At 43.2% G+C, this 72,089-nt stretch overlaps 1 protein-coding gene across 2 annotated transcripts; it reads right to left on the reverse strand.

Annotated features, from left to right (window-relative positions):
- Window positions 1-6,387: 6,387 nt before the first annotated feature.
- LOC147636138 (uncharacterized) lies at window positions 6,388-42,566 on the reverse strand. 2 transcript variants are annotated; one of them, XM_086801586.1, is made up of 12 exons: window positions 42,354-42,560; window positions 41,369-41,453; window positions 41,214-41,265; window positions 40,972-40,992; window positions 40,794-40,847; window positions 39,976-40,026; window positions 8,091-8,153; window positions 7,743-7,808; window positions 7,612-7,650; window positions 7,388-7,510; window positions 7,208-7,300; window positions 6,388-6,823 (listed from the first exon to the last, which is right to left on the reverse strand). In XM_086801586.1, the coding sequence occupies exons 1-12, from the start codon at window positions 42,472-42,474 to the stop codon at window positions 6,665-6,667; spliced, it is 927 nt and encodes a 308-aa protein (XP_086657712.1). In that variant the 5' UTR covers window positions 42,475-42,560; the 3' UTR covers window positions 6,388-6,664. The 2 variants fall into 2 exon arrangements, with proteins under 2 accessions (XP_086657712.1, XP_086657713.1); XM_086801587.1 differs by lacking the exon at window positions 7,612-7,650 and having other exon boundaries at window positions 42,354-42,566.
- Between the last annotated feature and the right edge of the window lie 29,523 nt (window positions 42,567-72,089).

The following is a 72,089-nucleotide window of genomic DNA, read 5'->3' on the forward strand; positions in this document are numbered from 1 at the left end:
CTTCTCAGAAAAGGAGGAGCCTATATACATGGCCTTTTTGCACCTATCCATACTAATCCAACCTATCCATACTAATCCAACCTCTTGTCCACATTATCGAAACCTGTCTGCCCACCGCCCAATCTCATTGTAGCTTGTTTACACATCTATGTAGTAAACTTGGCCTAATATGTTGCTTGGAAAATTATACACAACTCTAGGTAAGTTAAAACTATGTTGGCCTTTACACTAAGACACATGCCCTAGCCTATCCTAATGATGACTAGTTACTTGTCCCTAGACTAGGTCTCTTAAAAATTCTTAGTGCATGTGTCCAAACCAAAAGATTATCCCAACACTTGTGCTTATAGTATATGACTCGTGTAGTGGGTTCACATGACACTAATGTAAGCTAACCTACAATGGTGGTTTAAACTTAAAACACACACTAAATAAATAATATTTTTCAAAAAAACAAATTATGCACAATAGAAGACAATGATAGAGAGAAGTAAAGTATATTGCAATAAGCAAGGATACAAGGATGGCATTAAGCACAATAGAAGACAACTGATAGAGGATATTACAATGAGCAAGGATATAAGGATGTCATTGTTCCACACCTATACACTCCCATAAAGAGAGCTTAGATGGTTGTTAGAACTGATAAGATTGTGGATATAAGGTGAGTGAGTTAATATAGAGTGCTAGATAATGAACTGTATGGAGACAAGCCTCATAGTGCATCTACACATGCCTAAAGACGCGAGGAAAAACCACCATGACTTGATCATGTAGGTTCACATCATCCTAGGTCCTTGGTTGTTTAGTGGGATACAATGAGTCTAAAAGTTCATGATTTTTTTAAAATCTGGAAAAATGTTTTTGATTTTCGTAGCGAGAGAGAGAGAGAGAGAGAGAGAGAGAGAGAGAGAGAGAGAGAGAGAGAGGTATTAATGTCGGTAGAATGCAACGAGAGAGAGAGAGAGAGAGAGAGAGAGAGAACTTGTTCCCTCTCATGTGGCTCATTGGTGTCCCCACTTTCTCTTTGTAAGTCTCTTTTTAGGACCCTCCAAAAAAGGCTATCGGATTGATCTATCTAAAATAGCGATTCATTGCTCATGTTGAAACATTTTGCATAACATGAAGGAGAGAGAAGAGAAGGGGGTTTGAGGGGGGGGGGGGCGGGGAACAGATTTATCCCTTATGCTCATGTTGAATCTTTGGTGCAACAGCACGGGCCTCCCACTAGTACATCTTATGGATATATAGGTATATGAGAGCGAACATCTAAACATAAATCCATATAAGTGATAGTATCGTGCATCAAGATCTTGTTGCAACTCATGCTACTAAATTAGTCACTTGATATTTTGTACCTACCATTAAGAATTCTTTTTCCTCCATTGTAGCATCGAATACAGAATCATATACCTCAGTCCTGTGAAGTTGCAAGTAGGAAAAATAGCTCTCAAGTACATATTCTCTATCTAAGGAGGGGAGGGGTGGTCAATGTGTGGGTTTTGCATGTGTAACCTCTCTAGATAGAGTGTCTCTATGCATCTAAAAGATCTTGCAAATCTAGCGGTTCGCCTAGGCCTAATAGGCCTCGATTGTCGAGACCCATGCTCTCTGAAATCGTACGTGGTGGGAGGCAAGAGTGGGTGCAATGGCTACAGTGCTATCGATGTGCACTATTGGGTCCATCGTGTGAGGTCGTCTGAACTCGTTGCCCGTTGTGCTAATCGTTTAGCAGTGTGGCACCTCCCTTCTAGGTCAAAGAAATCGATGATGAGTGACTATGGGATAACTTGGATCTATGAGTCCAAGTCTCTTTGCGTAAGTGATCTCTCAATCCTTGCAGCTCCGTCAGATAAACATCCCAAACAACGTTGGTCTAGAAAGTCAATGGCCTAATCCATCAATGAAGAGACAATAGAACCCAATCCCATTTCTCATAATACATTGGGTATGTGATAAGATAGTGCTCTTGTGTCTCGATCTCTATAGAGGAAAGTCTTAAGATCTATCCCCCCTCGCAATTCTCTCTACCCTACCAATGTCTACTCTCATCTAATGTGATGAGACTCTTATATGCCCGATTGCTATGTGTACCACATGTGACATTAGTCCTTGAAGATAGCTGAGCTTGAAATGTTACCATCATCATCCATTGTACTAAAGCCTCCACTATGTCGGAAGTAAGTGAGACCTCTTGAGGCAAGCCATGTGGTCATGTTGTATATGATGAGTCCGTCTTCCATCTCCGTGCTGGTCCGTGGAGCCTAATGGACCATGTCTCAAAAAGGAGAAAGGCCACAACAGTAGAAAAGCAACAACAACAAAAAAATAGCGCACATGGAACAGGGCAAAATAAACAGAAAAAGGGGGAGTGGGGATGGGAGCAGAAGGGGGACGGAGAGGACGCAGGAGGGAAGAAGGGTGAGAGACACACAGCGAAAGCTTACAGCAACGAAAAGAGGGTAAGAAGGGAGGGAGAGAAGAGCATCTGATTACAAGGTAGAAGATGTTGCGGGAGAGAGAAGTGCATTGAGACGATGCACACACGGCTAGCTATAGAACCTCTCGATGACCGTCTTCCCGTGACATTGCTAGCACATCTTACATGCACTTACCCTTGTCAAATACACTAAGACGTCTGTCAGAATACGCAGCGGAGATGATGACAAAATCTGGAAACACTAGAACAAGAACAATGCAGAAAATAAACAGCACAAGAGAAGTAGAGAGATAGGCGTGTAACTATGCTCTATATACACAAGAAGATCCCGAATACAACACACTAAGTGGCAAGGGGCTGTGGGGCCATTTTATATGGCCCCCAAACAACAGTCGGCCTGCTCTAGGACAGCCGACAGGAGTCCATATCTCCACGACCAGCAAAAACACCAGTCGGCCAGGTGTGCTGAGTCGGCCAGCATCAAGAGGGTGTCCACGACCTGTTACCTACAGTCGGCCAGCAACAGCAAACACACAAATGCAGTCGAATAACAAATAGGACCTCTTGCCACCACAGGGCTGCCACCCAAGCCACAAAAAAAATAGAAAAAATGGAGAAAAAATACGGGGAGTGAGGAAAAATGAGAAACCACCTACAAAGGGCGGGCACACCCACAACAAAGGCCCTGGTGTATAGGTATATAGACAGGAGATGACTACTAACACCCCCTCTCAGCTCCTGGCTGTGAAACCATCCCCAAGGAGATGGAGTGCCGCCGGAGCAACGCCTGAGATAGCGACTTCGTGAAGAGGTCCACCGCATTGTCCTCCGTCGAACAGAACTCTAGCAAGATATCATCAGCAACGTTCTTTTCACGAACAAAGTGCCTCTGGATGACCAAGGATTCCACCAGTGGAAACCCAATCCTACCAAGTAACCTTTGCAACCTCACCACCTCACAAGCAACACCACAAACACCGGTACTCTGCCTCTGTCGTCGACAAGGCAAGAGATAGCTGCCTCTTACTGCTCCATAAAACTGCCCCTCAGCCGACGATAAAACTGTCACCTGAAGTAGATCTCCTGGAGTCTGGATCTCCTCCCTAATCTGAGTCACTCCAACCGTGGGGTTGAACTCCATCCATCAATCCCTCTCCTGTGTAAAAGAGTCCATGATCCTTCGCATGCAATAGAAACCACAAGATACGCAATCTTGCCTCCCAAAGTGTCATCTGCAACCCTGAGCTCAACAGCCTCATTAGGAAGCTCCCGTCCAATCTGGTATCCATCAACCAAATCAATGAGCCATTCTGCTTCCGAGTCAAAGAGACATCATACTGCTCACAAGAATCAACACCTGTTACGGTGGGATGCCAAAAGACCACTCTAGGCCTTCTGAAACCTTTCAACCACCCCCTCTGAATCCGGAACCACAAAGCCTGGAGAATGTGCAACATCCACCTCCTTCTGCAAGTAATCAACTGCCACCTACCTGGCTTTCCAATAGGTCCCCGTGGAAAGAACTTCCTCATCTATAGGAGTTTCTTTGTCCCGAATACTACGAGACATCAGAGCATAAGTTACATGTAAAGTTTCCTTGACTGACGAACACAAGAACTACCAACATCTGTACTGAAAAGTTCCTGCCAACTACTGCCATCAACTGGCAAGCTATCCGCCATCTGGTCCCGGATAGCCTACACCTACATCATATCCACACTTAAGTGGCCATTACCAGACTGCCACTCATCACAAGACTGAGGACCTGGGAGAGAGAGTGCTGTAAGTTTGTAAACTCCATTCTCCACTCCGCCTTCCCAAACTACCTGGCTTGTTGCCTAGTCCCGGAGAGCAACAAAATGCTCATCAAACTCCACCCGTACACCAGTCTTGCAAACCTGATGCACTGACAACAGATGAAAACCAAGTGTGGTAACATACAACACCTGGGAGAAATGCTTCCCCCCTTTGCCATTGGGAACTATCTCCAACCTGCCCTCACTGTGAACTGGGATAGTGGATGTATTCCCAGTAAGAATGTGACCAGAATACCTGCAGAGATCCTGTAAATCTGAACAGGAAGGAGTCATGTGCCTGGAAGCACCACTGTCTAGAATCCACTCCGGAGTATCCGTAGCTGCGAGTCCTCCAATCTCCTCCCTGCCCAAAGAAAATGAAACATCGGTGTCCACCTCCTCCAAGTACACAAATACTGGAGTCTTCACGATTACTACTAAGGATTCTTCACTCTTCTCGGTGTTACGCTTGGGACACTACCTCCAATAGTGGCCTTTCTCGCCACAATCATTACAGGTCCTCTCTGCCTTCAGTTTCTCGCGGTCTGAGAGTCGGACTTCTTCTCAGAAGACTTCTCCGATGAAGCCTTCCCTTTGCCCTTGTTACGGCCATTCGACCGTTGGCCAATTAAGGCCTCCAAACCTCCGCCCTCTGGAGGATTCGAGAATCTTTCCTCCTGGTCCAAGACCATGGATACAAACTCCTCCCACGTGATGGTGTTGAGTCTGCCACCCACTGGTAATCAAAGACGAGTAAAACGCTGAGTACTGAGAGGGCAAATGCGACAACAACGTTATGGCCATACTCTCTAATGGTATCTCCTTCCCAGCCTGAAGAACTTCCTGCTGAAGAGCCTACAGCTTGTTAATGTGCTCCCGCATCGTCAACGACTTTGCAGGACTCATAACCCGCATCCGTACTTCCAAGGAAATCCTCTTCACGGACGATACCCTGTTATAAAGAGAAGCCAAATGCTGCCATATACCTCTGGCCAGCGTCATATGCTTGATATGATTGATTACCTGCGGTGTGCAGTTGAGAAAGATGAATGAACGGACCCTGGCGTTTACACGATCCCACAACCGTGCATGTGCCTCCCGGTCCTTACGAATTGACGGTAACACCCCTTCCTCTACCTCCGGCTGTGGAACCCCAACAACGATGAAATCAGCAAGGTCGTATGACTCCAGAACAGATTCCATCATAACCTTCCATAAGCCGTAGTTGTTCCCGTCCAACTGACGGTCCACCAGGAACGTGGGGAGTGTCGGGATCTTCACATGTCTCTCAGCCATCTCAAGCAAATCTGCCATTGCGGGGATGTAACTGAAAAGGGTGGGTGGGTAGGAACAAAGAAGAACTTACACCTGCAAGTGGCTGTCCAGCAAATCAGCCCGCCGTCCTCTTGCTTCTCCTCTTCTCGAACAGTCCCGAACAATCCACCAAACAGCAACGCAACAGTCCCCCTCTTGCTCACACAACTCCCAAGAACCATCAAGAGCCTAGGGTTCTGATACCATGTCAAAATACGTAGCGGAGATGATGACAAAATCTGGAAACACTAGAGCAAGAACAGTGCAGAAAATAAACAGCACAAGAGAAGTAGAGAGATAGGCGTGTAACTCTGCTCTATATACACAAGAAGATCCCGAATACAACACACAAAGTGGCAAGGGGCTGTGGGGCCATTTTATATGGCCCCCAAACAGCAGTCGGCCTGCTCTAGGACAGCCAACAGGAGTCCGTGTCTCCACAACCAGCAAAAACACCCAGTCGGCCACGTGTGCTGAGTCGGCCAGCATCAAGAAGGTCCACGACCTGTTACATACAATCAGCCAGCACCAGCAAACACACAGATGCAGTCGACTAACAAATAGGACCTCCTATCACCACAGGGCTGCCACCCAAGCCACACAAAAAATAGGAAAAATGGGGAAAAAATACGGGGAGTGAGGAAATGAGAAACCACCTACAAAGGGCGGGCACACCCACAACAAAGGCCCTGGTGTATAGGTATGGACAGGAGATGACTTCTAACAGTCCCAGTAACAAACCAACCCCCAAACCAGATTGCAGGGAGATCCTCAATTTCTGCAGGGAGATCTGCTGTTTTGTTGCATTACAGGGCTTTCGATTCCCTAAACCTTTGAAGCAAGAAATAATCCACAATTTTTAATTGTTTAAATAATTAATCCCAATGGTCCCACATACTGGGTTTTATATCCATGCACACTTTACAACATTGCAAGTTTCCACCTAAGGCACTTTGCTGGATTGAGATCCACCGTGTTTTAGCATACACTAGAGTAATTTACAACCAGATAATACAAGGCACGAGGCACTTGCGTGTGCCAAACAGCACATACAGTTAACCATACAATCAATAGCCACATCTACCTCACAAGATCATGTTGTAATCCAATTTACTCATATAACTGCACTGGAATCTATCAAGTAAGGTACAATATGTGTACTCATCTCTGTCTCATTTATATGAAGATGACCACGAGGCAAAGAAAGCCAGCTCACTTTCCCTGCTTCATCTAGGGCTCTCAGACCAATCCAGTCATCTTTATATAGATCAGTCTGCATAAGACATAGGGAGGTAGCATCCATTACTCGAAAGTACATTTGTATGTATATGCATACATGGAGGTACATAGGTTTGTATACATATATACGTAGGTATGTACGTATGTTACGTATGCATGTATGTAGGCATGTAAGCATGCATGTATGGATGTGCATAAGCATGTATACATGAATGCATGAGTGCATGTTTTCTGTATGTTTCCTTGCAAGCATGCATGCACGTATGTATGTACGCATGCATGCATGTTTGTATGTATGGATCATGCATGTGTGCACGTTAGTGGGTACAATTATGTCTACATGTATGGATGGATGTATATGTGTGTGGATGGGTGTATATTTCCTTTGCTCATTAACACAACACTGTGTTTGGAATACCTCATTGGCAGCCAAGACAGTCTTGAGGTTATTTGGTGGGTAGTAACCAAACCAAGCAGTCTCAGGTGGAATCAACACCTTGTCCTTCTCAAACTGGAAATTGTGACAGAAAAGTATGTTATAGCCATATTGTTGTACATCTGCTGCACCAGAACAGTGAGCTAGGTCATCGCAGCTCACCATGATCAGTATGAGCTGATTCAGGCTACTGAACCGCTCCTTGTAAGTCATATTTTGACTGTCTTCAAGCTCATTGTTTAGCTTTGGAAGAAACTTGCATCCCTTTGAATAAGCTTCTAGATCCTAATCACAAAAGAGCACACAAGGGAAAGTACTTGTCACCTGCACCATTCCATGGTCTAATATAACAAAAGAAAGGATATATTATATAGCCAGACACACACCGTCGGGATTTTCACATAACCAGCAGGTCCAAGGTGCTCCTGAAGGTCAAGCCCATATGTATAGAGCTTAGTAGAGCATATAGTTTTTTCATGAAAGGGAAGAAGACGAAAATCGAAGTAACTATGCCTACCTGCACATAGGAAGTATATACTCCCAGCTCCATCACCAAGTCAGCAATTTCACAAAAAACACCACTCTGAAAACACAGCAATACCATTCAAGCATCAAGCAACATCGTTTCTTAAAAATCAAGCTTTGGCTCTTTTATCACTGTCATGAAAACTACTAGCATTGTGCTTTGATGTCCCTACTCATATGCAAATGCTCTCTCTCCTATCTTTACTCCAACGCTACTCATGAACAGCCTCAGAAAACCACCTTGACAAAAATTGCAACCTGGCTATTTTTGAAGCTTGCACCTAGGTAAAAACCCTATGAACATGCATTTACGGCCATGATACCATTAAAAATCACTTACCCCACATAAAGGAATCGATGCTGTGCCTGCATGAGGTCCACCAATAGATATCATATTATTCACCTGATAGAACATGCCAAAATTTCATGCATCTAGTTCAGTATATGCTGAACCCAAAAGTCGTATGCTACACATGCACATTGAGTTGTTTTCGCACTCAAGGCATAGCCTCAGAGATCTAGGTGATTCTCGTAATACATAAATAAAATTTAAACAATTTCCCATTGCTTGACAATGATTTACTCTTTGAGTCCAAAGTGGTTGAATAACTCAAATAAAAAGATGTGACTTTATCCGAGTCTACTACAGTTGCATGAATCCCCGTCAAGGATTGAGTTGTTCAACCCCAACAGATGTCTAAATTTGTCATATGAAAGTACCTTCGTAAATTTGCCTGTTGGATTATCCTATGTTACATGGACAGAAATGTTAGAAGTCATCTCCTGTCCAGTTTTATACACCAAGGCCTTTGTTGTGGGTGTGCCCGCCCTTATGAGGTGTTTTCCCATTTTTCCCCACTCTCCGTATTTTTCCCCTATTTTTCCCATTTTTTCTGAGGCTTGGGAGGGCTGCCAGGTGTTGCCAGGAGCACCCCAGTGCTGGCCGACTCCATGTTGATCAGTCGTGGGCTACTGGGCTGCTGGCCGACTGGATTTGATCAGTCGTGGGCACCTGTTTTGCTGGCCGACTACATTTATGCAGTCGTGGGTCTTTTCATCAGTCGTGGGCTTTCCTGATGCTGGTCGACTGCCCTCTAGGGAGGTATATATAGGACCCCAGCCCCCATACCTCATTTGTATCATTCCTCGGGATCTTCTTGTGTATATAGAGCAGAGTTACACGCCTACATCTCTCTCTCTCTTGTGCTGTTTTTCTGCCTGCGTTTTTGCTCTTGTGTTCCCAGATTTGGTCATCATCTCCGCTGCATATTCTGACATGGTATCAGAGCCCTAGGCTCTAGATAGGTCTTGGGATTTGTGTGAGCAAGAGGGGGACTGTTTTGTGGCTGATTGGTGGACTGTTTTGGGCTGATCGGGAAGAGGAGAAGCAAGAGGAAGGCGGGCTGATTTGCTGGACAGCCACTTGCAGGTATCAGTTCTTCTTTGTTCCCACCCACCCACCCTTTTCAGAGTACATCCCCGCTATGGCAGATCTGTTTGAGATGGCCGAGAGACATGTGAAGATCCCGACACTCCCCACGTTCCCGGTGGACCGTCAGTTGGACGGGAGCAACTACGGCATATGGAAGGTGATGATGGAATCCGTTTTGGAGTCTTACGACCTTGCCGATTTCGTCATTGTTGGTGTTCCACGGCCGGAAGTAGAGGAAGGGGAGTTACCGTCAACCCAAAAGGACCGGGAGGCCCAGACACAGATGTGGGATCGCGTCAACGCCAGGGTCCGTTCGTTTATTTTCCTCAACTGCACACCGCAGGTAATCAATCATGTCAAGCATATGACGCTGGCCAGAGGTATATGGCAGCATTTGGCCTCACTTTACAACAGGGTATCGCCCATGAAGAGGATTTCCTTGGAAGTACAGATGCGGGTTATGAGCCCTGCAAAGTCGTCGACGATGCGGGAGCATATTAACAAGCTGCAGGCTCTTCAGCAAGAAGTTCTCCAGGCTGGGAAGGAGATATCGTCAGAGGACATGGCCATAACGTTGCTATCACATTTGCCCTCTTCGTACTCAGCATTCTACTCGTCGTTGATTACCAGTGGCAGGCTCAGCACCATCACATGGGAGGAGCTTGTGCCCATGGTCCTAGACCAGGAGGAACGATTCACGAACCCTCCTCAGGGTGGAGGTTCGGAGGCCTTTACTGGCCAACGGTCGAAAGGCCGTAACACGGGCAAGGGGAAGGCTTCGTCGGAGAAGTCTTCTGAGAAGATGTCCGTTAGTGACCGCGAGAAGCTGAAGGCAGAGAGGACCTGTAATGATTGTGGCGAGAAAGGCCACTACTGGAGGCAGTGTCCCAAGCGGAAGACCGAGAAGGGTGAAGACTCCTCAACAATCATGAAGACTCCGGCTTTTGTGCACCTGGAGGTGATGGACACCGATGCTTCATTTTCTTCAGGCAGGGAGGAGATTAGAGGACTCTCCGCAACGGATACTCGGGAGTGGATTCTCGATAGTGGTGCTTCCAGGCACATGACTCCTTCCCGTTCCGGTTTACAGGATCTCTGCAGGCTTTCTGGTCATATACTTACTGGGGATACATCCACTATCCCAGTTCACAGTGAGGGCAGGATGGAGATAGTTCCCGATGGCAGAGGGGGGAAGCATTCCTCCCAGGTGTTGTATGTTCCAGCACTTGGTTTTCATCTGTTGTCAGTGCATCAGGTTTGCAAGACTGGCGTACGGGTGGAGTTTGATGAGCATTTTGTTGCTCTCCGGGACAAAGCAACAGGCCAAGTGGTTTGGGAAGGTGGAGTGGAGAATGGAGTCTACAGGCTTTCAGCACTCTCTCTCCCAGGTCCTCAGGGCTGTGATGAGTGGCAGTCTGGTAATGGCTACTCAAGTGTGGATACGCTGCAGGTACGAGCTTTCCGAGACCAGGTGGTGGATAGCTTACCAGTAGATGGCAGCAGTTGGCAGGAACTTTCCAGTACTGAGGTTGGTAGTTCTTGTGTTCGTGAGTCAGAGGAAGCTGAACAGGTCACTTATGCTCTGATGTCTCGTCGTGTTCGGGACATAGAACTTCCAGTAGTTGAGGATGTTCTTTCCACGGGGACCTTTCGGAAAGCCAGGCAGGTGACAGGTGATTACTTGCAGAAGGAGGTGGTTTCTCCAGGCTTTGTGGTTCCGGATTCAGAGGGAGTGGTTGACAGGTTTCATCAGGTTTCCAGGACTTGTTTGTGCACCGTAACAGGTGTTGATCCTTGTGAGCAGTGTGATGTCTCTGTGACTCAGAAGCTGTATGGTTCATTGATCTGGTTGATGGACACCAGATTGGACGGGAGCTTCCTGATGAGCTGGTTGAGCTCATGGTTGCGGATGACTCTTTGGGAGGCAGGATTGCGTTTCCTGTGGTTTCTGCGGCATGCGAAGGATCATGGACTCTTGTACACAGGAGGGGGATTGTTGGATGGAGTCCGACTCCACGGTTGGAGTGACTCGGTTTGGGAGGAGATCCGGACACGAGGGAATCTACTTCAGGCCCAGGAGCAGTTTTACGGAGCAGGAGGAGGTTACATTGCAGGTTTGGGCTTCCACCGGAGGAACCCATGGTCATCCCGAGGCACTTTGTTCGTGAACAGATTGTTGCTGATGACATCTTGCTGGAGTTCTGTTCGACGGAGGACAGTACGGTGGACCTCTTCACGAAGTCGCTCTCAGGATTTGCTCAGGCGGCACCCCAGCTCCCAGTGGTTGGTCACACAGCCAGGAGCTGAGAGGGGGTGTTAGAAGTCATCTCCTGTCCAGTTTTATACACCAGGGCCTTTGTTGTGGGTGTGCCCGCCCTTATGAGGTGTTTTCCCATTTTTCCCCACTCTCCGTATTTTTCCCCTATTTTTCCCATTTTTTCTGAGGCTTGGGAGGGCTGCCAGGTGTTGCCAGGAGCACCCCAGTGCTGGCCGACTCCATGTTGATCAGTCGTGGGCTACTGGGCTGCTGGCCGACTGGATTTGATCAGTCGTGGGCACCTGTTTTGCTGGCCGACTGCATTTATGCAGTCGTGGGTCTTTTCATCAGTCGTGGGCTTTCCTGATGCTGGCCGACTGCCCTCTAGGGAGGTATATATAGGACCCCAGCCCCCATACCTCATTTGTATCATTCCTCGGGATCTTCTTGTGTATATAGAGCAGAGTTACACGCCTACATCTCTCTCTCTCTTGTGCTGTTTTTCTGCCTGCGTTTTTGCCCGTTCCCAGATTTGGTCATCATCTCCGCTGCATATTCTGACAAGAAACTAGTCGTATTTGTTAGTGGCAAGAATGTGCTCAAGACTGACTGACATGTAAGGAAGAAGTAACAGGGAGAGAGAATGCTCACGACACCAAATAGGGCCATTGAAGAGCACCCACCATGTGCGTGTATCTATTGGAAGAAGCAAAAAATCATCCATCATCATTAGAGTGAGCAAAGGTTCAAAAGATCAAAGCTGATTTGTAAAAGAATCAAGGTTTTATCCTAGTTACATTCACCACAAAGTTTTTATCCTAGTTACATTCACCACAAAGTAGATGCCAAGGGTAGCCACCTTTTTCCCTATATTCAAGGAGATGATTGTGGAGAGAATAGGGGACACTTGAAATGATTCTCTAGCTACTCAAAAACTCGAGTTTCATCAGCCCTAGTGGTTTGTACTTGAAGCCGATTTAAGGCCACCAATCTATGAATGAAGCGCTCTCACTTATGCTAATCACTTGTGTCATTAGACTTGATCATTCTCGTTAGCTTGACTCTTATTGCTTATAGTGTGTTTACCACATGTCTAATTATCATTTCTGTCCACCCTAAGCTCTCCTAAATCACTACCTAACAGTGGTATCAGAGCCTAGTTGATCCAAGCCTAGGTTTATACCATCATTAGTAGCTAATTAAACCCTTCCTTTCTTGGGAAGAATACCCTTCGGGTAAGACCTTGCTTCTCCATCCCACTCTATGCATTTAGACAAGTTTGATGGTCAAGGCTTCCATACTAAGGTTAAATATCATCTAATGAGGGAAAGCATTTGAAGTGTGGTAAATGGGAAAGAAAAGAAGCCTACCACTAGAGATGCCAAGCTTGCATGGGTCACTAGAGACTTTTTCATCATTGCATTGGCACTTAGTGACAACTGCATTCATCATACCGCTAACATAGAGTCATCTCTAGAAGCATGGGATAAGGTAGGGAATTGATTGGGGAAAAGCATAAAAATTATAAGATAGCATTGAAGATTCAGTTCTTTGAGCTTAAGCTAATAAACCCTCATAAGTCATTCGTTGCCGATAAGTGAGCTTTCACGCTATTATTGGATCTTGAGGCCTAAACAAGTGAGTTGAGAACTCACAAGTGACTATCCCTAGGAGGGGGATCATGATCCAAGTGAGGCCTTGACATTCTTCCTAGCTAACACCTCAGAGGGGAGGGCTATGGCGGTATGGGACACCGTAGTTTGGTGTAGGACACGGTCACGATGTTGCCCTAGCCTCATGGCTCGGGGATGCTCCATAGGAGCAATAGCTGGGTGGTAAGCCAGATCATGTGTCTTGTTCTTGTGTGTGTGCATGCTTGAGAAATCAAGTGGCAATCTCAGTTGGTATCAATGCCACTCGGGCATGCGAACAAACATCGTCTCAAGGTATTCTAGTATGTATGCTGTTTTTGCTTTTTCCTTAGTTTGTCAAGAAGATAATATTTTTTAAAGTCTTGTGTATGCATGGTCTAAGGTAAGGAGACGAAGGGTCTTTTGTTAGAGATGCACTGATGTCTAGATGTTTTTTCTTGACGAAAAGAGTGAAAAAACAGCGCTGCTGTTGTGATGCATGATTTCCTTAAGTTTGCATGACATGTGAAGGTCTATTTGTGCGTGATCTTGTGGTCTGGCCAATGGGGGCAGCCGGTACGGTGGTAGAGCACCGTGTATAGAGCCCATTAGGTGCAATCGGATCCACAAACGGCTAAGACCTACAATAATACAGTTGGATCCACAAAGCATAAGAGTCATAGTCACATGGAACGTGGAACGAGAACAGGAACGGGAACCGACTTCGGAACTGTCATGTGCACAGTGTGTATCTACCGTGTGCTACACACACACAAGACTAGCTTCGAGGTTTGGGGAGGCTTGGAGCTAGGTAGGCTGATTGGCGAGCTGAGTTAGGGATAGACTAACGGGCGGGCACCCAAGTATGGACGAGCGGGCGCCCAAGTGTGGATGCCCGATGACTGGCCAAGAGCCTATAAAAGGGTGGCCAAGGTTAGTCATTAGTCAGCTCGTGGCTCGATGGGGACAGCCAAGACTTGTGGGCTTGCCCACGGATGTCATGGTTGGGAGGTGAGTCAGGCCTGCTTCATGTTTGTTTGGTTTTGTTTGCAAGTTTTGAGTCTTGTACTAGGAGCGTTCTACGAGGTGATCCTATGGGGATTTGACAATGGTATCAAAGCACTCGTATCATAGCAAGCCTCGAGAACGAGCAAGTCGGTAGGTAGAGAAGAAGAGGTCAAAGAAAAGGTATGAGTTCGAGAAGATTGCTGTTTTTCTGTACATACTGCTGTTTTTTCAAATTCAGCATGATTGTTTTTGCATCGTAGGAACGTTTTTTTTTTAACCCCACGCCACGCTTTGCTTTGCTTTGCTTTCGTTTTTTTTTCTGAACCTTAAAGAAGGGTTTAAAAACCCAAGCATTGCTTTATAAGTGTTTTTTTTAACAGAATATTTTTATTTTTTATTTTTTATTTTTTTTTAAACACAAAAGCAAAAGCTCAACAAGCTTTTGGGAAAGCCTATAAATTCCCCTTAAAGAGGCTTCTTGCCACACATCTCTCAAGCTCTCAAGCTCTCTAGCACTCTTCTTTGTGCAAGATCAAACTTTTCTCTCATCTTGCCCTCTTCAAGATGTCGACCCAAGAATCCGAGTTGGAGCCCATTCCCGAACATGAAGACCTACCGGCTACGGAAGCCACCGATGGCGATCTTTTCGACGATTTTGTTTCCAAGAGTTTAAAGTTTCTCTCGAAGCTTCTTTCTCGGAACGTCAAGCACAAGTTGTCGCGCAGATTCAAGCTTTACAAAACTCCATCTCTTTGTTGACCACTACCCTATCTACTCTTTCGGGTATGGATATACTTTGGCATCTGCTTTAGGCCCCAATATTACTCCGGAACAGTTTGGGGGCGAGCAAAAGCAGCGTACCAAGGAGATAGTGGACACTTGGCTGGTCCATTTTCAGTTTCATCCGTATGACGATGGCAAAAAGATCCAATTAGCAGCAGGTTTCCTCTCAGGCAAAGCTTTGCTTTGGTGGAAAGAACTCAACCCTAAACCAACGACTTGGACACAATTCAAAGAAGTCTTCAAGAAAGAGAATGACTATGATGTTGTTGCCCAGTTTGCTACTTTGACCATGACCTCACAGAACCTCACTTATGAGGTCTACCTCCAGAAATTTAGAGACTTGCAGATGAAAGCTACGAAGATGGATTCCACCACTCTTTTGGGGTTCTTCGTAGCCGGTTTACCCGACTCATACCGTTTACAGGTTAAAAACAACAAATGCAAAACTTTGGACGAGGCCATTCATTCCGCTCGTATCTATGATGATACAATGGTCTCTTCCAAGTCTAAACCCGTGACCGAGCAGGGGAACAAGCACAAAAGGAAGTTCTCCACGCCGATGGCTAGCACGACAAAAGGAAAGTCTTCGAACCAACCTTTGAATAATTCTACTTCAATTCCAGCAAAGAAAAAACGTCTCCTCAAGGCTTTGAAGCTCAAAGAGGGACGTTGCTTCATCTGCGAAGAAAAAGGACATATGCGTAACAAGTGTCCGAAGCAAAAGGGTGCAAAGACCAACGGAGGATCCAAGCCAAAGGCAGCTAACCAGTTGTCTTTGACAGATACATCAGTTACTATACTTTCTCGCCCTAGTTCATGTTCTGATTGTCTGTTCAACTCTAAAGTTTTTGGCGTGCATGATCTTCTCCGAGTTTATGGAGAAGTGAATGGCCATAGAATCCACATTCTTCTGGACCCTGGCAGCTCACACAACTTTGTTAATTACAAACTTGTGCAGAAATTGGGTCTTGACACAACACCCAGCGATCATACCTATGAGGTATGCCTACCTGCGGGTCAACAAGTATGGGATCGAAAGGTGGAGACGCTACCGATCCGGATTCAAGACTACGAAGATACTCTGGAATGCTATATTATGCATCTAGAACATGTAGACTTATTATTAGGGATTGAGTGGTTTAAGACTCTTCAAGTCCAGATAGATTGGTCTAGTCATACTTTTTCTTTTGAACATAGGAACACCCAGTATAGTATCTTAGGTGATTGTATACATCCCTCTCAGGAACCTCTTGTATTTAGACAAGTTTGATGGTCAAGGCTTCCATACTAAGGTTAAATATCATCTAATGAGGGAAAGCATTTGAAGTGTGGTAAATGGGAAAGAAAAGAAGCCTACCACTAGAGATGCCAAGCTTGCATGGGTCACTAGAGACTTTTTCATCATTGCATTGGCACTTAGTGACAACTGCATTCATCATACCGCTAACATAGAGTCATCTCTAGAAGCATGGGATAAGGTAGGGAATTGATTGGGGAAAAGCATAAAAATTATAAGATAGCATTGAAGATTCAGTTCTTTGAGCTTAAGCTAATAAACCCTCATAAGTCATTCGTTGCCGATAAGTGAGCTTTCACGCTATTATTGGATCTTGAGGCCTAAACAAGTGAGTTGAGAACTCACAAGTGACTATCCCTAGGAGGGGGATCATGATCCAAGTGAGGCCTTGACATTCTTCCTAGCTAACACCTCAGAGGGGAGGGCTATGGCGGTATGGGACACCGTAGTTTGGTGTAGGACACGGTCACGATGTTGCCCTAGCCTCATGGCTCGGGGATGCTCCATAGGAGCAATAGCTGGGTGGTAAGCCAGATCATGTGTCTTGTTCTTGTGTGTGTGCATGCTTGAGAAATCAAGTGGCAATCTCAGTTGGTATCAATGCCACTCGGGCATGCGAACAAACATCGTCTCAAGGTATTCTAGTATGTATGCTGTTTTTGCTTTTTCCTTAGTTTGTCAAGAAGATAATATTTTTTAAAGTCTTGTGTATGCATGGTCTAAGGTAAGGAGACGAAGGGTCTTTTGTTAGAGATGCACTGATGTCTAGATGTTTTTTCTTGACGAAAAGAGTGAAAAAACAGCGCTGCTGTTGTGATGCATGATTTCCTTAAGTTTGCATGACATGTGAAGGTCTATTTGTGCGCGATCTTGTGGTCTGGCCAATGGGGGCAGCCGGTACGGTGGTAGAGCACCGTGTATAGAGCCCATTAGGTGCAATCGGATCCACAAATGGCTAAGACCTACAATAATACAGTTGGATCCACAAAGCATAAGAGTCATAGTCACATGGAACGTGGAACGAGAACAGGAACGGGAACCGACTTTGGAACTGTCATGTGCACAGTGTGTATCTACCGTGTACTACACACACACAAGACTAGCTTCGAGGTTTGGGGAGGCTTGGAGCTAGGTAGGCTGATTGGCGAGCTGAGTTAGGGATAGACTAACGGGCGGGCACCCAAGTATGGACGAGCGGGCGCCCAAGTGTGGATGCCCGATGACCGGCCAAGAGCCTATAAAAGGGTGGCCAAGGTTAGTCATTAGTCAGCTCGTGGCTCGATGGGGACAGCCAAGACTTGTGGGCTTGCCCACGGATGTCATGGTTGGGAGGTGAGTCAGGCTTGCTTCATGTTTGTTTGGTTTTGTTTGCAAGTTTTGAGTCTTGTACTAGGAGCGTTCTACGAGGTGATCCTATGGGGATTTGACAATGGTATCAAAGCACTCGTATCATAGCAAGCCTCGAGAACGAGCAAGTCGGTAGGTAGAGAAGAAGAGGTCAAAGAAAAGGTATGAGTTCGAGAAGATTGCTGTTTTTCTGTACATACTGCTGTTTTTTCAAATTCAGCATGATTGTTTTTGCATCGTAGGAACGTTTTTTTTTTAACCCCACGCCACGCTTTGCTTTGCTTTGCTTTCGTTTTTTTTTCTGAACCTTAAAGAAGGGTTTAAAAACCCAAGCATTGCTTTATAAGTGTTTTTTTTTAACAGAATATTTTTATTTTTTATTTTTTATTTTTTTTTAAACACAAAAGCAAAAGCTCAACAAGCTTTTCGGAAAGCCTATAAATTCCCCTTAAAGAGGCTTCTTGCCACACATCTCTCAAGCTCTCAAGCTCTCTAGCACTCTTCTTTGTGCAAGATCAAACTTTTCTCTCATCTTGCCCTCTTCAAGATGTCGACCCAAGAATCCGAGTTGGAGCCCATTCCCGAACATGAAGACCTACCGGCTACGGAAGCCACCGATGGCGATCTTTTCGACGATTTTGTTTCCAAGAGTTTAAAGTTTCTCTCGAAGCTTCTTTCTCGGAACGTCAAGCACAAGTTGTCGCGCAGATTCAAGCTTTACAAAACTCCATCTCTTTGTTGACCACTACCCTATCTACTCTTTCGGGTATGGATATACTTTGGCATCTGCTTTAGGCCCCAATATTACTCCGGAACAGTTTGGGGGCGAGCAAAAGCAGCGTACCAAGGAGATAGTGGACACTTGGCTGGTCCATTTTCAGTTTCATCCGTATGACGATGGCAAAAAGATCCAATTAGCAGCAGGTTTCCTCTCAGGCAAAGCTTTGCTTTGGTGGAAAGAACTCAACCCTAAACCAACGACTTGGACACAATTCAAAGAAGTCTTCAAGAAAGAGAATGACTATGATGTTGTTGCCCAGTTTGCTACTTTGACCATGACCTCACAGAACCTCACTTATGAGGTCTACCTCCAGAAATTTAGAGACTTGCAGATGAAAGCTACGAAGATGGATTCCACCACTCTTTTGGGGTTCTTCGTAGCCGGTTTACCCGACTCATACCGTTTACAGGTTAAAAACAACAAATGCAAAACTTTGGACGAGGCCATTCATTCCGCTCGTATCTATGATGATACAATGGTCTCTTCCAAGTCTAAACCCGTGACCGAGCAGGGGAACAAGCACAAAAGGAAGTTCTCCACGCCGATGGCTAGCACGACAAAAGGAAAGTCTTCGAACCAACCTTTGAATAATTCTACTTCAATTCCAGCAAAGAAAAAACGTCTCCTCAAGGCTTTGAAGCTCAAAGAGGGACGTTGCTTCATCTGCGAAGAAAAAGGACATATGCGTAACAAGTGCCCGAAGCAAAAGGGTGCAAAGACCAACGGAGGATCCAAGCCAAAGGCAGCTAACCAGTTGTCTTTGACAGATACATCAGTTACTATACTTTCTCGCCCTAGTTCATGTTCTGATTGTCTGTTCAACTCTAAAGTTTTTGGCGTGCATGATCTTCTCCGAGTTTATGGAGAAGTGAATGGCCATAGAATCCACATTCTTCTGGACCCTGGCAGCTCACACAACTTTGTTAATTACAAACTTGTGCAGAAATTGGGTCTTGACACAACACCCAGCGATCATACCTATGAGGTATGCCTACCTGCGGGTCAACAAGTATGGGATCGAAAGGTGGAGACGCTACCGATCCGGATTCAAGACTACGAAGATACTCTGGAATGCTATATTATGCATCTAGAACATGTAGACTTATTATTAGGGATTGAGTGGTTTAAGACTCTTCAAGTCCAGATAGATTGGTCTAGTCATACTTTTTCTTTTGAACATAGGAACACCCAGTATAGTATCTTAGGTGATTGTATACATCCCTCTCAGGAACCTCTTGTAAATACTATTGATTTTGGGAATATAATGGATTCTTCTTTGTATACTGCTTTTCATTGTCTTGATTCCACTTTCTTTATGTCTCATACCTTCTATGGATGTCAATGAATTAAGTGTGTTTGAAAGCAATGAGTTAAAGAAGATACTTGATTCGTTTCAAGATGTATTTCCTAAGGGACTGCCATCAAGCTTACCACTTGAAAGGGCAGTAGATCATCGTATTAACCTGGTCCCTGGTGCTCACCCTGTTAGTATTCCACCTTACAGGATGAGCTGAATTAATGCAAGATTTTGATTTTGAGATTCGTTATAGAAAAGGGTCCATGAATAGTGTCACAGATGCGCTTAGTCTGATTAGAGAGGTGAATACTTTGTCGTTCACCAAGATTTCTACTTACTTATTTCAATCATTGAGAGGGCTTTGCAAGACTGATAGTTATTTTGGACCATTTTGGCAGAAGATCCAGGACGAGAGCTCATTGATTGACCAAGACTCGATGACTGAGCAACCTACCATTCAGACTGCAGGACGTCAGTGGATGATTCGGAATGGTTTACTATTCCGTAATGATAAAATTTCTGTACCACAGATCCCAGACATTAGGTCCAAGATTCTTAAGGAGTGTCATGATGCCCCTTCTGTTGGACACACTGGGGTACACAGGACATTATCGTTAGTAAAACACACTTTTTATTGGCCAAAGATGAAAGGGTATATAGAAGATTATGTTCTCAAGTATCAAGTTTGTCAAGCAAATAAAGTTGAACGCTTTAGACAGGCTGGGCTGTTGCATCCTTTGCAAATCCCAGGTAATAAATGGGAAAGTATTTCCATGGATTTTATTACTAGATTGCCAAGAACACGTCAAGGCCACGATTCTATTTGGATTGTGGTGGATCGCTTGACAAAAATGGCTAGATTTTTACCGACCTGGAAGACCATTACAGCTACACAATTAGCAAGGCAATTTATCAAGCAATTGTTTAGACTGTACGAGTTACCACATGACATAGTCAGTGATAGAGACTCTAAGTTTACAAGTGACTTTTGGAGGCTTTTTTTGAGAAGTTGGAAACAACTTTGAATTTGAGTTCCTCAAATCATCCTCAATCTAATGGCCAGATTGAAAGAGTGAATCAGATTTTAGAGAATATGCTTAGAGCATATGTATCCAAAAGACAGAGTTCATGGGAGAATTTGCATATAACAGTACTAAGCATACAAGTACACGTTTTAGTCCTTTCATGCTTATGTATGGTTTTCAACCTAGATCACCTGTTACAGTGGGATTTTCAGGACTTCAGCATGATGCAGCACGTAATTTTTTGCAAGATATGCAAGAAATGTTACAAGTTGTGAAAGAATCTATTAGACGTGCTCAAGATAGAGATAGATTTTATTCTAATAGACATCGTTCACCCAGAGAGTTCTCTGAAGGAACGATGGTGTATTTGCAAGTTCCGAAAGATTCCGAGACTTTACGGACAGGTTGATCTCCGAAATTATCCCCTAGATATTGTGGACCATTTCGTATTACACGACGGATTGGTTCAGTCGCATATGAATTGGAGTTGCCTTCTCATGTGAAAGTTCATCTTGTATTTCATGTCAGTAGACTTAAGGAAGTATTGGGTGGAATAGACCAGTTAGTTATTCCCATAGTGACATGGGACGGGGGGAACGGACCCTAGGGACGGGGAACGCCTGGGACGGGGGCGGGACGTCCGCGGGACGGAGGGACGGGGACGGCAACCCGACTGCGAAACGGGGACGCCAGGAACGCGTTCCGGGAACGGCGTTCCCTGTCCGTACGGGGACGGTCAAATGACCGTTGGCGGCAGTTTTTGACCGTTGGCGGGGCTTCAACGGCTATCTGTCCTAGCCGTTTGGTGATGCGCAACTCCTCCAAGGCTTCTTCCTTGAGTCTCTCTCTCCCACATGGCTCCCCTCTTCTTCTATATAAGAGACCTCCATGCTCTCCTCAAGCCATCTCCTCTCCCTCTCCCTCTCCAAGACCCAAGGCTCAAGCTCTCCCTCTCCAAGCTCTCCCTCTCCATTGTCCAAGCTCTCCTTCTCCAACATCCAAGCTCTCCCTCTCCAAGCTCACCCTCTTCAAGCTCTCCTTCTCCAACATCCAAGCTCTCCCTCTCCAAGCTCACCCTCTCCATTGTCCAAGCTCTCCTTCTCCAACATCTCCATCCCAATTCTCCGTCTTGACTCTTTCTCAAGCTCTACCATCCATCTCAAGCTCTACTCTAGTCTCTATCACTATGGCATCCTCTTCTCAAACCCCTTCCTCTCCTCAACCCGGGTCCGCCGCTGCCTCCACCACTTCAACACCCGCTCCATCACGAAGAAGGCGGCCCGCCGTACATCGATGGAGTTGGTGGGATGAGGTAGAGTGCTCGCAATACGGTCAAGAGGGTGGTTCAAGACCATGGGTATGTAAGCTTTGCGGCTACAAGCGAACCGGCGGTGCCCACAAAGTGCGTGCTCACTTCTTGCATGAGCCCGGCCAACGAAGTGCAATTTTGCAAGGAGGTTTCGGCCGAGAAGAAGAAGGAGCTCCTTGAAAAGCTTGTGGTTTATGAGGCGGCCGAGTTGGCAAAACGCAATCCTCAAGTGGCCGTCGACCCCACATCCTTTGTGAGGACATCAACGCCGCATGTACCTCGTTCATCAAGAGAGGCATCCGCTTCCCGGGGACGCCAAAGTACTCTTGATGAGAATTGGAACCCTCAATTGAAAGAGGAGGTGGACATGGCGGTGGCACGATTCTTCTTTCATGACCACATAGCATTTCGGGCGGCACGGTAAGTCCTTGGCACTATGCTCATGTACTATTCAAAATTCAAATATCATGCTCTAAACTTTAAAGACTAAAACTTAAAAGACTAAATGATGGTAAAAATCTGAATTTTGTTTGTGTTTTGCATATGGTGTTTTGGATAGATCTCCATACTTTCGAGCCATGTGCAAATTGATAGCGGAGTATGGACCCTCTTATGTTCCCCCCTCTTCGGAGACCATCCGCACCTGTCTCCTTGACAAGGAGAAGGCAAGCGTGGAGGTGGCGGCCAACCACATGAAAGAGCAATGGGCTGAAAATGGTGTTACCCTCGTCGTTGATGGGTGGAGTGACACTAGAAAGCCCTCCATCCATGGAGTTGTTGCCTACTCACGAGGGGAGACATACTTTGTCGACTCCCATGATGCTTCCGGGACTCCCATGGAGTTGTTGCCTACTCACGAGGGGAGACATACTTTGTCGACTCCCATGATGCTTCCGGGACGGGGAAGAGTACCGAGATACTTGCTGCGGAGTGGGCAACAACACGAGAGACAGTGGGGGCGGAGAATGTCATTGCCATATGTGCGGATGGAGAACCGGCAAATAGGGCGGCGGGGACAATTCTCCAAGCAACTTATCCTCGCATCACCGTGTGCTTTTGCATGGCCCATTGCCTCAACAACCTTATCAAAGACATAGGGGCCTTGGATTGGGTTGCACCTGTCATTGAGGGTGCCAACAAAATAGTGACCTTTGTCCTCAACCATCACAGGGTGCAGCATGAGTTTTCCAAGAAGTCAAGCCTCTCTCTTCTTAAGTATTCCGAGACGAGGTTTGCATTCAACTTTCTCATGCTAGGCCGCTTGTGTACATGTAGCGGGGCATTGAGGGGACTCTTCCTCAGTGATGAGTTTGCACGCACTTCACAGAGGCTTCCACGACGGTCGGCAAATTTTGCAGAGAAAGGGCGGATGATGCGGCATGGTGGGAGGAGGCCAAGGCGCTTGTGGAGATGGTGCAACCGATTATTGATCTCCTTAGGGTGGTGGATTCCACTCAACCATGCATTGGCAAAGTGTACGAGGCAATGGATCGCATGACAGAGAAGCTAAAAGCAATGTTCAAAGTCAAGCCTCACTGTAAATAGGTCAAATCCCTATGTTTGAAAAGGTGGCAAGCCTACCACTCTCCCCTCCATGCTACTGCCTACATTGTTGATCCTGAGTTTCAAGGCAAAGGGCAACACAAGGACAAAGAGGTGAGCAAAGGCCTTCGACAAACCTTGGATCGCCTTTACACTAGTGAGGAGGATCGCCGCACAATCAAGGACCAATTGCAGATTTATAGAGAGAAGCGGGGGGCTTTTGGTTTGGCAGATGCACAAGCGGACCGCTTCAAGGTAGGGTCTGCACTTTGGTGGGAGGATTATGGTGCGGAAACTCCAAAGTTGCAGGAATTTGCTGTGCGCGTACTCTCACAGGCTTGCAGTAGCAGTTGCCTAGAGCAACTCTGGTCAGTTTATAGCCACATTGCCTCAAAGAAGAGGAACCGCCTTGGTGTACAGCGTGCAAATGATTTGGTGTTTGTCAGTGCCAACTTGCGAATGCTTTGCAAGGGCTTGACAAAGAAGGCAGATCCTTTCACCGAATGGGAGCAGGCACAGCAGGACCCACATCTCTCTGATCAGCAGAGGGCCGAGATTTTAGAGGAGCTTGAGGTTGTGCCCGAGGCATTGTCCCCCCCACCTCCCCCTCCCCTCCCACTTGAAAACCAGCCTATGGAGAACTTCACTGAGGAGGTCACGATTGATCTTCACCCTTTTCAGCCTCTTGCCTAGTCTCTTGAGTCTAGAGTCTCGACTCTCGAGTCTCGACTCTTGCCCCACTTTTTTGCTAGCAATCTTGTATCTTGGCACTTAGTCATTTTGCCTTGAGTGTACACCCTCCTTGGGCCTTTCATTATGCCATTTGGCATTTTTGTTTAGATTGATCATTGTACACTCACTTATGTTTATCACGCCATCGGCGCCCCATTATAGTTTTTTGCTAATACGACTATGCATTTCTCCTCTTTTTGGTGCAATTTTGTGCTTAATGTCTTGGTTTCTAAGCGTAAATCAAGTGTGGAAAAAAAATTGCAAAAAAACAATCGTTTTCAGATTGCCGTTTTTTCCACCGTCCCCGGGACGGCCTTTTGCCCCGTCCCCGTCTCGTTCCCCATCCCCGTCCCCGTTCCCGTTCCCCGTCCCATGTTTCTATGGTTATTCCTCAAGAAATCATAGATGTCAAGGACATGACATTTGTTCCACACGAACCTGAAAAGATTCTTGGATTTCGTGAAAGAAGATTGCGTAATACGATTATCACAGAATACAAGATCAAATGGAAGGATCGTGTTGAGGAGGACGCTACATGGGAGACATTGACTGCTCTTCAGAGGGATTACCCTGTCATGTGCACAGTGTGTATCTACCATGTGCTACATGCACACAAGACTAGCTTCGAGGTTTGGGAAAGCTTAGAGCTAGGCAGGCTGATTAGCGAGCTGAGTTAGGGATAGACTAACGGGCGGGCACCCAAGTATGGACGAGCGGGCATCCAAGTGTGGACACCCGATGACCGGGCAAGAGCCTATAAAAGAGTGGCCAAGGTTAGTCATTAGTTCATATAGAGTCTCGCGTGTCTTTGTGAGAGCTCTATGGTTAGGAGCCTGGATCTGGTGGAGACGTGCACTTGCTTTATGCAGCCGAGGCCGGCAGCAATCTCAAGGCCCGCGAGGGTAGCTTCGTGGCGGTATGGGACGTCACGAGGTAGAGATTGGTCGGTACGTCCATCTAGTTAGCTTAGCTCGTGGCTCGGTGGGGACAGCCAAGACTTGTGGGCTTGCTGAAACCGATCCCGTCAAGTGGGAATAGACTCCGTTGGACACCCACACGCGTAATAGCACAACTTAAATATCACAATTTGAATGGACAACTTAATAACAACTGAAAATTGAAATGAAATGAAATGTTGATCGATGGACACTAGCACTGGGACCGGAACGGGCCAACCCCACCCCTCAATATATGATATATTATTGGGAGTATTTAAAAGATACAATGCTCCATGGGTTCAAAGAACCAGATGATGTCTATGTACAACTGAGATGAATACAGTTACCAAACAAGAGACTCAAAGTAGACGTTCGAAGGAGAGCAGCCCACTTGAGTAGTCTAGTCTCTACGGTCATGTGCCGTCACTGGAATCCATGGAGAGCGCCCCACTGGTGTTCCAGGACCACACACAAACAATCGCTCCCGTACTAACGCCTGGCTCTCCCGATCTCGGCACCCATGGACCGTGGTTCTCCAGACGCTTGGACTACCGGGCACCGAACGGGTGTTATGTGACATGTGAGAGCTTAAGACCGTAGTAATCACAACCTTAGTCTAACTAAACTGCACTTAATGATGTTTAAGAGTTAGACAAATGTGTCAATGCAATGCTACTATATTAGATGATGAATGCGGTTACAATGAGATCCAAATGGATCTATACTACTGAATATGCTGCCTATATGCTGAATATACTGATATGATGAATGAACTGCTGTCCACTATCTTTCCCTTGTCTCCTGGGAAGGAAACGCTGAAGGGATGCTTTGGAACAGATGCTATGCTGACCTGATGATGAAAAGCAGATGCTCTCCAACACGGGAAGGTGGATGCTCCATGCGTTTGCAGATCTGATGGGCTGAACTGAACTGAATGCTGATGCGTTGGCTGGATATGCTGCTCCCAAAGCTTCCTGGAGGAGATGCGTTGGAGAACACCCTGCTGAATGCTGCTATGATGAGCTTGAATTGCTGAATGGAGAGGCGCCTGTATATATATGCAAGAATGCTGCTGGTCGGCCAGCATAAGTGCTGTCGGCCAGATGCCATGTCCACAACTGCTGTCGGCTGCCCCATAAATGAGCCTAAAAATATCATAAATTAAACTATGTGATGCAGATGATGTGTACACTGTTGCAGGTGCCATTCCAGCCCCATACAATGATGTACAAGCTGAATTAAATGCTTTTAATGCCTGTAGAATGCCTGATAAATCCTGATGATACTTATGATGCTAAAATGATGCCATGTCACTGTACACCTGAATGGTGTGCACGTGACATTCCCCGCTGCTAAACTGTTGCTGGGTGGTATACCTGGCAACCTTCGACTCCTCTGTGATCCTTCTCCTCCGAACCACTGCCCCCTTCTGTCTTCTGCTGCCGGGACTGAGGTCGTCTGCAGGAGTGAAATCCTTTGAGCCACGACTCTATGTACTGCGGGAACTGAATGGCAAATGCTGCTAAAACTGCATGGAAATACCTGAGTCACCCCTGACCTGCCTGTGGAAACCTTTCACCTACCATCTCCATCGTTCCTGAAGCTCTGAACCTCCTGAGGCGATGTTGGAGCAAACTTCCGTCTTCTGTGGAAGAGAAACCCCCTGCTGCTGCCAGTTGAAGCCCAAAACTTATGTCCTCCTTTGATGATGGATGTCATTCTTCCCCAGAGAGTTCATGGGCAACATGTATGCCTTGCAGATGCAAGTCTGACTGCTAAAATGACTGCTAAGATGACTACTATGCAAGCCATGTGCAACCCTATATGCTGTGCAAGAATGCAGATGGATGGGTTACTAATGCATACCTAAGGGAAAATCCCTAAGGGTGGCCTGCAAAATTTTGAGAACTGGGTTTAACTGTGCGGAAGCGATTAACATGATGTCTGACTGAATGACTGACGAACTGAACATGCTCTAAGGCTGGTTACCCTGTAACGCTCTGATACCAATGTGACTTGTGAGAGCTTAAGACCGTAGTAATCACAACCTTAGTCTAACTAAATTGCACTTAATGATGTTTAAGAGTTAGACAAATATGTGTCAATGCAATGCAGCTATATTAGATGATGAATGCGGTTACAATGAGATCCAAATGGATCTATACTGCTGAATATGCTGCCTATATGCTGAATATACTGATATGATGAATGAACTGCTGTCCACTATCTTTCCCTTGTCTCCTGGGAAGGAAACGCTGAAGGGATGCTTTGGAACAGATGCTATGCTGACCTGATGATGAAACGCAGATGCTCTCCAACACGGGAAGGTGGATGCTCCATGCGTTTGCGGATCTGATGGGCTGAACTGAACTGAATGCTGATGCGTTGGCTGGATATGCTGCTCCCAAAGCTTCCTGGAGGAGATGCGTTGGAGAACACCCTGCTGAATGCTGCTATGATGAGCTTGAATTGCTGAATGGAGAGGCGCCTGTATATATATGCAAGAATGCTGCTGGTCGGCCAGCATAAGTGCTGTCGGCCAGATGCCATGTCCACAACTGCTGTCGGCTGCCCCATAAATGAGCCTAAAAATATCATAAATTAAACTATGTGATGCAGATGATGTGTACACTGTTGCAGGTGCCATTCCAGCCCCATGCAATGATGTACAAGCTGAATTAAATGCTTTTAATGCCTGTAGAATGCCTGATAAATCCTGATGATACTTATGATGCTAAAATGATGCCATGTCACTGTACACCTGAATGGTGTGCACGTGACATGTTAGTAGTAGAGAGTATCCCTTAGCAGATTTACATCAAAGTGCTTTACTTAAATCTCAATCCACTTACTTGTAGCTCGCTAGTGGAAGACAAATACCCGAGGCGTCTATGTGCAGCTACTAGAGATTGACACCAGGGCGCAGCAACCTGTCGAGGAGGAGCAGCAGCCACCTGTGTAGAAAGCGTAGCCGCCTGACACCGTCCTGCTAACACATGGGTGGCACCAGTCTAGCTCCCGTCCATGTTATGCAAAAATACTGGCCCCTTCACATGAGAGACTGGTCTGGCCTCAAGTGAACGAGACACAAATCTGGAGATGGACCAAATGGTCGGCCAATTGGTGACATCCCTCCGGGCTTCTAAAGAGTTGTCCTCAACTGAAAAGCCTCAAGATATGCCTGCAACAACTGTGGGTAGTCAATAAAATAATCCTCATTTACCCGCTTTGCATCAATGGGCAAATAATTTTTGCACTTCACAAGGTATCTCCTGGAAAGCTTTCCTGCAGGTAGCTTTCGCTCCTTGTGAAAGACAATCTGTTTTGGCTGGAGGATCTCCTCAAGCTCGTCAATCTTTGGCGGATCTTCTGTGACAGGCTCATCATGATCTGGCCCCACATATTTCCGGAAAAGACTCACATGAAATGCATTGTGAATCTTCCAATGACTATGACACTTCATTGATCTTTTGAATCACCTTGAAGGGTCCATAATAGCAAGGAGAAAGCTTAGGATATGATCCTTCTCGCCCTGGCCTCTTCCGAAGCCTAGCTTTCTCAAATTTCAGCAAAACCCAATCACCTTCTTTGACTTGCATGTCCCTTCTATGCTTGTCAGCAGCCATTTTATGCTTATCTTGTGACCTTGCAATGGCTGTCCGTACCTGAGCAAAGGCTACATCCAAGTCACGAACATATTCATCAGCTGCAAAAATCTCATCCTTTGTACGAAGGATGGGTGGCGATACCACTCTACCATAAATAATCTCAAACGGGGCCTTTCCCGTGGAGGCATGGATCGTATTGTTGTAGGCAAACTCAACAAGTGGAAGATACTTCTCCCATGCAGTCTTTTGATCTGCCACATAACACTTCAACAAATCCAACACGGCTGAATTTGCAGGTTCACTTTGGCCATCCGTTAGGGGATGATAAGCTGATGAAAACTCAAGTTTAGTGCCCATATTATCAAATAAAGCCCTCCAAAAGAGGCTCACAGTCCTCGGATCTCATCTGCTTCTCCGAAAGCTTTGTTTGAGATAGAAAGTATCTCAAGCTTTGATAATCTGTCTTGACTACAGATTCAACCCCAAGAAGATAAAGTTTCCATATCTTTAAGGCATGAATTACAGCCAAGAGCTCTTTCTCATAGATATCCATATGAAGCTCAGTATCATGCAAACGACGGCTCTCATATGCAACTGCATGCCCTTCTTGATTTAGGACAGCCCCTATACAATCGCCACAAGCATCACATTCTACTACGAATGACCTTTGCAAGTCAGGAACAATTAATCCGGGTCCACTTGAGCTGCAAGAAGGCATCTTGTTCTTTTGGAGTCCATTTGAAAGTGGTTTTCTTCTTTGTGAGATCATGTAGAGGGGTGGCTATCATAGCAAAATGCCTTATGAAACGCCTATAATATGAACATAATCCCAGAAAACTACGTACTTGATATACGTTTTGCAATTCTAGCCAATTCCGAATGGTTTCTATCTTTGCAGGATCCATTGTTACTCCATCCTTGGATATAATGTGACCCAAATAATGTATCTCTGAAAGGAAAAACTCACTTTTCTTGGCATTAATGAAAAGTTTATGCTTCCGCAACTCTTCGAACACAGTGACAAAATGAGTTCTATGTTCCTGCTCATTCTTGGAGAAAACCAAGATGTCATCAAAGAATACACCTGTGAATTTGCGATGGGGTCGGAATATCCTATCCATCATACGATTAAATGTGGCAGGAGCATTGGTGAGACCAAAAGGCATCACCAAAAATTCATATAATCCAAAAGCTGTCCTGAATGCACTTTTATGGACATCTTGCGGCACCACTCGTATTTGGTGATAACCGCTCTTCAAGTCAAAACGGCTGAAACAAGCCGAACCATCAAGCTTATCCAAAATGTCATCAATACGCGGAATTAGGAATCTATTCTTGATGGTAAGCTTATTTAAAGCTCTACAGTCCACACACATGCGGAATGACCCGTCTTTCTTTTGAACAAGAAGCACAGGAGAGCAATAAGGTGATGAACTAGGCTAAACCAAACCTTTCTCTAAAAGCTCATTTACCTGCTTCATGATCTTTTCTTGTTGTGCGGCACTCACACGGTATGCGGGTTTGTTAGGTGGAGAACTACCTAGCACAAGATCTATGCGATGATCTTCGGGCCTTTGGGGAGGTAATTCACCTGGCAATGCATCAGCAAAACAATCGTTGAATGCATGAAGAAAATTCAGCCTATCGTAAGTCATAGCAGCCACATTTTGATGACTTGGTACAATGCTATCACGAACAAAAACCAAGTACGCAGAAAGACTCTTTTTCATTGCTTTATTAATCTGAATGTGAGATACAAGTGGGATGGAATCCCCTTCTTTGCCGGCATCAATGAAATGCATGCGGCCTCTATGCATAAAAGAAATCATGTTGGTCTTGTACTCTTTGCGGGGCTCAAGCCTATGATACCATGGCTTGCCCAGCAATACATCACATCCATTTAGTGGTGCAACTAAGAAATGCTCATTATCAAGGTAGCCCAAGATATGTATGCACAACTTCCCTATCAGTGGGGTAACCTGCACCTCTTTACCAACAACAAAGGCAACTTCTGCTTCAATCTGAGGTCCCATGTTCTCAACCTCAATACCCAAGGCAGCTGCTGTTTGTATAGAGATGAAGTTATTGGTTGCACAATCATCAAACATGAATAAGGCGGGCTGATCCTTGATTTGACCCCATGCTTTGCATACCATCCGCTCTTTTGCATCATGTTTTATGTTACCCTGCACATCGGGAACTGCATGTACATTAGCCTTGGTCTGCTTGTCCTCGTGCTTTGGTTTGCGGTCAGGGCATTGTCGAAACATGTGCTCTTTGCTGCCACAGGAAAAACATTTTCCCTCCTTGGCATATTGCTCCCTTTGCTCGGGGGTCAAGCCAAATTTGTTCTTCTTTGGGGCCTGATCTTTAGATGAGGTATTTTCAGCTTTACCTCCCTTCTGGGTCTCCCGCAATTCAATGCCCGAACGATAAGCTGGTTGCAATCCGGAGCGAACCTTCCTCTTTCTTTCATTCTCAGTGATTTGCATAAAAGGAGTTACCTCAAGCAACACTTTCCAAAACTTGTTGACATACTGTTGCACACTTTCATTATCTCTTTGCTCAAGTCTATCCCACTTTTGGATGAGAGTTTGCTCCGCATTTGGTGGCAAGAACTGAGCATAAAATCTGTCCTTAAACTCTTTCCAGGTGCAAATGGGGTCTTTGGTGATCTTTTCAGTGATCCACCAATGAGCAGCGGTCCCCTTCAAGAACATGCTAGCATAGCGTACTTTAGACTTCTCAGTCCTCATCGCTAAAAGCAATGTCAAACTGTGCCACAAATGCTAACACTTTGGAAGCATCATGCTCTCCATGAAAAACATCAAACTTAACGGACTTGTCACCTCGGACTTGTCACCTGCTTTAAATTCCTTGAGCTTTCTGGCATGAGGCTCATGGTCCTCTCTTTTTCTTTTCCCTTTATCCAACGGGGCAGCCCTATCTGCATGGGCTCCATGGGCCATCATGGAAGTTTCATGAAGCATGGTGGCATGTGCTCCACGAACTTGAGAATCAGATGCATGTGACCTTCCTGCATAAGGCTATGTCTCTCCATGAGACAACTCAGTAGGCAAAGCTCTTCTAGTGGCAGACCTATCACCCCTACCATGGGATACATGTCTTGAATGCATGTGACCACATCATGCCCTCCATGAGCACTAGCATACATATACCTGTCAGGCTTTGTGCCTTGTGGAGAAGATGCATGACGAGAGGTGACTGTCACCTCTTCCCTTTGCATAAATGACCTCAACCTTTGAGATGCGGGATCTCCATGCTTCAAGCAAGGTGGATTTCTGAATTTCAGCTCTCCATCTTCCCCCTCTTTGACGTCACCTTTGCGGAGGAGGTAGGAAAGTGCCAACTCCCTTGGCTTCTTGCCCACTTCCCGTGCCATGGACTCAAAAGTCACGTCTACCATTGCATCGGCTTTCCTTGCTTCAATGGCACTTTGCACATGGGGATCTTCATGCAAAAATTTCAGCTCTTGCTCTTGTGCCTACAAAAGCTTTCTCATATGCTCCAATTCAGCCCTCATTGCATCAGGCTCTTCTTCTTGCATGACTATCTTTCCTCCAGACAGTTGTCCCCTTGAATCACTATCATTTACCCTCTCAAGGGGCTTGTGCCTTCCTTGTAAAGCATCAGAACCACGCGAGGCACTTGATGGGCCCCTCGAATTAGGCACTTCCAAAGGGTTGCCTTGGCTGTCCATTGTGTTAAGTGTGCTAGAAGCGGGGTGTCCAATACACGGGTTTGTTTCCCCACTAAGAAGAGGGAAATAACCGTGCTCTGATACCAATGAAACCGATCCCGTCAAGTGGAAATAGACTCCGTTGGACACCCACACACGTAATAGCACAACTTAAATATCACAATTTGAATGGACAACTTAATAACAACTGAAAATTGAAATGAAATGAAATGTTGATCAATGGACACCAGCACTGGGGCCGGAACGGGCCGACCCACCCCTCAATATATGATATATTATTGGGAGTATTTAAAAGATACAATGCTCCATGGGTTAAGAACCAGATGATGTCCATGTACAACTGAGATGAATACAATTACCAAACAACAAACTCGAAGTAGACGTTCGAAGGAGAGCAGCCCATTTGAGTAGTCTAGTCTCTACGGTCCTGTGCCTTCACTGGAATCCGCGGAGAGCGCACCACTGGTGTTCCAGGACCACGCACAAACAGGCATTCCCGTACTAACGCCTGGCTCTCCCGATCTCAGCACCCATGGACCATGGTTCTCCAGATGCTTGGACTACCCGGCACCGAACGGATGTTAGCAGTAGAGAGTATCCCTTAGCAGATTTACATCAAAGTGCTTTACTTAAATCTCAATCCACTTACTTGTAGCTCGCTAGTGGAAGACAAATACCCGAGGCATCTATGTGCAGCTACTAGAGATGGACACCAGGGCGCAGCAGCCTGTCGAGGAGGAGCAGCAGCAGCCACCTGTGTAGAAAGCGTAGCCGCCTGAAGAGGGGAGGCGCAGACCCGCCTGTAGTAGCCGCCTATGGAAGGGAGGCGCAACCCCACGCAGCCGCCTATAGAAGAGGGCGCAGCCGCCTGGGGGAGGCGCAGCCACCTGTTGTGGAGAACACAGTCGCCTATGGAAGGGAGATGCAACCCCACGCAGCCGCCTGTAGAGGGGAGCGCAGCCCCACGCAACCGCCTATAGAAGAGGGCACAGCCGCCTGGGGGAGACACAGCCGCCTGTAGAGGGGAGCGCAGCCCCACGCAGCCGCCTATAGAAGAGGGCGCAGCCGCCTGGGGGAGGCACAGCCACCTGTTGTGGAGAACACAGTCGCCTATGGAAGGGAGACGCAACCCCACGCAGCCGCCTGTAGATGGGAGCGCAGCCCCACGCAGCCGCCTATAGAAGAGGGCACAGCCGCCTGTAGCCGCCTATGGAAGGGAGGCGCAACCCCACGCAGCCGCCTGTAGAGGGGAGCGCAGCCCCATGCAGCCGCCTATAGAAGAGGGCGCAGCCGCCTGGGGGAGGCACAGCCGCCAGCAAAAGAAGAGGTGCAGCCTCCTGTGTAGAGAGAGCAGCTCACTGGTGTGCAGCAACCTGAGGGCAAGCGGAGAGGATATGATCGCTTTCTCAATCGTGTCTCTCAGCCGATGAGGTGGTCATTCATATGTAGGTGTTGGAGGGAGAGCACACGACCACAGCTGGCCGGCTCCCCTAGCTTGCATAGGAGCGGCCAGTTTCAAGGTGGGGTGTGGGTAGGTGGCCATGCACCCACCCCCACACATAAAGGGTTAAGAGTGGGGTTTCCCTCCCCACCTTGGCCCATACGTGGGTGCCCACTCTTAAATGAATGTGAACTTACAACCTTATAAAAATAAAGGTTAGAAAGAAAGCTATTAAACAAACAAGTGCAATACACTTACCACCTGTTCACACGCAACAAAACTCGTCAGAAGACGGAGCAAACTTCACGACTCACTGGCAGGCATCCCCGCTCAGTAAGTGGCACGTCAAACAAGCAAACACAAAAATACAAGTCATGCGAAAACAATTCCGAACATGCAAAACATGAATGCATGTGCAAACAGTATCATGGACATATCTCCCGTTCATGGAACAAGTACAAAACATCTGTCGAGCACAAAAATGGCACGACAGAAAACATAAATCCCGGTCTTCCTATGGAGTGACAGTCCCATAGGTAAGACACAGATCCAGGCACGAGCCTCCCTATGGAGTGACAGTCCCATAGGCAAGACACGGCACAAATACTGGCTCTTCCATGGCGTGACAGTCCAGGTCATACACGGGTGGCACCAGTCTGGCTCCCCTCCATACGACACCACCCTGCTGACACACGGGTGGCACCAGTCTGGCTCCCATCCATGTTATGCAAAAATACTGGCCCCTTCACATGAGACACTGGTCTGGCCTCAAGTGAACGAGACACAAATCTGGAGATGGACCAAATGGTCGGCCAATTGGTGACACTTTTCCACGACTGTCATGGTTGGGAGGTGAGTCAGGCCTACACCCCCTTCATGTTTGTTTGGTTTTGTTTGCAAGTTTCAAGTCTTGTACCAGGAGTGTTCTACGAGGTGATCCTATGGGGAACGGGGACATTTGTACTCGGAACAAGGACGGAAACGACACGTCATCATGAGATAGAGTTTAGATAGAAATGAGACATTAATTATGTTGCGAACAAGTCACAAGATAGACAAATAGAGTAAAGAATGCAATAAATTTACAGCATACATACTACAAACTGGGAAAAACTTCAAAGAGAACAATTTTCAAAAGTAGCAATAGGTAGCCATGTTCATAGATTTCTCATGAAGAAAACAAGGTACAATGGAGGGCTTGGATAACTAAGGAAATGAATACAAAGAATACACAGAGCTATTAAGGCACTCAAAAAAGGAGAATGTCACATAGAGCTTAGAATATCATCCAAACTCTCATTCGTAGCTGCATCATAAGCTGGTGAAGCTAGAAGCTCATCGGAATCTGAATCCAAATCTCCCTTCATGGATATGAAGCTCTCATTGTCAAGATTACCAACTTGAGCCAAAAGGTGCAAGTTGGCTACCACATACACCAAATCATTTGTTCTAGTTGTTAACAAGCGATTCCTCTTCTTTGAGGCAACATGGCTGAAGACACTCCATAGTTGCTCAATATGAGAGGAACTTGCATTCTGACTAAGAATGCGGATGGCAAGACGTTGAAGATCCGGAGTTGCTGCTCCATAATCCTCCCACCAAAGAGGCCCTCCCAAACGTGTCATGTCCGCTTGCGCATCTGCAGAACTGAACTTTCCAGCTTTGCTCCTATACAAGGAGAGCTGGCTTCTAATTGCTCTACGTACCACAACATCTGGAACCAGTCTCGCAAGAACAAGATCCCAACCTTCAGAGACCTCATTATCCCTCTCTTGCCCATTGCCCTGGAACTCCGGATCTAGCACAAATGCAACTGCATGCATATTTGAATGGTATTGATCCCACCTATCCTGACATAGTTTTCGGAGTTGCTCTCGTCTATGTTCATCTACTTCCAGCTCCTTGATGTGCTCCACCATCTTGTCGATGCCTTCGTACACCTTACCAATGCATGGCTTTCTGCTATCCACAATTCGGAGCATGTGTGTCACGTGCATCCCGCACTTGGATGCCACGTAGACATTTCTGTACAGAAGGTGCAGGACCTGGGATGGTGAACTGGTCCCATGTGAGCCCAGTCCGGGACGAGTCGGCCAAGGATCCATCTCAGTCGTCCAAGGTCAGGTGTGCATTGTCCTGCACATGAGTTCAAGGTCAGGTGTGCACTGTCCTGCACATGAAGCAGTGCCAGTCCGCGCTGTGAGTCTCCCTCTGGAATGATGTCAGATGTTCTGTGTATCTGGTTTGCAACTGGATGCCAGACCTCTGTGGGCATGTAGGTTTGCATGTAGAGATGGGGCCAGCCCATAGGGCTACCCCAGTGCGAAGGTTTGCACTTGTAGTGTGGGCATGGGGGAGGTGTAGAACCACCCCCAAGGGGCCAGGAGGGCCCAAGCTGTGCCCACCAGCCATGGCATGGGCTGGAAGGGCTGTCGGCCAGCTTTAATGCTGCTGGACAGGCAGCCGACAGGGTTAGAAACCCTACCCAGCAGGTCGGCCAGGTGTAGGGGCAGTCCCACACCCATGCGCAGAGTGCCCAGCAGCCTAGTACTGTCCCAGCAGGCATGCGCAGAAGTGGCCAGCATATTGCCTAGTGTGAAAGCACAATATTGCATAATGTGAAACATTTTACCTAGTCGTGGGGCTTTTTATTAAGCTGGCCGACTGGATGCTAAGAGGAGTATAAATACTCCAGCCAAGAATCAATGAAGGCATCTCATAATTCACCAAGTGCTCCAAACAAACAAGGGCCAAGACAGCCAAGAACTTGCTAAAGCAAAGGGGTGAAGGACTGAAGGTCAAGGGCAGGTTTTCCAGCCAAGAAAAGGTCAAGTACTTTGTATTTGTTTTCAGATTTACATCATTCTAATAAAGCAAATACACCATCCGTGGTGGGGGCCCTACAGAGGGTAATTGGGACCCAATACTGTGTCCTCTCCATCTCCCCCTTCTCTCTCTATTTTCTGCACATCGTCTTTCAGTTTGTGCGTTAATTCCGTCGCGAAAAGAGTGCTGATTTCTGAGTTTTGAAGTACCGATCCTTCTCCGAAGCTTCCGCATATTACAATGTGGATGATAGGCTTGATGATGTCGACAACATGCTTCACTTCACCCCATGAGCTGTCATCCATGATATGGCTGTAGCATGCTCTTCCCTGTGCTATGCGAGAGGTTGGCCAATCGTTCCACTCATCGCTCACCACCATCTGCTTGAGAACATTTTGCACCTCGGTCAACCTCTCTAGCATGAGAAAATTGTAGGCAAAGCGAGTTTCAAAATATTTGGGCAGGTCCTTGTTTGGAGACGACCTCCTGAACTCGGATAGAATGAGTTGGTGCCGCGTAATGAAACTAACAATCTCTTTACCCTATGCTATGCATGGAGCAATCCAAGGAAGGCCGTCAATGTCCTTCAAGAGATTATTCAATCCATGTGCAATGCATATCACACCAAAAATTCCCGTACGGTATCGTACGATATCCGAAAATTTCATATCATACCAAAAATTCCCGTACGGTATCATATTTTTGTACCGTGACAACTATGGACCGGGTGCCGAACATCTATAGAAGCATGTAGGTTTGCATGTAGAGAAGGGGACAGCCCATAGGGCTACCCCAAGGCATAGCCTAGAGCTCTTCTTGTGGGCACAGGGGAGGTGAGAACCACCCCCAAGGGGCCACGAGGACCCGAGGCTGTGGCTTGGGCTGGAAGGGCTGTCGGCCAGCCCTAGGGCCTCTAGACAGGCAGCCAACACTATCCAGCCGACAAGGCCCCAGGCCCTGGACAACTTGTCGGCTAGGTGTGGGGCAGCCCACAGCCACATGGTCTGTCTAACAGCCCAGCAAGTGTGCTTGGTGGCCAGCCATTGCATCGGTGTGAAAGCAATGAGATTAAACAGCATTTAAAGCTTTAATTCTGCTAGTCATGAGAATATACAGCAGGCCGACCCCTATTGGGATGGCCGACCAGTACCAGTGGAGAGTATAAAAGTCATACCAAGAAAACGATAAATTCATCTCATAATTCACAACAGGTTGCTACATTCCAAGGGCCATGACAGCCAGGGGGAAAGCTTCAATCAAGGTGAAAAGTGCAGGTCAAGATTCTGTCTTTATTTTCTAATTTACATCATTCTAATAAAGCAAATACACCATTCGTGGTGGAGGCCCTACAGAAGGTATTTGGGACCCAATACGGTGTCCTCTTCTCCCTCTCTCTCTCTCTCTCTCTCTCTCTCTTTTCTGCACATCTACTTCAGTCTTATGCGTTATATTCGTCATTAAAGATTGCTAAATTCTGAGCATTGAAGTTACCGACACGACCATGAAGTTTCCGCATGTTACACATGGAATCATGTAAGAGTTGGTGGCTCTATCCAATGGGTATTTCATGAACTCATGGAAGGGTTGGTGACCCTAGTGAATGACTAAGGGTTGGTAACCCTATGGACTCATGTAAGAGTTGGTGACTCTGGTGAGTTAGTATCTGGACTCATAGAAGGGTTGGTGACCCTAGTGAGTAAAGTCTCAAGGAAAGAGGAAACTCTGGTGAGCGAGCATCTATGATTTCATGGAAGGGTTGTTGCCCTGGTGAACCACATGGACATGGGAAGCATGTTTGGCTTGGGCATACGTATGGATCATAGGAGTGTTGCTATTATGCAATCGAATGGAATGGCAAGATGTTTCATGGCTATGTATTCTGCTTATTTTTCTTTTGCAGGTACTCAAAGCTACTTATGGAATCATGGATATTTGGGACACACTTAACTCTTGTGCCTTTGTTTGGTTATTATCAATGTTGTTGACTCGAGATATGGCTAAAGTATGTTTCTTGATATGGTTGGCTCTTGTGCCCGTATTTGACTTCGGTTACAGTGGATCTAGACTTATGGTTTTAATGCCTCGATCATGAAATATTATAGATTGGCATACTTGAAGAATATTTCAATGGTATCAAGCTTATACATTTGCGGCGGAGAACTGTTTTATAAGACGGGGGAATGTCACCATTTGGTCCCTTCACCAGTTTTTATCAATGTTTTGGGGCAAGCCCACACATTGAGCACAGCCAAGGTGAGAATGGGGATTTTCCACAAAAGAAAGCTGAAGCATTCACTGGCAAAGTTTGGCCTGAAAGATGGCTACAGAGCATGAGCAGCATGGGATTTTATTCATCAAAGTGACTTATAATGCTTACAAGTTAGTGTGTTCACACATCATTAATGAAGGGCTGGACATATTATTATTATTTTGGGCAACAAGCCTAAATAAGCATAAAGTGGATATTTTGGGCATACTCAGCCTCTATTGGCAAAAACGAAAAGCACCATCATAAATATAGGGCTGGTCGACTTCTTCAAAAGTAGGAGGAGGAGCTATTGTTGACCATCGTCATCAGCTGAGTTTCAGTATATTCATATAGTTCAACCAGCTAGCCATAGGCTGCCCTTCAAAAGGTGATCTTGGACTCCAAAAGCCCTAGTCTAAGACTCAGTCCATAAGGGACTGAATGTCTACAAAGTTCTTGGCTTAAGCCTTATATAGGCCTTGGGACAACCCCATAAGCTGGCTGACTGAGCAGTCGGCCAGCAGCAAAATACAATAATAGTTTGTCTGCTGCTGAAAGACAGCGCCTGCAGCCCTCTGAACCACCAGCCGACCTGGTCTTGCATCCACATGATGCCCTTTCTAGTGTCCACTTTGCCCTGCTCATGCCCTAGTCTATCTGTTTTCCCTGCTGCCCTTCAGGGATTAGCAATGGGATCAAGCATGTAACATGTCATGCACATGACAACAGAAGTGATGTAAAGTGATTGCACCCCCTTCTGACCATGTTAACATGGTCAGAATGGGCATTAATACAAACAGAAGTGATGTAAAGTGATTGCACTTAACCAAATGCTGCAAATGTTTGTGCAGGTGAGTTAGAAATTCTTGATACAATGTGAGACAAGCATGGTGTATCATTGATGCACTTTGGCAGGAGTTTTGATCCCAGCTTTTTGTCTAGTTGTAAGTGAATGGATATAATGGTTTTACACAAGACGATTTAATGGCAGAACCAACTTACAGGAGGTCCATCATCACACCACTGGATAACACCGCGACCTATTACATTTCCCTGAAAGACATGCAACCGAAAACTAAGGTACTTCATCTTAACAAATTGCTTTGTTTCCAGGATATAACAATGCATCACCACAAAGGTAGATAACTCACAGAACTGTCACTAAAATGAGGTAGTGTTTAATGCAGACTAGGAAGCAGATTTACTGATACTACTTTAAAGTGGTTAAGATACTGTAGAATAATCCTTGTCTGTCCAAGGAATGGTACAACACGCAATTTTGATTCTGCACTTTAGAATGGTGACAACACATGTGCAAAGCCAAGCCAATGATGAGAAAGGATGGCATGGTCGATTGTTTTATTTCTACTAGAAGTAGCCATTGTCGGAGTGGGATACGAATTTCCCCTCCATGTTCACACTTTACTCAGATTAAACCCATAAGCTATGGCTCTAGCCACTATGCTAAATGGGCCAAAGCCATACATCTATGTGATACTTTCAAAAGCACTTGTAAATAAATAACTTTCTAGCACCAACTCGTCAAAATGGCCCAAATTTCGCAAGCATCCCTGAGCAGAGGGTTCCCAAGGGCGGCATGGGAATGCCAGTAGGAATTGCAATGGCCACATCTTTCAAAGCCTCAATAACAAAATTTCTACCATATCTGTCAAAATTAGTTAAGTTATAGCATTGGGATGCATTGACAGGTATGCTTTGAACTTTGCCATACATAATGAAGAGATGAGTTAAACACCAAGTACGCATAACAGAAAAAACCGTGGTAAACTGAAAAGGTAAAAGTCCTCAAAATCACTGACCTGAGAGAGGCCAACCAGGTTATACCCAGACTGAAGTTCTGAAAGAGATTTAACCTGAAATTGCAGAGAGCTGAGAGTAAGGCCCCAATGTAAGGCATGTTAACTCTTCATCATGCATTGGTTGCAAACCATTTTATAGTTTCCAATTCGCAGTATAAACTCGGTAGAATATGATTACCGTCTCACACACAGACTCAACCTGTGCACATCCAAAAACCAAGATGCACTCTTAGTAACATAACTATGGCAAGTAGCTCCTTGACAAGCTAGTTTTGACATAATATAAATAGCTGTTTAAACAAGCTAGTTTTAACTATTTATATGATGATAGTAAGCTAGGAGCTATAGCTGGTGCAATTATCCACATGCGAAAATACTGGATTTGGTGCAGTGGTTCACTGCAGACGCATAGATACTCACTTGCTTTGTGAGAGATGTAAACCAGGAGTCCAAGCTGCCATTACCAATCTCTCTGCGAAAAGCAAGATTGATCAAAGCAGACACTCAGAAATCTATTCAATGAACTCAAGATTGCCACATATGAATGAGTGCAATTAAACAAGATTTAAACTGACATGCAGAAGCCTTCCTGTCCTGAACGAGTGCTCAGAATTTCTGTAAACCATGTCATTCCCTCATTTTTGCACTGATCTCCAAGACCTGCAATAAAAGAAAGATAATTCTTTCAAAAGGGGGGCAGCCATCTCTAAAACCCATGCAACAATGAGAGTACAGTAACCACACAATTCCTATCCGGCAGCCAATCTGTTAAAAGTACTGATTCTACTTCTCTGGCATGATGTGTGCGAAAAGCTTCTTCGGACCTCAGTTTCTTAAACCTGACAAAACTACCTTTGACCTGAGTTTATTGAGAACCTTCTTTTATTTCCCAGGAGATGTCAGGGCTGAACTCACGACCTCCTGGGCCACTCGGACACTGCACAGAAGATCTAGAAGAGCCTTCACCCAGGACCACCAAATACCAAATTCATCACCTTGGAGACTGGCTGAACCACCGTTTCGGAAGAATGGCACAGGATTGGCACTTCATCTGTCTTACCAGCAGATGACTGACACAGTGGCAAGTCAAAGGGCTATGGCCACGCGCCTCCAGTCCCGCTGGGAGATGATCGGTAGTAAGGCAGCATGGTAAATTTGGAGGGTCAACTGTCATGAGACCATTGAGGGGTTGGCAACTCCTCCCACAGAGTCAGTGTCCATCTGGAAAGACCTCGTCTATACCATACACCCACTGCTATTATGCTGGACTGAAGGGCAACTTTTCCCTTTAAAGACGAGAACGGATCACTTACAAGCCCCCAGTGTAGCTCTTCCCCCCTCCCCCTCTTCTCTCCACGGGGAGCCGAAACCTCTCTGTTTTCAAGGCAATTTAGAGGGTTGTTATCTGTTTGTTCAGATGTATATTCTCTTTACTACTAAGAGGATCGTAATAAGCTTATCGCTTTGCTCTTAGATTGCGCCACTGATTGCTGCCGTGGTGATCATTCTTCTGCTTGCGAAGACAAACATGGCGCAGAAGGAGAGATGACGATAGCATACCGTGAAGAACGATGAAAGGCAGCGATTCCAAGCAAGGAAGGCCAGCTATGGCGATGGCGGTGGCGATGAGGAAGGGCAGAACGGAGAAATGGCGATTCATCTTCTTCTTCGCCATGGCCATGGTCTCATCTGCCCGGGAAAACAAGAACAAGAGAGGAAATGTCTGTCTTTACTGGTTATCATCTCTGGTCTCTACGAAGATCTCACCTTTCACTTGCGGTCAAAAAGCCTCAGCGTCAATGCCCACGTAGTATGAGGCTGCGTGCACTGTAAGAAGGAGATTACAAAACGATTATCACACCAAGAGTCTCTTTCACTTGAGCCCGTGTACTTGTTCCAAAAATGGTGTTATTTATCGCCTCACAAATGTGTAGGATGGCTACTCCCTTACCAATTGCCATACCTCCTCTGGTGCTCTCTTAGTGCCATCGTCGAAGAGAACTTGCTTCCAAGTGAAATTGTCTTGTGTTCCTGCACTTCAGAGCCATGCCTTAATATTGCACCAAATCGGGTTAATAGCCTTGTAGGCACAAAAGAGGTGGGAAGGGTTCTTGTCCGTACAATGACATAAGGGACATTTTAGTCCCCTTCTTGAATCTATCATGCGTTAGATTGATCCTAGATGCTTGAGTGCTTCTCCACACTTTGCAGGTGCGTCTTCTCCATGATGCCGGAGGGGTCTCTCTAGTGCATAGTTGGGCCGACCGTTTGCTTTTGTCTTCTATGAGGCTATCAGAGCAATCTTCAACCCTAGTTGGGATAGGGCCTTGCCTTGTCTCAACTACTTTTCATTTGAGCTAATTGATGCAGATGAACAGTCATATGCATTTTGCTCTAGGATTGTTCGTAGAGAAGCAGTTGGTTGTTCACAACAAAGAGAGACCCGATTGTTATGTGACTCTTTGTATGTCCTGCCATTATATAGTCTCGTCCTTCTAGAGGTCATCCCACCTTCAGATTATCTTTCTAGCTTTGTTGATGTCAAGAGTCAGCCCTTCGACCACCACACTTTTGTTAGGGCCCTCTAGCCTTTCCACTCTACCTTCTCAAGTGCCCTCTACCAACAACTTACCATGGCTACTACAAATGGGGACTACTTGACTTTCCATTTAACTCCAGAGAAGAGCTTAACCCTCTAGGACATTCTATCCTATCTCCCAGGCATCCCTCTGGTAGTTTCTCACATCCACCCAGCTATAATACACCAAGTAGCCTGAGTGTCTAATCTTATTAATAGTCAAGCTAAGAGCACGTGTTTGATTACTATTATTCGGCCAGCTAGAGATAGGTGGATTGTATTCTAGTATGACATCTTTTTGGTCAGCTTATGTGTGAACCACTTGCATCTATCTAAGATGTCAACACCAATTTGGCATCCCAAGAGTCCAAGGACTTGTCCATGGGCATACCATTTAAAGGTGTACTTTTTACTCCATTCCGCAGCCTTGTCCCTATAAAGGAGGATGGCCTCAGCCTTGTTTTGGACCCCGAGAGTTGGTAAAATTCCTCAATCCTCTCCATTATCCTCTGCATACTATAGAATGTTGTTGTTATCATCTAGCAAAAAATAAGTAACTAGTTGCCCTATAAAAATTCCTCATTCACCTCTATGAAGAAGTCAACATACTATAGAATGTTATTGTCATCTAGAAAAAATTTTAGTAACTAGTTGCTCTGGTCATTTGTTAGGGAGCCAAATGCCTCTTTCTTGAAAATACCTTATATGAGTAGTCAAGAGGGGTTCAGTCACCAACAACAAAGGGCGCAAGGGGGCATCCCTTCCTAATAGACCTCTCAAGCTTGAAAGTGCCCACTAAGGCTCCATTAACCGTGACTGCTACATGAGCATTAGCCTAGTAGAGTGTTCACTGGCAACAAAGAGAAAGGGTGCAAGGGGGCATCCCTTCCTAATAGACCTCTCAAGCTTGAAAGTGCCCACTATGGCTCCATTAACCGTGACTGCTACATGAGCATTAGCCTAGTAGAGTGTTCACTGGCAACTAGAATCTCTCTCAAAGCCCAAGTGCTGCAATACATTGTCGATGAAATTCCATCTCACTCTATTGTAAGACTTATCTAGATCAAGGTTGAGGACAATGTACCTCATATTCCTTGAGAGTGCATAATCAATTCCACATATGATATTCAGTGTTGCCTCATGAATGTTCCTTCTTTGTACAAACCCAAACTGATGAATAGCTTGGGCAACTGGAACTTGATTCTCAAAGCTAGGGCTTCGGCCACGGTGTTGTAGGATGATTTTAGCATCGTGGGAGGCCTCCAATCTCCAACTAGTAGCCTATGTGACATCTTGGAATGAGCGTGATCTACCCAAGATTGACTTCATTGGTAGTCCCCCCAACATACATGCTAAGTCAATCATTATGCATAAGTCTCCTTTTATGAGTGGCCAAAATTCCAATGGAATCCATCAGATCTTGGGATTTCTCCCTTCCCACCTTGTTAACTACATACTCTAGCTCCTCTGTAGTAGAGAAAGGCCTCCCTAATACATGCACTTTCTCCCTTGGGATTGTGGCTAGCATGGTCTGTAGTCTTTCCTCATACCTCTCTTGTTGCATTGATTGTTGGGCTCAACAAAGCAGTTTTACGATCTCTCAGTAGTGCAAGTGACTCTCTCCGTTTGCACTCCCCTTACATGCTTTATTGTTCCAGGAATCTTGTAGTATTGCAATGATTCATGGGATCTTTGACGAGGTGGGGAAGCATGGATGCCTTTGATAGCCTTGGAGGCGTGCGCTTGTTGTGGGCTGATTTTCCTACAAATATGTGTCTCCACAAGGGCGCTTTAGAGGTTCCTTGGAGGAATGTTTTTTGGGAGATACTTGTGGAGTCAGCTTTTGTGCTTGCTGTAGAGTTGCTACATGTCGATGGCACTATGGTGTGCACTCTACGTGTGGAGCACTTGGGGATTGCAATGCAGGAGGTAGGAACTTGGAGCTTCACATTATGAAGGATTTTGTTCTTGTGCGTCCCTATATATCTCTATGTCATGTCAGAAGATGGCCAAGAAGAGGTGAGTGCAGGATTCTTTGGTTTTTGTGAAAGTTAAGTGTAATGATTTCTCTCCCTAAAGTACTTACTAGTGTGTGCAAGTAGGTCTCTATTTTGGTCATCGCCATCTTCATGCACTCCAGTGAGAGTATGTCCACTCATCCTAAGTATGATAGGTGGGGAGGTGAAGTAGCTACAGATTGCGGAGGCTTTGAGGTTGGCGATGATATCTTCTTGGAGCCGAAAGCAGAGGAGGAAACCTCCCCATACTAATTGGATGCGGATGGGGATTCCATCCGATATACTGTTGACCGTAGCGAGCCTTTCACAAGGTAATCATGTGCACGATTCAAGTAGTGAAATCATTATATAATCAATGTCTTAGACATTGACGTCCATTTGTACATATGGTAATTGTGGGCTTCTACTATGGCAGGTGGTTACTCGGGATGTTCATCACTGATCACGCGGGGATGCTATCCTAGATTTGTTGTGGTACTATATCCATGGCTAGAGCATGCAAGAGACACTACAATGACATTGCATCAGCGTGGAGAGCGATGAGGTGTGCCTTGGTTCATGTCTATGATTGCTTGCCACTGTGCACGATGATTTGGGTAACCAGTTTTGCAGGGGTGAGGTCAGTGAGATTGTTCGATGAGAACAACAGGTGGATGTGGGGGCACCATATCATCCAGTCCTCCCGATACCCATGAGCCCATACTAGTGCTTCATCATGGCCACCTAATGTTCCAATCGAGCCCCAATATCGACATGTCTTGCCACATACATCCCCCATAGCTTCATTTGCAGTTCCCTCATGGGCACCACGACCTGATTTTGCAAGGTCACTTTTTCCACCCACACTTGCACCATTTGGTAGAGGTCCCTACCCCATACCACCTCCCTTCTTCCACCGGGGAGTCAGACGTCCATACCTGATGTATTCCAGTAACGTGTAATGCCATGAAATATATTGGTTTTATACATTCACTCATATTATGACAATGGCCATGTTTTTGGCTTCTTTCATGGCTTATATTTTTGAGAGAGATGATGCAATTGGAGTGAGATCTCAACAACATGAGAGAGAGAGAGAGAGAGAGAGAGAGAGAGAGAGAGAGAGGGAAAGAGCATACGATGGAGACATTAAAACAATAACAATTGTGATTCAAGTATCTTTTTAAATGCTTAAAACAAGAATTCTAGTGCTTGAAAAAGAAATTTTTTATTTCTTTTAAAGTTATAAAAACAGTAGAGATTGCATTCTTCTAGACACATCCCATACCACTCTCCCCTTATATCTTCATATTGCAACACAGAGTCCTTGTGAACTCTATGGTTATGGCTTCATCTAGTAATCCCTCTAATGCTACAACATTTGCACCCATCTTAAGTAAAGCTCTTCAATCTTTCATGCAACTTAAAGAAAAGGAACCCAGATCGGATGCCGTTTTGGAGGCATGGGCAACAACTTCTGAAGTAAATGAGCTCTACACAAGAAGCTGAAAACATGCCAAACTAGTAGACCTTGCAGACAAGAACATGCTAGAGGTGAAAGCAGCTTCAGCCATTGGGATGTGGAGAGCTTTCGGCATCATTGAAGAGGCAAAGGAGGATCCTCTGAGAGCTGAAGTTTCCACCTTCATTTGCAAACTAGGGTAGATGAAAAAGGTGTAGATGTTTGCCATGTAATGTTATGGCCTTTTGGAAGTTTAAGATCATAATATGGTGACTTTATAAATGAGTTACAATGGTAGTTATAACTTTATATGCATTAATAACTGTAAATGAGTTGCAATGTGTATAGTGCTCTTGTATTCATCCACTCCTCTCCTCTACTACTGGACTAGGAGTCACAATGAGGAAGACCACAGAGAGCTGATAGACACTTAGAAGTGCAGAGAGAGAAACCGCTCACCTAAACACCAAAAAAGCGCTCGCTAAAAAAATATACCCTCGTTAAAGGTACAAGGGCCAATTAACATAATGCAGCAAGCACTAGTTTTTTTCCTATCCCTATTGTAAGGATAAAGAGATGGAGTGCACAACTTTGAGTATTACATTTCTACCCATCCCCATCTTAAGGACACTTTTTCAAGAATATTTCAAGCATATATGTAATATGTTGGATTTTGATTTGTTGAAAATGGCTCTTCACTCTATTTTTCTCAACCCTTTATGTGCTTAAATAGTAAAATTATTTTGTTGTATCGATTTGAATTATGACACACTTTTGGGCAACCATACGACACCTCATGACAAAATTGCATTCAATCTAGTGATTTATATAACTATCACAATCAAAACACCATATCTCAATCTTAATCATCCATTCACAATAAATTCAGACCCAAACACTATGTATTCTACATATAGATAGAAATTTTAAAAAAAGTCTCAGCAACCCTGAGACTTTACAAAAATCTGAGAAAAACATCCACAGCTTCAAACCACCTTGATGAATTCTACAGACACCTCTAGGTCTTCTTCCTCAAACACAAACCCTATCTTCTTCTTCTTTAAACACCAATTACAATTGAGCAAAGACCTGAGTAGCACCATGTTCCAACATAAATGCAAATAGTGATCATTGGCTAGCCTCTACAACCTTTCACTAATCCTATGAGTCACATGCCATCCCTTTGCTATGGCCTTATCCACACTTGATCAACCTATTCTAAATTATTCAAACACAAGCTCTTCTCCCATACCTTGAATGCCTGAATTCCCTCTTCTCCTCTCGCACTGCATTCCATCTTCTCCTCTCGCACCCGTACACACTCTCTCAATCCTAAAAAATATATTTCTTTTTTTTCAAAACAAAAAGCAATGGACATTTCCTACCTTCCTTCCTGAAAAATAGAGCGCCGCTTGATGCCTTCATTTATGCCATTCTCATTCCCTTTTTTGATGCCTTCAGCCTTTTAGATTACTCCCCGCATCAACGCGAATAGCCTCCCTCTTTTAGAAGGCACATGATTTTTCCACATACTCCGGCCGTTTTATTTCAAACACATACCCTCCACAGCTAGGACCAAAAAACATATCACCCAAGATTCTAACTACTTTTGTTGCCAAGACTCTAAACATAAACCAACTGTCATTGCTTGGAACAAAAATGCCAGTACACTACACATATTTACATGTTTTTTTGATTTGTTTTTTCAGCCTCACATACTTTGCCCTCCCCCCCAAACTGCTAGAACATTCATGCTCAGCACAAAATAAAACACATATGCCAAAATTTTCTTCTTCTTCTTCTTCTTGTGTAGGAATTTCATCTACAACCTGTGTCCAGTACAGTTCACCTTTCATTATGGTCATGAGATGGGATATGTACTACTTCAATCTAAAACCATTCACTCTCTTCTTGTGCCATGTCCCATCTAAATCTGCAAGCTGATAGGTTCCAATTTTGAATCTTTTAACCACAAAATGATCCTTCCCACTTGATCTAAAACTTTGTTCAAAAGGTGTTATCAAGCTTGTTATATCTAAGTATAAGATCACCTTTCCCAATGTCTTTGTCATTGACTTCCTTGTTGAACCTCTTTTGATTATTTAGCAAAACTTGAACATAATGCTCAAAAGCTTGTATCCTATTAAGTTACAATTCCTGCAAATATAAAAGTCTTTGTTGCAAAGCATTAGCACACACTTCTTCATGTTTTATTAGTACCTTCACATCATCTGGTATTTCCACTTCTATAGGTAGCACAACTTCCTTCCAAACACCAAAGGAGAGAATTTGGTTCCCTCTTTAGTTGCAACTTTGTAGGTCCATAAAGCACCATGAAACTCTAAATCCCATGTTTTGACATATCCTTCCATTATCTTGGTCAACATCTTAATAAGCTCACCATTGAATCTCTCATTCATTCCATTACATTGAGGATAGTAGGGACGCGTAGTGTACTTATGTTGGATTTCAGCTTAGCACACAAATGAGTTATGAGATCTCCTCTGAACCCTGGTCCATTATCTCACAAAAGCTCCAAAGGTACACCAAACTTGTAGAGCAGATGTATTTATACACAAATATAGCTACATATTTTGCTTCAGTCTGATTCACAGCTCGAGTTTGTGCCCATTTTGAAAGGTAATCCACAACAGTAAGAATATAACATTTCCCTTTGGATGTCATGGGCAAAGTCCCCACTACATCAATACCTCACCTTTCAAAAACATCAAAAGACAAAAATGTGTGCCTAAGCTAATATTTCAACACTCTCTTGCCTCACTGTTGACATTGAAGGCAAGACATACACCGATGTGATACATCTTTTTGAATGCTAGACCAAACATAGCCTTCCAAAAACACTTTATGCAGGTTATCTTCATAGCATAATGACCACCACATGCTCCCTCATGATTGGCTTCAAGGATCTTGTAAATTTATTCTCCCCATGGTACCCTTCTAAGTACCAGATCTGCACCTTTCATGTATAAGATCATTAATCAACATGAACTTTATTGCTTTCTTGATAAAGGTATACTTCTTAGATTTCTCCAAGCCTTTTGGAAAATGACCTGTCTCAACAAAAACTGTTCATGTAAACTTTCCCTTCCTAAATACAAAGGAGGATTAACCTTTACAATAAACACCTTTGATATGCTTTGTTGAGCACTGCATGAGCTTCTTCATTCTTCTTCCTCTCAACATGCCTGAGAGACCATGCTTTAGACCTGTTTAATAATCTCTTTATTTGTTGACACATATTTTTCAAAGCTATATATTTACTTTGCCAATTTGTTTTACAAGTAAAGCATTAACTTTTGATCTTCAACCTCTTAATTCCCATATCAAGTGCAAGGAGCAAACCCTTTTCCAAAGTTGCATATTCAGCTTCATTATGACTTGATACCTGCAGCTTTATAGTTAATTGTTTCACCTTGTTCCCTCCAGGATCATACAAAACAATCACTCCGAAAGCTTCATTATGAACTTTCCTCTAAGATCCATAAGATCCATAAAAAAACATAGTAATAGCATCTTCTATCCTTTCATACAAAACAATCATACAAAACAATCCCTCCGAAAGCTTCATCATGAACTTTCCTCTAAGATCCATAAAAAAACATAGTAATAGCATCTTCTATCCTTTCATCCTCAGCTTCTTCCATCTTTGATTCTACCTATTTACAGTTAATGGGACCCTCCTTATATGTGAGTATATCTGCAAAGGTAGCTCTAGTTGACTCCTCAACCAAGAAAGAGTATTGGAATTCTTGAAATTCCACGACCCACTTTATCATTCTTTTTGACAAAATCACATTGTGTGTAAGTTGAGGAAATAAAGCATAGCTAGTCAAGAACACAAAAGGCTTTGGAAGGAGATAATGTCTAAATCTCCTACAAGCAAAGATTACATTGACCAATCACTTGATCTACTTCACTGTAGCTTCTTTCCACCTCAGTTTTCACCATGCTTGCTTGGTTAATGGGCCTCATGTAGAGACTCCCCTTTCCTTGTTGAATCAAAACTGCACCCATAGCATCATCACCTATTGAAGGATTTACATAAAAATCTTTATCCCAATCTGAAGCTTGCATAGATGAAAGATTACAAAGCACTTCCTGGACTTTGTTGAAGCCTTCCTCACATTCATGAGTCTACCTAATAGGATCATTCTTGACAACTTGTTAGAGAGAATACAAGACTTGAGAAGTTAGAGGAATAAACCTACTCATATACTTGACTTTGTGAATAAAAATCATTAATTTGATTTGTGTCCTTGGGAGGAGCTAAAAGCACTAAAGCTTTCACCTTGTCATCATACATGTCAAAGCAATTTTACTTTTTGTTGATCTAGGAATAATTTTTTTGGGGTTAAGTTGACCACCACTCCTATATCCAACCTTACAAATGTGAGCTTCAACTTTTCATAATGCAAAATTCTATTACTATAAATGCAGATGTCATCAATGAAGACCTTAATGAACTTCTCGAGATAAGGTGCAAACACAATATTAATCCCCCTTTGAAAAGAAGAAGGCCCATTGGGAAAACCAAAAGGTAATACTTTATAGAGCAGAAGCAACCCCAAGGTGTTATGAAAGTGTTTTTTTTTAATCTTCAGGGGTAATACTTTGTAGAGGAGAAGAAACCCCAAGGTGTTATGAAAGTGTTTTTTTTCCCAATCTTCAAGGGCAATCTGAAGTTGGAAATAACTTGAATAACCATCACAAATGATGTACCTTTCATGACTTGGTGAATCCAAGACTTCATCTATATAAGGAAGAAGATAATGGTCTCTCTTTGTGGCTGCATTAAGTGGCTTGTAGTTCACACACAAATTCTCCACCTTCCATCTTTCTTTTGGTCTAATGACAATTGGACTCACCCATTCAGATGTGATGATTGGGTAGATGAAACCAGCAGTCAATAACTTCTCCACTTCTTTCTTTAGTGCATCTTGTTGACCTTTTCCCAAAGGCCTTAGCCTTTGGCACATTGGCTTGGCACCTTCTTTGAGTTCAATATGAAGAGCCTCTCCTTTATGTTGAACAACATCGATAAAAAACCATGTTATAGGAATTTCCTAATCTTTTCATCATATCTAAAATTAGGGGTTTGATCAGTTCTTAGCATTTTATCAACAAAATCTTCCTTTACATCTTTTTTGGGTTCAAGAAATTCCTCAATCTCGTCAAAATATCTCCTTTTATTTCCAGTTACTTGTCCTATATTCCCTTAATTCATGGGTTCCAAAGTAAGCATAGACACATCAACATCACTTGAATATGAACTTGTTCTCCCTTCATCACTATCCCTTTCACTCTCATCCTCACTCACAATGTTTTTCCCTTCCTCTTCATCATCTTCCCCTATTAAAATTTTTTAAATCATACTGAACTCTCTCCTCATTCTCTTTTTTTTCATAAAGTGTAATTGTCCCCTTTTCCCAATCTTGAATTACACCCACCAACTTGAGCCATGGTCTTCCTAAAATCAAAGGGAACGCACCCAACCCTGCATAATGTGAAAATTTACTTTGACATTGACACTAAACACCATTACATCAAGATCCTTGAGGATACCTAAGCACCTTACTTTAGCATGATTTGCAAGTCGAATCCTAAACCTTGAAACCCCACTTGTCTCTAGCCCAAGCCTCTCCACACAAGACTGTGTAATCACACATATCTATCCCATACCCTGACCTTTGTGCCAAGTATCAATAAAACTGGACATATGGCCCCCTTCCTAGAAGGTTTATCACAATTAGGGCTTTATGGCCCCATTCATCACAGTTGAAATAGTTGTAGGGTTTAAATCTCCTTCTAAGCATTCCCCCCTACCTCTACCATGTCCTTCATTATGACCTTCACCATATGCTTCATATCCCAAACTAGGTGGTGTATATCCTCTACCTCTTCCTCTTCCACCCCCTGACAGGTTTAGGCTAAGGTTCTTGAAGAGGCTAACTACTTCATGCATTTCCTTTTTCAATTCATCATCATTTGATTCTTTACTAATAGTTGAGGTGAGGTTTGCACTAAATTCTTCACTTCTTCTATGGTTTCCACTCCATGGATTAGTCCTTCCCAAGCTGCCCCAATCTAGTCATCTTCCACTCTTTCTCCCTAGCTAACTCCATAGCTTCCTCAAAAGTTTGAATATTTTTTAACTCCACCTTCAACCTCAAATTCCCTCTTAGACTAGAAATAAACATTAGTTTTTTTAACATGGCAGGAGGGGTTTCACATCCTAAAGCAACACACCCTATCCCACAATTTGGTGAAGTGCTATACATAAATATCCACTCCGTCTTTTTGAATTAATCCCAAAATTTCATGCCACACCCGATTAGGATCTTCAATTTTTTTATAATGTTGCACAGGAACTCTTGCTTTGTTGCTTCATAGGTGAGCTCTTGTGGAGGATTTCTTGCTTGTAGAGAAGCTTCATAACCCTTCAACCTTGTCGGGCCTCATCTTGTAAACAATAACAAATAATCCTCAACATAAAGACATGCTCTTGCTTATTTTTTATCACACAAGTAATCTCCAACTGCTCCACAAATTGTATGACATCTTCATGTAGCAACCCATGGAAAAGTGGGAAATTTTGAGCCATATCAACACAATTGCCAAACCCAAGGTGCCTGAGATGGGTTCCTCGATGGGGGGACCAAAAGGATGTGAGGTGATAGCTAGTGTAATCAGTCTTTGCCTCTACAACTAACCTCTATAAGTCTCTCAACCCTAAAAATATATTTGAGAAACCTTCAATGACTCTCTGTTGATGCAGTTGGACACTTGATCACTTGATGCAATTGGACACTTGATCACCCTCAACCTAAATCAGCTGACCCACCAACATGTCCCTCCTGGGTTAGATTTGACTCCTACTAACCTTGATCTATAGTGATAACACCCCAGTTGACCTCCTCTGATCATTTTCTAACCTAACTTAAGCCCCATTGACTGTTACCGACTCTTGTCTGATCCCGACTGATTTTATTAGATTTTCAAGTAGTCTTATCCTCTAAACTCCTAGATTTTCCTCTAGATCTAGCAATCCTCAAATCTCTTGCTATAGGACCCTACTAAACATGTCAATATCTTTCTATTGTTTACTTGTTGACTGTTATCTGGTTCAGTCCCAACTGTGCTAACCTCAATCAAATTCTTGTCCTATAGACTCTCAAATTTTCCTCCAGGTTTAACAGCCCTCAAATCCGTGTTTTCAAAACCTTATTGATCAAGTCAGTACTCTTTTGATGACTATCACAATAATTGATTGTATCTAACCAATTCTCATTTAGCCGATTCAACTGACTTCAGAGCTTCCTAGTTATGTGTCCTTTGACACTCTCAGACTCTCAAAAATCATGAATCCCACAAAGATTCAACACTATAGCCTCTTATCTCACTTCATCTGATCCCTAACTAATTTTGGACATCCTCCAGCTCAAAAAATGTCTGATTAATTATGACAGACCTCTAACTATAAGATTTGACTCTAATTGACTCCCTCTAAACTCAAAAAGACTAATTCCATCCTTCTACACCTTCAGTTGACTCCCTCTGACACTCAATTGACCTTGTCTAACACCTCTGACACTCAGTTGACTCCCTCTGACACTCAGTTGACCTTGTCTAACACCTCTGACACTCAATTGACTTCCTCTCTGACACTCAGTTGACCTTGTCTAACACCTCTACCGACTCCTAGTTGATGTCCGTCTGAATTTAATAGTCCTCTGATGTCAATCTTGACCTTATATGGCTTCCACTCAACCCAAATCCAATAATCCAACTCTTCTACTTCTTCAACTAACATATCCTAACATTCAACTAACCATTTAATCACATTTGACCTTAGTTGACCTTCAATTGACTCTGTTCCTAGTCAGCCAGCTCTCAACACTAACTTAGACATTTCTCATAGTTGATCTTCTCAGTATTTTTAGTAAAAAAACACTATAACTATCATAATCAAAACACCATATACCAAGCTCAATCATCCATTCACAACAAATTCAGACCCAAACACTCTCTGTATTCTACATATAGATAGAAATATAAAAAATAATCTTAGCAACCTTGAGACCCTTGGCTAAACAAGAGAAGAGAATACAAAAATCTGAGAAAAGTCTCCACAGCTTCAACCCACTTTGGTGAATTCAGCAAATACATCTGTAGGTCTTCTTCCTCAAACACAAACCCTATCTTCTTCTTCTTCAAACACCAATTGTAATTGAGCAAAGATGTGGGTAGCACTAGGTTCCAACAGAAATGCAAATAGTGATCCTAGGCTAGCCTCTCTAACCTTCCAGTGATCCTCTAATTCACATGCACTCCCTTTGCTCTAGCCTTATCCACACCTACTTAACCTGTTCTAAATTCTTCAAAAACAAGCTCTTCTCCCATACCATGAATGTCTACACTAATTGTGTAGTTCTCACTACATTCCCTCTTCTCCTCTTGCACCTGTACACACTCTCTGAATACCAAAAAATATTTTCCTTTTTTTAAAACAAAAAGTGATGAACATTTCCTACCTTCTTCAGGAAAAATAGAGCATCGCGCGATGCCTTCGTTTATGCCATTCTCATTCCCTTTTTTGATGCCTTCAGCCTTCTGGATTACTCCCTGCATCAATGCAAAAGCAATCTTCCTCTTTTAGTAGACACATGATTTATCCACATACCCTGGCCCTTTGATTTCAAAAACAGACCCTCTATAGCGTAGGACCAAAAAACATATCACCCAAGACTCTAACTACTGCTTGGAACAATAACACCAATACACTTTACATATTTACATATTTTTTTGTTTTGTTTTTTTCAACCTCACAGCGTGTGCAGGTAGGTGTCTATGAGTAACTCTCTCACATAGACACACATATATGTGTGCATCTCTCTCACATACATTCTTTCTATGACTATCATGTGCATAGACATAACCCTCTCTCACATATATACACTCTCTCTCTTCTCACACCGATCTCGTTGTTGCACCTCCCACATGCTTTTTGAGCTTGTTGGTCACTTGTTCCTTCTATTTGTGATGAGCTCGTGGAATACGATAGCTGTTAGCAATGATGCTTTGAAGAACCCAAATTACTATAGCAACATTTGAGAAGTGGTGACCATCATGCTAGTGTGATGAAGAGGGTAACGAGGATGGTACTTCAAACTCCTTTATGGCCTACCCATTTTTGGATTTAAAGTGGAAAGGACTATTTATAAGGATCATAGTGCCTATGTTCCTTTCAAGTCCTTCATGCGCATGATGATATAACATAAATATGGACTTTCTTTTCTAACCTTGAGGAAGTTAACTTTAATGAAAACTCCACCCAGCTTCTTTATCGTTGTTAGTCATAACCTCTATGGGGACGCCCATTATTTTATTTACGAATATTTTATTTTGGATGCCCCTTTCATATGTGTGTGCTGGTATGATGTCTACCAAGATTAATGTATTTAATCAGATGTGTGCAATGCTATGATCTAGTCAAGATTAATGTGTTTAATTAGCTATGTGCATTGGTATGATGTCTACCAAGATTAGTGTGTTTAATCAACTGTGTGGACTTGTATGATATAGTCAGGATTAATGTGTTTAATTAGCTGTGTGTACTGACTAATATTATTTTAGATGAAGGCAATGATTAAGTGGCAAATTATGTGTTAATCATGGGTGAAACATGTGTTACACCACTTTGAGATATTTTGGAAGGCCTCTATCTTCTCATCCTACATTAGAATAGCCTCCTTCTATTTTTAAGAAACTTCTCTTTCTCCAAGCTCAATTAAATGAAGAAGGAGCTAAGAAGATAGAATCGGAAGAACAACTCTCTAGAATGAAACGATCAAGAAGTTTTGAATCTGACTTTGACATTAGATGTACCATCAAAGAAACTTTTCGTGAACAAGAGAAACAAAAAGGAAAGAAAGTCAGTCATGAAGCTTTCACATTCTATAGGTGCTGCAGATTCTTTTGTTAGAGACTTTGGCCAAAAGCTCAAGAAAAATACATGAAATACGTGAATCGTAAACACAAACATGTCATCTTCAATGAAGGCCATTATGTGCTTCTTCATATTGAGAAAAAGAGACTTAAATCTGTAGAGACTAATCTTGTGGTAAAGTTAGCTTCTAGATTTTATGGACCTTTCAAGATAATTACAAAGATCAATGACAATATATACAAGTTAGAGATACCTTCTAATTGGCATATTCATAACTCTTTTCATATTAGTCTTTTGAGACCTTTTAAAGGACCTCTACATTCTTATACTACATTAGAACAACCTCCTAAATTGGTAGATAAAGAAGATCTTGCACCTGAGTTTCTCGTTGACCACCATGAGACTACCACTACATGTAGAGGTAACACTTATGCTAAGTAAGGGGTTTTTTTTTAGCGAGCATTTTCAAGCGAGCCCTTTTTGGGAATTGGGCGAGTGGATTACAAAAAGATGCCCCCCTCCCCTAAGACAGAGAGGGCCAAAGTAAGTTGGAGAGAGCAACATGATATAATTATTTGACACATCCTACAATTGAGGTTATTGGTTTGAACTGAGAATAAAACCAAGTTTTTTCACGTACATCTTCCAATTACAGAAATTCGAAGTCCCCCTCCATGAAGAGATAGGGGTGAAGCAAGTTGGAGAGAGTAACATGACATAATTACTTCGGTGGGAGTGAACACATAAACACGTCAACATTAAATCCTCTACATTGGGGTTATTGGTTCAAAAACTGAAAATAAAACCAAGTTCATTCACGTACACCTTCCAAATATAGAAATGTGAAAACCAACATCTTTACTACTGTGGGCCTCACTTGTTCTCTGGGGTGTAGGCACAAAGTAAGCGAATGGTGTTCGTACCCTTCTGTACTTTCTCTAGCAAGACACTCAGATGATTCATCAATAAAACCATGGACTCGCCAAATTGCAATTAAGCCCACCACTTTGTCCTTAACTTGAGAAATAGCATCATCATTTCTAGGAAGTGGAAAGGATGTGAGACCTTTCCATGCTTGTGCACCATCTATGGTCTTCTGCTTGATCTCCACATTGGTGGCCTCCCTTCGGATACACACAGCAACTTCAATATGCTAACATTTGATGAGGCCATCACAAACAAAAAGAAGGAGGGTTTATGTTATTTTAATCTACTAAAGAAGGCTTGGTGGCAATGGTGTATAACAAATTGATTTGGAGCTTGCCTCTATATTATAGCAGTTGGAGAGGTTCAACACGCAAAATAAAAAACTATATTTGTCTTTTTTAGTGTTATTAATAAAAGTATCTTTCCTTGAATTTTGGCACCACAATAAAAAATGCATATTTTGAACTTGTTTGGGAAAGAGGGAGTACATTGTATCCCAAAATATCGAAGGTCAATTGATTATCCTTGCATTCAAATGTCTAAATTAGGATATGCTCTCCTACACGAGACAAGACATTGTAAAGCTCTAGGTCAGATAGGATAGGTTGGTGAACATATTCTCACTCTGGCTTAAGCCTAACACACGTAAATAAATGAGGTACAAGTGCTTGCATGTAAGGTACGGCTTCTTCTTGGCGTCTCTATCTGTGAAATTTGGACATGTACAAGACAGTTCGTCTTTCACATGCACATCATATTTTCCCATGTGTGCATCATCCCCGTTTTGCGATTCGACCTTGAAAACTTCATACTTGTGCTGCACTCTGCACTTCTTCTACCACCATAGCTTTCATTTTCAGAGCGGCCTTTATTTTCTTAGCTGCTTCCTCTGATATTGATGTGTAGTACTTGACTCAAGTATACCATTTCGCATACCTGACCCACCAGTCTCTATGTTAGTAGCGGACCCATATGGCAGATCGTTGAAGTTACAGTTGTAAAGAACCTTGAAGCCCCACTGCTATATGCGATGGGGTGGGCACAACACCTACATTCTTGCTCTCCACCTATTATCCACCTTCTCACAATAAATATACCTCCTCATTTTTGAGGTTCATTCATATAGCAACTGGCCATATCTTGGGTGGTGGACTGGGCTTTGGGTCTATGTTGTTATCCAAACTATAGCAATGAAGCATGTGGTCAGGGCAGAAGCACATCCATTATCTAATGAGACCATCAAGGTGCTTGTGATGATAGCCTTCAAAAGAAAGGTGCAGACACACCCTTAGAGAAGATCCAACTATGTGTTGCTCACACCTCTCTTGATGCATTACATTTTTTAAAAAGTAATTAGAAACCTAATGCTTGTTTACAATGTAAGAAATGTAGGCTGCTTAACATATTGGCCGGTGGCGAGTTTGTAAGAAACTAGGGTTGGCCACTCAAGGCATGGAGTGACAACATGGGTGTGTGGGTCACCATCCTCACATCTCATATGGGAGAAGTTCACCCTGAAAGCTTGGGCATGAGAGCTCCAAGAAAGATAATAGTCAAGTGATCAATAATGTGTGCGTACAATGCCCATCCATGAGCCCAATATATCATATAGCCCAAGGCCCCCAAAGGCACATATGTAAATGACTCTAAACCCAAGTGCCTAGGCCCCATCCCCCATGTGTATGTGACACCAAATCTACTTCGTTATTACAAACCATCCCCTCCTACGATGATTTCATCCTTGAAATCGAAGGGTGCTCGTGCACAAACATATACAAGAGGCTATATACAAAAGCCAAAAATGCACTCATGACCTAGATGTATCTACCATCAAAACATGTCTAGGACGCCCACCCAGAATGAATGGAAAGGATAGGAGGGTGTCATTGACGGGTTGAGGCTAGTGATAATGATGCCTGGATCAAATGAAAATCCAAGACATGCCTAACTCATGACCATATCAATCATAGGTTACAAGCTACGCTTGTAAAAATAAATATGATGCGCATATGAAACATTCTCCTCGACATTATTCATCAATCCTCATGATCTTCTTGACCTGAAAATATAAGCTTAACTAATAATTAAATTAATCCCACAAATATTAAACAGGCACAAACCATAACCAACTCATGACTACCAGGCATAAGTACCCCAGGAATCACCCTGCTGCACAAACCTAACTGAAATAATCATAGATGGTCCCAAGCATACGTCATATACCGTACGTATTAATATTTATAGTGGTGTCACCCACGATATTAACCTAGCCGGCATGACGTAAGAGTAACCTAGGCATCCCCAAATTACTCAAGAGGAAAAAATAATATTCTTAAAGAGGACTTAAAATATATTCTCATGACATCCCTCTTGCTTGAGTTTGCAATTGTCCTCAATTGTAGGTTTGCTGAGTTTGAAAAGAACGAAGAATCTCAAGATCAGCTTGGAAAAATTTCTCGGCTATCCATTTTGCATCTTCTTGAGGATGGCTTTTTTAATGTCAAAAGATATTTGATTAACATGGATCATAACAGTTCCCCCTGTTGGGAATCAACTGTCCTCAGTTGTGGAATCAATGAGTGGATGGCTTCATGGCACAAGTAGAGGACAAGATGATCACATCAAATACTTTTTGAAAATAAAACCAAACAAGTGAACGCATGTGAAAAGGATCTAAGTGTCCCATACCATAGAGGTACCTTCTACATACACGCTGGTGAAAGATAGAAGACATAGATATGTCTGGTGTAGCCATGTGAAACCAATCTAATGTCCCATACCATAGATTAATTCCACACGACACTACCTTAAGAACAGAAGTTTGAGACGGAGTAGCTAATTCCCTCTGAAACTTTCATTCTGACATAACTTTTCTCTATCCTCAAAATTAGACTACAAGTCTTAGTCCAAAAATGAATTAGATCGAAATGAAAATTCTTATCAACTTAAGATTGAAAAATAATCACTTACATTACTGTCAATAACTTGATGAATTCTGGGGATTTGTTCTTGATCTTAATCTTGTAATTGTCTAACTAAATTCAAAAATTATAATCTTTAAATAGGTTTATAATTCTTGAATTTGTGAATCTTACTTGTAAACAATGAAATCTAAAGGGGATCTTGATCTTAAGCTTAATCTTAAACTTGAAATTGAAACTTGAAGAAAAATAGACATCTTGCGCCCTAGTTGTTGATAGCAAGAACTTGATATACTAGTAATGAATCTTGGCTTGGATTAGAATACTTAAATGGACGAAAATTGAGAGATTAGTCTTTAGTTAAATCATAATTGTAATTCTTGAATAAATCTTGTTCTTAAGGGGTTTAAATCTTGTGGTTGAATATATCTTTGACTTAGAACAATTCTTGGTCTAGAAAGAATTTTGTACTTGGATAGATCTTAAACTAGAACACTTGAAAATTTAGACAAAACTTTACTTGAATTGGTATAAACTTCGTAATTGTGATTGGTATACAACTTAAGCTTGGTTTCTAGTCACTTGAGAGCTATTTCTTTACTTTTCTCATCATCACTAAATTCGATGTGGTGAAGCAATTGATAACTTGAATCAAAGACTGGAGAAACTTGCTTGGTTCTTGAATCTTCAAATTGGTCTTAATCTTCTATGAAATGTCTAGCAATCATTTTTACTTGAATTTGGGCAACTAGATCTTGAAGATAACTTTTGCTAATCTTGTCTCGATCTTTCTAGTTAGGTCACGGTATCTAAAATTCTTTTCAGGAACTAAAGTTTTCTAACTAAGTCTAGAAGGAAAGAATATTCAAAAAATAGATACGAAAGCAAATAAGAAATTGTATACAATAAATAATTTTTTTACACATACCTCCACCTTTGGTTAATGTGTCGAGTGTGTTAACCTCTTCGGTGTCAAGCATGTCCTTTGGTACAATTTGGTTCTTCTTTCTAGTTGGGCAAGATTTAGCATAATGTCCCATCATCTTACACCTGAAACACTTGACAATAGACAGCTCGGATACGATGTCATTGGTCAGGCTATGCATGTCAGATGCTTCCACAGTTTTAACTTTCTTCTTAATATATTTGTTCATTCTAGACAGATGTCGTTCAATCTTTCTTTGAAAGTTGTCCCGATGCTCTTGTTCTTGATTCAAAAGAATATGGAGAGAATCAAGCTGTTCCTGAATAGTACGACGGTACTGCGGATATTCACCCATTTTTTGATAATTAAAAGGAATAGAAAAAATTAAAAACAAGAGAAAAGATAGGGTTTCTTATCTCATATGGAACGTCGATCTAGATGTGAGTCCTGCCAAGTTAGCTCAATACACAAATGCATAATTTTTCAAGAAATAATCCATGTACTCTTTAAAATTAGAAAACTAGCCGTAGGTTAAAGCAACATTTTAATGATATCTTCACTAACAAGCTGCTTATATTATTCGTACTTCATGAGAATTTAAAAAACAACATTATTCACAAGGATTTGACAACTCTCAAAATTTCTCTTGAGGTAAGTTCTAAAAATCTGTAGAAGAAATCCAAACTAACTATATGTACATGAGATTCTTTTTCATAAAATATGATGGGAATAGTCAAAAAAAATATTTTCTTTTGTAAAACATTTTATTGATCTCATTTAAGCTTATTTGAAAGCTTTTAAAGCTTAGTCAAAAGCTTATATATATATATATATATAGTAAAATAATTTTCCTTCTACTAGGGTGCGCTCAGTGCATGAATAGAGAAGCGAAATAAAAAATAATAATAGTAATAATATGAAGTTTTTTTAATTAATTAATTTTTTATTATTATGAAGCTTTATCTCTATAAAGCTTTGTTTATTTCTTCATCTACGCAGCACCCGCCGCCACCGAACGGATGGAGAGAGGTCGGATGGAGAGAGGTCGCGCTGTCGCCCGGGTAGCCTCTGCCCATGAAGGAGGGAGAGAGAGGAAAAGAGATCAATTGAAAATTATATATATATATATATATATATATATATATATGGCTTTTATTCATTTCTCACACAGAATGCGCTTTTACTAATTAAGAGAAATTAAGAAAAATCTTTCACCTCCCACCCTTGATTATAGAATTCAGACAGTGTTATTGGTTTAGCAATCATGCTATGACCCTCCATGCTTCTCTACTTGCTCTTTCAATCCGTACCGGACAGATTAAGAAGAGGATTAGTGAAGAAGAAGGTGGTTTTATGGTTTTGAAAAACCCACTAATAGTTTTCCATCTAGTTTTATCCTTTGGGCAATAGATTGATAGAGATTGATTACCTAATGGTTAAAAACAAGCTTTATTTCATCCATACATAAACAAAAATCCCTAAACGTGTTCTTCTTCAATTTAAATTCAAGAAAATTACCAAAATCACCTCTGTTTTTGTCTCTTTCACCTCTTTTGACCGCCTTCAAGAAAATTAAATTACACCAAAGCTCTGATACCACTGTTCACGGGACCCTTTAATCTTCTTGAAGAGAATAATCAAAAACTCATAAAATATATCAAATATTAAAACAACTACTTGAATTAAATTAAAAATTTAAAGCATATAACAAAACATAAGGCAAGAGAAAGAAAAACATCACCATCAACACAAGGCAACACAAGACTGGGTGCAATCTTCCCCCCCCTTGTGCGTGGCCTTCTCCCACACAAGAGTATTTTTATTAGCTTTCATCAAAAATAGGCCGTAGCCCCCAAAAATATACAAAGTGTGCTTTTAGAGAGCATCTTTTAGAGAGCACGATACTCTTCCACAACAAAAATAGAGTGTCCCAAAATTGGGGCTAGGGTAAAGCCTTTAGGCTTTAATAAATTCAACATTATAAATGCATTTTTCTTAATGTATCAAAATGAAAAAATCAACTACTAAGGTTACAAGCTACGCTTGTAAAAATAAATATGATGCGCATATGAAACATTCTCCTCGACATTATTCATCAATCCTCATAATCTTCTTGACCTGAAAATATAAGCTCAACTAATAATAAAATTAATCCCACAAATATTAAACAGGCACAAACCATAACCAACTCATGACTACCAGGCGTAAGTATCCCAGGAATCACCCTACCGCACAAACCTATCTGAAATAATCATAGATGGCCCCAAGCATACGTCATATACCGCACGTATTAATATTTATAGTGGTATCACCCACGATATTATGACGCAAGAGTAACCTAGGCGTCCCCAAATTACTCAAGAGGGAAAAATAATATTCTTAAAGAGGACTTAAAATATATTCTCATGACAGCAGCACGGTGTGTGGATGAGGAAGAAGGGGCCGCGATTGCCAAGCCTTGCAATTCTCTTACAACTGGAACCTCTCTCGCTTGCCATCGTGAAGCTCTACGTGGGTAGAGGACAAGCAGACATCACACTCTCACAGAAGCAAGGGAAGAAGAACCTATGTCAACATTGGTTTCAAGGTAATCCGATACTCTGATATAGTTGCACGTGAGGGCTTTTCCAAGAAAGCAGAGAGCGTGATTGCCAGGCTATTGTGGCAGGCGGACAATCCACAGCCCTTGCATTATTATGCTGATAAGCTTGAATCTGCTGTTTCTACAGGCATCATCGCCATGGATGAAGCGATAGAGGAGGGATGGGACCCTCTATAACACAACATAAAACGGCTCTCTCTTGCTCAACTTGAGGTCAACTGTAGCATGCAGGAGCTGCAGCTCTCTTACTACACGCTTAGCCGTCGTGTTTCCAGCAACAGCCCGGAGATACTGCAGCGAAGGGTAAGGTTTTAGTCAGAACGCAGGCCCCGAGGCCCATAAGCGCAACGGCCCCCCAGGGGCAAGGGCTGGGTGTGACACTGTTGCCTTGGCGTCCGTCTGTCAGACGTCGACACCGTTGCCTTGGTTCTACGCCGGCAGCATCAGCGAACGCTCACGAGCTGTCTCCCACGAGGAAGGAAAAGAGGCAATGAGGTCTTAGAGCCTTATTATTTTTTGAATTTTTTTAAGAGCTTTGGGGGAGGTTCCCATGGAAAGTAAGCTTGCATGCGCTTTAAATGTGTGTGTATGTGTGTTGAAGTCTTATTCTGGCACAGTTTGGAAATAGTGTGCGCGACATAGCTCATTCACAACAAGAATTGACACCTTTGAAGTTGTGATATGGGATTAGACATAGCTATTACCTATAGTGTGTGTGTCCCAAGAATTCAAGATGATTGAAGCGAGTGTAACTCGACTTCTTTTGGCTCTAGGTGTGCGCAGTCACACAAGGCATAAGCTTTGACATTTTCTAGTTTGTGTATGTGGAGTCACACACAAAGCTAGGCACACAAGGATGCTAGCTTCCATTGTTGGGATAATGCATATCAATTCATTGCCCATTTTTGTCTTGCATTTTTTGGTCGTGATGTTGTAGCCTAGCCCGTTGAGGCTTAGTGAATGTTGCACTTACCAAAGTCAAGCCAAAGAGTCTTACACTGCTTGTATGGTCCTAGATTCATGAGTCTATCTCTTGGATGAGGGCGTACTAAACAACCGCAGTGTTATGCTACTTAACAACCAAAGTATATTATGCTTATTCTGCAGAGATGCAAGCACTGGTGCATGGTTCATAGAGATCAACTGTTCTAAGATTTGCAGTGATCTTAGAGTGTAATCCATACTGATCCTTGAGTTTGGAGTTTACCGAATGTAGAGAAACCTAGGTGTTGATGACTTGAACTTGGTTCAACATGACTTCTAGAAAGGTAGCTACTTAACCTACCTATGGAGCATGTCATTGCTCCTTTTGTTTGAAATGACAGTATCCCTAAGAGGTCTTATTCTAAAGCTAGCTTGTCTAGCTAATCTTTAATATCTTAAGAGCTTGCCTTGATTTTACCAGTTTAGGTAGTAGCCCATTGAGATCTTACCAGATAATTTTGACAAATACTCTAGATTGAGTATTGGAGGTTATGGAGCTTGTTATAGTTTCTTAAACTATAGCCATGTTAGTCTTTGAAAAACATGTGCACCATATATGATGTTACATAGTTGGTCTAGTTGCAAACACCCTTGGTTTGGATGTGTAGCCATCCATATACTTGAGATTTTGTAGCTATTTCTCAAGGAGAGGAAAAGAGTCCACTTGTGTGTCACAATGAGCTTCATGCTCACTTGATGGTCTTGGATGTCAAGTTCTCATAAAGCTCATTGTGGTCTTAGTGGTATGGAACACCAAGGCTCGTACATAGAGGTTGACCATGTGATTGGTTGTATATTTGTTCCATAGTAAATAAGTGTGTGTGTACTTGTTCCATTGTGACAAGCATTTAGACAAATTGAGCTTTGAGATTCACTTGATAGCCTTTTGTTGGGAATAAATCCAATGACAAAGTTCGGAGAAGCTTTGGGTAGCATAGCCATGATCTTATACTAGTGTTAATAGAGCGGTTTCTATTTTGATAGTGTTATAGAACCATTTGTGGAGTAGGGAGACTAGTATTGTCGACTGGTTATTATATGTGGGGGGGACACCCTAAAACATTCAAGGAGTGTAATCTTGCCTATATCCAACAATGATGTTCATCTTTTAGCACATATTTGGCTACTACTATACAAATTATGGAAGTATGGAATGACTTTCATAAATTTTTTTTAAAAAAGTAACTTCTTAGTTTGTTTGGGCTATTTAGTGTTACAAAGTTCATCTCCTTGTAGAACCTACCAGTTTGCAAGGGACTAAGAAATAAGTGGATCATTACCATGTTAGTATACACTCAATGCCGTCTCTCAGCATATATCTCACTTTGATGTATAATGCACATTTGTTAAGCCCCCATTATGAGGAGTAGCCATGGTGCATATGTCTTTAGTGGGAATCCCATGTTAGATGCCGATGGGGTCATTATTGTGACCATTGATGATGGTTCGGAGATGGTCACGAGTACGAGCATTAGCTGGCAACGGTATGAGGAATATTCTCTAGAATATTTCCTTGGATACCAGGTCCATCATTAGTGGGCAGTGGTCGGTGGTCGGCGGGCCGCGTTCTTGATATGCAAGCGATGACCGTGTCTATGCAGTGTAACCACCCTCATTGTATACGCATCTACCACACCGCCCCCACAGTACTATATATGGACAGGGTTGCTATGAGCTAAGGTATCCAATGCTTGTGAGTATCCTTCCCCTTTTCGACTTCGTACATACTCCATCCAGAGTCTGTCTAGATCGCCATCTAAGCTCTATTTGAGAGCGCGTGGGTTGCTATGAGCTAAGGTATCCAATGCTTGTGAGTATCCTTTCCCTTTTTGACTTCGTACATACTCCATCCTCCAGAGTCTGTCTAGATCGCCATCTAAGCTCTATTTGAGAGCACGTGGGTGGACAACACCATCACTTGTACCTCTTTAGTATAATCAGAATTTTAAATTCTCTCCATTATGTATCTATTGCATCATCTATTGTGCTTTGTCTTGCTATCTCTTTCTATTGTGCCATATTCTTATATGGTATCCGAGCTTAGGTGCTCTTAGCAAGAATAGTGCATAAAGTTTAGTCTTTCTTTGCATAGAACCCTAGGAGTAATGGGTTCTACCTCTACTACTACTGCTACTGCTACACCAGTCTTGCGCCTTCATCCACTTGCCTTCACAGAAGGCAAGCTTGTTGGGGAACGACTTATACTCTTTGGAAATTCAAAATCAATGCCATTCTAGACTCTTATTCATATGAGCTCCTAGAAACTATTTTGGGAATGGATGCATAACCAGTGGGAAGTCCTGACCCCAACAACCCTACAAACATGCTTCCGCCATAGATGCTACACTTCTTCGGGCATGTAGAAGACGTAATGTTGATGCACTTTATGCCATCATCACCAATATAAGTGATTCTGTTCTCACTCTAATTCAACATACTACCAAGGCTACATATTCTTAGATCATATTGAGAAATCAATATGAGACTCAATCAGACAGGGATTTTAAACCAAGAGAATCAGCTTGCTATTGAAAAGTTTGCTGAAGGAGAAGCTGTTGAAGCATTTATCCCACAGATCAAAAATCTGTGAGATCAAATGGCTGTTATAGAGATTACACACACTAGAGAGGAGTTGGCCCGGAGGTGCATCCGAATTCTTCCACATAAGTCGTTGCCCTCCTTAAGGAATTTAAGGATTGTTTCACTTGGAATTATAAGGAGATGAAGGGGGTACCACCTGAGGTAGTGCAGTATACGATTCCAATCATAGAAGGATCAAGACCAACCAGGCACAGAAACCATACCAAATGAATCCTAAGTATATAGCAATTATAAAGGAGGAAATAGACAAGCTCATTGCTACGAATTTCATCTATGAGATAGAACACACGGATTGGTTGTCACCAATTGTAATAGTGCCAAAAAAGAATGGAAAACTTAGGGTATGTGTCAATCTTAAAAAGGTCAACACAACTAGGAAGGACCATTATCCATTACCCTATAAACGGAACATGTTTTGGAGAGAGTGGCTGGTGAAGAAGCTTATAGCTTCTTGGATGGATTCTCCGGCTACAATCAGGTGTCCATAGCACCAGAAGACCAGCATAAGACAGCTTTCAATGCAATGTGGGAGACATTTGCATACAAGGTTATGCCCTTCGGTCTCACCAATGCCCCAGCAACATTCCACCAGTGATTGATGTGCACAGCCTTCAAAGACTACTTGTAGAAGTGGTTGGAGGTATTCATTGATGGTCTATGTGCACAGGTCTATGTGCACACTCTCAATGGGCGCAGACCATCTGGCTTGCTTAAGGAAGGTGTTCAAGGCGATGTCGATTATATCGTATATCCCTGACCCCTTTAAAGTGTCAATTTTGGGTCAAACATGGTGTGATATTGGGACACATTGTCTAAAAGAACGGTATATCCAAGGATGATAGCAAGGTCATGTTGATATTGGAGTTGCCACCTCCCACTAATTATAAAGGTGTGCAAAGATTTATGGGCCACGTGGGGTATTATCGCCACTTCAAAATTTTCTATGCTGAAATCACTAGACCATTGTACAAGCTACTCATTGTCTTTGAATGGACTAAGGAATGCCAGGAAGCATATGATCGCCTGAAGCAGGCAGAATTGGCTAGCGCGCCAATTCTATGATCCCCTTTTTGGGGACCTCATATTTAATGTGCATATTGATGCATCAAACTTTGCTATTGGATGCATACTAGCCTAGCCTGGTGAGTTCAAATTAGACTATCCAGTCTGCTTCGCTAGTCCATCAATTAAATAATGCAAAGGTGAACTACACCACCACAGAGAGAGAAAGATTGGCCATGGTTTACGCTATCAAAAAGTATCGACATTACCTATTGGCCAACAAATCCGTATTCTTTATGGACCATCAAGCCTTATTGTACATAGTAAATATGCCTTGCACCATGGGAAGAATCACAGGATGGTTGCTATTATTGTTGGAATTCAACTTTACAGTTACAACAATAAAAAAAGGGACACAACATGTGTTAGCCGATCATATGTCAAGAATTCCAAATGGGAAACCAACAATTGGTGCTGAAGATAATCTCCCTGATGCTTATTTGTTCAAACTAGACATGGTACTCGAATGGACCGAGGAGATATCTGATTATCTACCTCATGATTTTTTGCAGAACAAAGATAAAATGTGGCAGCTCATCAAGCTTGCTGTACCTTATCAATTTATTGCGGGAGAACTATATAAGCTAGGTAGAGACAATGTGTTAAGAAGATGTGTGAGAGAAGATGAGTTTGTCACGATATTGGATGAAGCTCATTCAAGGATAGCAGGCGGGCATTTTACTGGGGAGATCACGGCTCGGAAGGTACTTTAAGCAGGATTATGGTGGCCTACGTTATTCAGAGACGCCATAGAATTTGTCAAAAGGTGCGAATAATGTCAGCGTTTCTCTATCCCACAACAAAGAGACAAGATGTCGCTCACACCTATTATTGAAAGACAACCCATCAAAAAATGAGGTGTAGATTTTGTTGGACCTATTAGTCCCACAGCACACCCATCACAAGCCTGATATGTGATTGTGGCCATGGACTATTTCACCAAATAGGCAGAAGCCAGAGCCTCGAAGAGAGCTGATGCACGAACAACAGCAAAATTCTTATATGAGCATATTATTTCAAGGTTCAGCCTGCCTATTAGAATTAGTTAGTGATCATGGCTCACATTTTATGAGGTGATCAATCATTTACTTATGATATTCTTAGTGGTCCATTGGAAATCATCACCTTATTATCCACATGCTAATGGTCAGCAGAGAGTAAAAACAAAATTTTATGTACTATCTTGACAAAAACCTTGGAAGCAAGTCGAACGGACTGGGAACATAAGCTCACAATAGCCCTATGGGCGTATAAAACATCTTATAAGGTAGCAACGGGATACACACTCCCTTCCGTCTAGCTTATGGTGTTGAGACAGTAATGCCTATGGAATACCTAATTCTGAGCCTAAAGATTGCAGTGCAAGAACGTTTGATGGAGAATGCATTAGCTGAAAGGCTAATTGACTTAAAGAAGCTTGATGAGACCAGGCTAATAGCATCGCATGGACTCATGGTAAGAAAACTATGCAGGAAGCATTGGTTCGACAAAAATTTGAAACAAAAAGAACTAGAAACGGGGGACCTTGTCCTCATGTATGGTGTAGGAAGCACCATGAAAAAGAAACTCAAATATAGAGGCCTAGGACCCTTCCGAGTGTCTAAGATCACACCTCAAGGGTTGATTAGAATTGAGACAATTGATTGCATACAGATGGAGGGTTATGTCAATTGTTGGAAAAAAACTCAAAATATATTATGGACCACTGACCCAAGAGATGCTCTTGCAGAGCAAGAACATCTCTTAAAACAACAAAAATAGCTTACAAAGGAAAAAATCCAACAAGCTCAAGAAGAGGCTAAGGCAAGGGAGGAAAAATCTAAACAATTACTCCAGAAGAGGATGTTACACATCAACATGGCTTCCTTGACTCATAGACGAAGAGGAACGAAACATTGAGCTAGCATGACTCAGGGTGGAACTCTCTACAGCTAGAGGCCATGCAACAAGCATTGCACTAATAGATACGGGATCAAGTCATAATTTGATCTCATATGAGACATGGGAAGCCTTAGATAGACCACACCTTGAACCCACTAATGCACAGGTACGCAGTGTACACTTGATAACTACGAAAGCTGAGGGGTTTTTAAGTGTTAACATTTTCATCAAAAATAATTCCTCGGTTGAGAAATTATTTATCATGTCTATAGGTTCCATGGAAGAGGAAATGATTCTAGGATGATCCTGGATCTAAACCAGCAAATGCAATATCCAATGGGAGAAGAGAATAGCACTGTTGAACGAGGGCGACAAGGTCATGTCCATACCCTTATGGAGCCTGACAAACACAGGGAAACAGATCATGATTGATGAAAAAACGACACCGAATACAGTAACATCAACTCATAAAACAGAACAAGCATTAGTCCCACAAAGCCTACACAAACATTACCCAAAGTCGCCGGGTACACAGAAGTGAGTGCCCAAGATTCAACTCAAAAACCAACCCCACAAGAAGGAGAAGAATAATAATATGGGGACAGTAAGAAAAAACCAACCCCACAAGAAGGAGAAGAATAATAATATGGGGACAGTAAGAAAAATCCACAACGGAATCAAAAGTCAGACTTGGCTTACACAAACAGATTGGAAGGACTCAAGACATACCAATAGCCCACAAGGCTAGCAATGGGTCTGAAAAGACTTACTACAAGCACAAGGATACTACCAAGGCAATACGGCAATATGGGTACCCAAACCCCACTTAGTGGCCACCATCACAAGCAGTTCCGATATAACAAAGAAAAGAGTAGTAAAAGCATACAGCATCAACTCCCAACCAATGCTGGAACTGCGCCAACATTGGTGTGGAGGAAGAAGATAACTCAACAAAATTGGTTGGGAATTGCCAAAGTGATGTCAGTAACCACTTCGGTCATAAAACTAAACAAGGATCCTAAAGGTAGAAACAAAGAAGTTCAACAAAGGGACACGGATAAAAGCCCCCAACCACAGGACCTAGTAATAACATTGTTCAGTTGGGTGGAAGGAAGAATCAAAACTCCCATAAACGTCGCTAAAACGCCTGCACAGCAACACTTACCCAGAAGTGCCAAGGTGTCACCTTGGTTTTCATAGCAATAAAAAATGAAGGTATCCATTTGTTGCACAATGGGTACAAGGTAAACTGGGTATCATTCACGCATGTTTGAATGACTGAGCATGAAAGAAAAAATAGAAGGTATCAATCTTGCACATTCATAATCTAAAAAAGTTCACGTCGTGAACTGATCCAAAAATGTTCACGTCGTGAACTAGTTCGAAACA

The sequence above is a fragment of the Cibotium barometz genome, chromosome 8 (genome assembly GCF_041138505.1).
Source record: "Cibotium barometz isolate CiBa-2024 chromosome 8, ASM4113850v1, whole genome shotgun sequence".
NCBI lineage: Eukaryota > Viridiplantae > Streptophyta > Polypodiopsida > Cyatheales > Cibotiaceae > Cibotium > Cibotium barometz.

Coding starts and splice junctions, on each gene's coding strand:
- LOC147636138 (XM_086801586.1), bottom strand. CDS start 42,474: ATGGCCATGGCGAAGAAGAAGATGAATCGCCATTTCTCCGTTCTGCCC. Junction 41,266..41,368: donor GGACAGGAAGGCTTCTGCAT/GTCAGTTTAAAT, acceptor TGCTTTTCGCAG/AGAGATTGGTAATGGCAGCT. Junction 40,993..41,213: donor TTACATCTCTCACAAAGCAA/GTGAGTATCTAT, acceptor GGATGTGCACAG/GTTGAGTCTGTGTGTGAGAC.